At 38.5% G+C, this 72,089-nt stretch overlaps 1 protein-coding gene and 2 long non-coding RNA genes across 3 annotated transcripts in view; 1 reads left to right on the top strand and 2 right to left on the bottom strand.

The window, feature by feature from the left end:
- The window catches only part of polr1e (RNA polymerase I subunit E), a 12,923-nt gene extending 12,646 nt beyond the window's left edge, over positions 1-277 (bottom strand). The window contains exon 1 of the mRNA XM_084097424.1: positions 77-277. Coding sequence (XP_083953550.1) covers positions 77-134 — 58 coding nt within the window. The 5' untranslated portion in view covers positions 135-277. The remainder of the gene's footprint in view (positions 1-76) is intronic.
- Positions 278-21,807: 21,530 nt separating this feature from the next.
- On the bottom strand, positions 21,808-22,446 carry LOC311076085. Its single transcript, XR_014604612.1, has 3 exons — positions 22,284-22,446; positions 22,129-22,195; positions 21,808-21,961 (listed from the first exon to the last, which is right to left on the bottom strand). It is a non-coding gene; the product is annotated as an uncharacterized lncRNA (long non-coding RNA).
- Positions 22,447-38,685: 16,239 nt separating this feature from the next.
- LOC311078392 lies at positions 38,686-41,742 on the top strand. Its single transcript, XR_014605154.1, has 5 exons — positions 38,686-38,827; positions 40,153-40,219; positions 40,422-40,566; positions 41,063-41,190; positions 41,347-41,742. It is a non-coding gene; the product is annotated as an uncharacterized lncRNA (long non-coding RNA).
- The last annotated feature ends 30,347 nt before the right edge of the window (positions 41,743-72,089 follow it).

Here is a 72,089-nt window from a genome sequence, read left to right as displayed (position 1 = left end):
AATAAATAAGAGTCAACCAATAACACCGACAATATATTTTAGTACACCTATGATGATTCGGATATTAAAAAGTTACCAATATACGCATCCTTTCCCGTTTCTTCACATGATTTCCATGTACATGTCTCCGCCATTTTCTTCTTCTTTGAAATTTTATTGGCGGTCGACAAACAACAAAATGGTGTATTACCGCCACCGACTGGTATGGAGTGTGGAACAAAATGACATTTTATATCCTCTCCCACAAATTAGTTATTCTAAGATACTGAAAAATAAAACTATAGCATCCATTTCCCGAGTTATTTTGTAAAATATCTCCTAGTATAAATTTCAATGTTCGCCGCTGGGGGGGCGACGTGAACCCATGAATCATGCTGATTATCGCCCCCCCCAGCGGCGAATCATTGAACAAGCGTCTATGGGGTTTACCTGATCTCTGATCAGTTTTATACATTTGTAGACGTTTTTATTAGACATTAGTATGATTAAAAGTAATAAAAGTAATAGTCTCTAAACAGACACCATTAATAGTTAGACACCAGCGTGTGGCGTTTCGAACGCTTCGAAACAGCGAACCATTTTGCGAGGTCAAATTGTTTCGTAGCTTTGAAAAGCTTATTTTCTCCAATCAATAACAAAACGAGATTTTTTTATTTATTTCCTGCTCGCGTTCATCAGTATAATTGCAGTGAACAATTACCAGTGAAAACTGGCAGTGAACAAAGCTTTAAAAAAGATGTAAAAGTATCACACACAAAACAGAGTGCCGACTGATACCTCAAATAATGCCAATGGTCTTACTTCTTTAATATGGCTAGTGCTAAATGTTGAAAACGGTTTAAAGGTCTTTGCAAATTCATTATTCGTATAACATCAGAATCGATATAAGGCCACTAAGGGGTAAATGATTCATATATTTTTTTGGTAAAACTGAATATTTCTCAGGGTGAGTTATTTTTAAGACAGTGGGAAACTTAATTATGCCACTAGATGGCGACAAGTGAGTGTCTTTTTTTTGTTGTTGCCTTTTTGCAACCAAGGATGCATTTATTTGATCAAAAATACTGTGAAACAGTAATATTGTAAAATGTTGTTACAAATTAAAATAACTTAGTTTTTCCTGTTTTAAAATACTTTAAAACGTCATTTATTCCTGTGATGGCAAAACTTGGAAAACAATTACACCACTAGATGGCGACAAGTGAGTGTCTTTTGAGTGTTATTTACAGTTTATATATACAGTGAGGAAAATAAGTATTTGAACACCCTGCTATTTTGCAAGTTCTCCCACTTGGAAATCATGGAGGGGTCTGAAATTGCCATCGTAGGTGCATGTCCACTGTGAGAGACATTATCTAAAAAAAAATAATCCAGAAATCACAATATATGATTTTTTAACTATTTATTTGTATGATACAGCTGCAAATAAGTATTTGAACACCTGTCTAACAGCTAGAATTCTGACCCTCAAAGACCTGTTAGTCTGCCTTTAAAATGTCCACCTCCACTCCATTTATTATCCTAAATTAGATGCACCTGTTTGAGGTCGTTAGCTGCATAAAGACACCTGTCCACCCCATACAATCAGTAAGAATCCAACTACTAACATGGCCAAGACCAAAGAGCTGTCCAAAGACACTAGAGACAAAATTGTACACCTCCACAAGGCTGGAAAGGGCTACGGGGAAATTGCCAAGCAGCTTGGTGAAAAAAGGTCCACTGTTGGAGCAATCATTAGAAAATGGAAGAAGCTAAACATGACTGTCAATCTCCCTCGGACTGGGGCTCCATGCAAGATCTCACCTCGTGGGGTCTCAATGATCCTAAGAAAGGTGAGAAATCAGCCCAGAACTACACGGGAGGAGCTGGTCAATGACCTGAAAAGAGCTGGGACCACCGTTTCCAAGGTTACTGTTGGTAATACACTAAGACGTCATGGTTTGAAATCATGCATGGCACGGAAGGTTCCCCTGCTTAAACCAGCACATGTCAAGGCCCGTCTTAAGTTTGCCAATGACCATTTGGATGATCCAGAGGAGTCATGGGAGAAAGTCATGTGGTCAGGTGAGACCAAAATAGAACTTTTTGGTCATAATTCCACTAAACGTGTTTGGAGGAAGAAGAATGATGAGTACCATCCCAAGAACACCATCCCTACTGTGAAGCATGGGGGTGGTAGCATCATGCTTTGGGGGTGTTTTTCTGCACATGGGACAGGGCGACTGCACTGTATTAAGGAGAGGATGACCGGGGCCATGTATTGCGAGATTTTGGGGAACAACCTCCTTCCCTCAGTTAGAGCATTGAAGATGGGTCGAGGCTGGGTCTTCCAACATGACAATGACCCGAAGCACACAGCCAGGATAACCAAGGAGTGGCTCTGTAAGAAGCATATCAAGGTTCTGGCGTGGCCTAGCCAGCCTCCAGACCTAAACCCAATAGAGAATCTTTGGAGGGAGCTCAAATTCCGTGTTTCTCAGCGACAGCCCAGAAACCTGACTGATCTAGAGAAGATCTGTGTGGAGGAGTGGGCCAAAATCCCTCCTGCAGTGTGTGCAAACCTGGTGAAAAACTACAGGAAACGTTTGACCTCTGTAATTGCAAACAAAGGCTACTGTACCAAATATTAACATTGATTTTCTCAGGTGTTCAAATACTTATTTGCAGCTGTATCATACAAATAAATAGTTAAAAAATCATATATTGTGATTTCTGGATTTTTTTTTTTTAGATTATGTCTCTCACAGTGGACATGCACTTACGATGACAATTTCAGACCCCTCCATGATTTCTAAGTGGGAGAACTTGCAAAATAGCAGGGTGTTCAAAAACTTATTTTCCTCACTGTAAATGCAGAATGCAGAAATGCAGAATGTTCATGCTTATTGTTGACAAAAAAAATCACATAGGCTATTCGAAACTGGAATAGCCTTAAATGAGAGAAAAAAAAAAAAAAAAAAAAATATATATATATATATATATATTAGGGGTGGAGCCGAACCCGAATACGGTATTCGGAAAGGCACGAATAATGTGTTTTTTACGAATACTTATTTCGAACAAATACTTTAAAAATATTTGTATTCGGGAACAAGAAAAACTTTATTTCAAAAAGCTGCGTTTCCTGACCGGCGGTGCTGCTGATGTGGTGGCTGTAAATCCAATTGTTGATAAGAAAGGAGGAAAGAGCCACATATGGTAATATTTTGGATTAGGCTAATGTCACGTTGTCATAAGGGGCCGTTCACATAGCGCGTTTTTTTTTTTGCGCGTGCAGATTTCAAATGTAGGCGCTTATAATAGAAGCGAGCGGCGCGCTCGTTTTTCCAGGCGCGCCTATGTCCATGTTGCATAGCAACGACAGACGCCACGACTCACGAGAGAGCAAGCGCTTGTGGAAAGGAGAAAGCGGTGCGAACTGCGCTCTCCATGATGACGAGGAAGTATCAGCAAAGAATTAATTGATTTCTAGCCCTTTCATTAGCTTTAGATATATTTATGGAGATGAGAAATTAAATAAAAAGCCGTCATTATGTCATTAATATCAGTCCATCAGAAAAGCAGTTCTAGGCTTATTCTTGGCTGGATAACTCTTAGCAGGTTTAAAAAGCCCTTTTAAAATTAAATATGAATGCAGTTTTGGATTAAATAAAAGTACAGTCAAGTCAAATAAAACAAGTTTTATCTCCTGTATAGTTTGGTAACACTACAATAAGATACCATCCATTAACATTACTTAATGCGTTGTCTAACATCAATACATTGAGTGAACAATATATTTTTACAACATTAATTAATGTTTGTGAATGTTATTTAATACAAACACTTGATTGGTCATGTTTGTTCACTTCATTCATTGTGCATTAAATAATGTTAACATAAATAATGTTAACTTTTGATTTTAAAAATGTATTTTTAAATTAACCCCAAGGAGAATAATTGCGACAGTATATAAATATTGTTTATTGTTAGGTCATTTTATCTAATGTTATCTAACAAATGGAATCTTATTGTAAAGTGTTTTTAATACTATACAGTTTCCATCATTGTATCCGTGATATACACTTTAATATATGTAAACTTAATCTAAATTAAGCTTTGGTACCGAAATTGGTACTGAGAACCGTGGATTTTCACTGGTATTGGTACCGAATACTAAAATTTTGGTACCGTGACAACACTAGTAGCTCTGTTAGCTCGGTAATTTAGACAAGGCTGTTGACAGAGTAACGTTAACGTAGGTAATGGCTGTTATGTTATTTTTTTTTTTCAATGACATTCGTTGTTACATGTTCATTGCTGGATTTAAGGAAAAACATCAACCAATATTGCATATCCATAATTATGATAATGGATATAATTAAAGAATACTTACACTATAACGTAAATTAGAAGTGTAAAATGGATTTTTATACCTATTTAGAATTTTACTCGAATACAAATACAAATACAAATACAAATACTTTTCCCCCCTCAACAAATACAAATACAGATACAAATACCGGCTGCTTTGCACATCCCTAATATATATATTAGGGGTGGAGCCGAACCCGAATACGGTATTCGGAAAGGCACAAATAGTGTGTTTTTTACGAATACTTATTTCGAACAAATACTTTAAAAATATTTGTATTCGGGAACAAGAAAAACTTTATATCAAAAAGCTGCGTTTCCTCATGAGACATGGCGACATGGCGGTGCTGCTGATGTGGTGGCTGTCCACTTGTTGATAAGATAGGAGGAAAGAGCCACATATGGAAATATTTCGCTCACATAGCGCGTTTTTTGCGCGTGCAGATTTCAAATGTAGGCGCGCGGCAAGCGAGCAGAGCTTTCCAGGCGCGCCTATGTTCACGGTTGCATAGCAACGACAAACGCCACGAGAGAACAAGCGCTTGTGGAAAGGAGAAAGCGGTGCGAACTGCGCTCTCCATAATGACGAGGAAATATCAGCAAAGAATTAATTGATTTCTAGCCCTTGCATTAGCTTTAGATATATTTATGGAGATGAGAAATGAAATAAATAGCCGTCATTATGTCATTAATATCAGTCCGTCAGAAAAGCAGTTCTAGGCTTATTATTGGCTGGATAACTCTTAGCAGGTTTAAAAAGCCATTTTAAAATTAAATATGAATGCAGTTTTGAAAAAAATATTTTACACATTGCATATCTATATTTATTATAATAGATATAATTAAAGAATACTTACACTATAATGTAAATTAGAAGTGTAACGCAAAAAAACTGGATTTTTGCACCTATTTTGAATTTTACTCGAATACAAATACAAATACAAATACTTTTCCCCCCTCAACAAATACAAATACAGATACAAATACCGGCTGCTTTGCACACCCCTAATATATATATATATATTTTATTTATTTTTTGTTAATGCTTATACACCATTTCTGAAACTATGGCTCCTTTTCTCAAAACTCTACACAAAAAAACATCACACATTAATGCAAAACATTCAAGTGTTTTGAATGAAACACTTCATTCAAAACTATTTTAACTCTTCTAAAAATTGTTTTTGCATAGTAACTCTACATGCAAACCGTACACACCAAACTACACATGGATATGACAAATCAAATGTAAAACACTACTATCTTGTGTCTTTTGCTTGTTCAGTGTGACAAGTACACTTGAGCTGTATAATGACAGTATTGGCTTGTTAGAGCTGCTTTATAGCAGAATTTGAAACTTGAAACAATCTGAAACAAATTTAAACTATATATTCGAACTATATATTGCTCCGGGCCCATTACTTTTTCAAATAAGTTTAGACAGGGATTGGTGGGCCCTATTGCTCATTTTTAGTCATATTCTACATAACATGTACTCTCTCCCCTTTGATTTAACCATCATCATTGGCATCAGTCTGATGGATTTATTAACAAAACCCATGGCCACATTAAGCTTCTCAAATAAAAATCCGCTTGTCGGAGAAAGTGTTAACAACTGCAGTATGAACTAACGTGATATCTATGGACTTTTAAGCTAACCTAGCTAGTTAAGTTGGCTTGGAAAAGTTGGCTTTGGTGCGTAACTCGCCCCGCACCGTTTGTCTCAGACCCCTGAGTGAGGTGTCAAATCGACCGGCTCATTGAGGAGAGGTGTGCTATGACTTTTATAAGTGATCGGGGGTACGGTGTTCGCCCCAGGGGTGAAAAAGCGGCCAAAAAAGTCCCATTGACTTAACATTGCGACGAACTTTGACCACTCGTAACTCTGAGCGAGGATTTCGCAGAAACGTGTGATTTGCCACATTTGAAGAGGCTGACAGGCTCTGTAAGAACATACCTCACAATGGGGTAAAAGTAGCACCCCTGGGGGGCAGGAGCGTCCCAAAGTTTCCCATTGACTTACAATGCCGTCCTACACATTGCATAGGGATTTTGTATTGAACGTAGCTCTGGATCACAGTGTCATAGAGACAAGGGGGCGGGCTCATTTTACTCAGACGACCAATCAGTCTCTCAGGATCATTGTGAAGCTATCAAGCCACGCCCTAGCAACCATTTAGAGCACCTTAGCAACAAGTCCCATAGACTTCCATTGAAAGAAAGGGATATCTCCGGACTGAATTGTCATAGAAACATGGGGGTGGTCTCATTTGACTCGGGGCAGCAAACAGCCAATCATGAATCACCTCAACACTTCCTAGCCCCTCACTAGCAACCATTGTCGAGCACCTTAGCAACCAAAACCATAGGAGTTGGCATGGGAGTTGGTTTATATCATTCATACTGACAAGCAGCCTTTGGAGTTTTATGATTGGCAGCTGCCAAGCCACTCCCTAGCAACCAAACAGAGTACCCTAGCAACCATTTAGCAAGACCTATATCTCTGCATCAGAACATCATAAAGAGATGGGGTTAACACAAGTTTGACTCAAGGCAGCAAACAGCCCTTCATGAGACACCACAACACTTGCCAGCCCCACCCTAGCAACCATTGTCGAGCACCTTAGCAACCAAAATCCATAGAGGGATATCTTTCATTCTGAATGTCACAGAGGAATGGGAGTTGGTTTATATCATTCACACTGACAAGCAGCCTTTGGAGTTTCATGATTGGCAGCTGCGTACCCTAAGAGTACCCTAGCAACCATTTTGCAAGACCTATTTCTCTGCATCAGAACATCGTATAGAGATGGGGGTTGGCTCTTTTGACTCATGGTAGCAAAGAGGAATTCCAACATGCTACGCATGCTAGCTGTGAATAGCTACATGCTAATAGCGATTAGGTAAGTGCTAAATCATGGCAAGAAAATGCTAAGAACTCTAATAGCAATTGTCTGTGACAACTACCAACCACTTAGTAACACCATAGCAACCACCCATAAAACCATAGCAACCGCCCTGAACACCCTAGCAACTGCCTAGCAACTCCCTAGCAACTGCCTAGCAACTCCCTAGCAACCACCCAAAATACCCTAGCAACCTAACTAATCTTTCTTTCTTTTTTCAAACTAGTCTTTCTTTCTTTTTTTCTAACTAACTAATCTTTATTTCTTTTTTCAAACTAATCTTTCTTTCTAACTAATCTTTCTTTCTTTCTAATATATCTTTCTTTCTAACTAATCTTTCTTTATTTCTTTCAAAATAATATTTCTTTCTTTCTAACTAATATTTCTTTTTTTCTTTCCTTTTTTCTAACTAATCTTTCTTTCTTTTTCAAAGTAGTCTTTCTTTCTTTCTTTCTTTCTTTTTTCAAACTAATCTTTCTTTCTAACTAATCTTTATTTCTTTCTAATATATCTTTCTAACTAATCTTTCTTTCTTTTTTATTTCTTTCTAACTAATCTTTCTTTCTTTCTTTCTTTCTAACCAATCTATCTTTCTTTCTAACTAATCTTTCTTTCTAACTATTCTTTCTTTTTTAACTAATATTTCTAACTTTCTTTCTTTCTAACTAATCTTTCTTTCTTTTTTACAAACTAATCTTTCTTTCTTTCTAACTAATCCTTCTTTCATTCTTTCTTTTTTCAAACTAATCTTTCTTTCTTTCTAACTAATCTTTCTTTCTTTTTTCTTTTTAACTAATCTTTCTTTCTTTCTAACCGATCTATATTTCTTTCTTTCTAACTAACTAATCTTTCTTTCTAACTATTCTTTCTTTTTTAACTAATATTTCTATCTTTCTTTCTTTCTAACTAATCTTTCTTTCTTTTTTACAAACTAATCTTTCTTTCTTTCTAACTAATCTTTCTTCCTAATATTTCTTTACTAGAAACATGGTAAATCATGTTAAACCATGCTAGAACAGTTTAAAACTTTTTTGAACTTTCTGGCTAGGCTTTTTCAAGCCAACTTAAAGTTTGTCTACAAACTTTACCATCTAGTTATTTTTAGTGTTGGCATTTTACTCAATTTTAATATCTGAATGTAATCTGCAAATGAGATGGACATCGGTTATGCTCATCTTTGGTAGCTCCTTTAAAGGCATCTACATAGAAAAACATACAAAAGACCTGAACCGGAAGCGGTGCAACCTATTTGACCTGAATACGGAAGTATGTTGCACATAACCCCCGTTGATCCTGACGTCAGATCAAATCTTTCTAGTGGCTGTTCTGAGTTTTGTGATTCTTAGACATTTCACAGTGTTTCACTGCCACAGTTATTCTGAAAAGAGAGTTTCCTGGTCTCTGAGCCTATTGTGCGAGAAACGCGGATATCAAATGTGATCTGACTGATCAAATTTGAGCAGTAGACCATGTGCAAAAGAAGCCTGTCAGGACCACAAGGGATGTGGTTTAGTGGTTGCAAGTTGATAAACCACTTATTCTACTCACTTATTACAAATGTGACTGTAAATGTGATAGTATAATCTGAGCTTTAGACTCTATGCAAAAGAAGCCTGTCTCTACTAGCTGTGAGAGGATAGGACGTCTCGGTGGGACCATGGGTGGGACACAGAGAGGAGCTCTTTGTCTCGTGTTAAACGCCCTCCCCCGCAGACGGGCGAAGTTCTGCGCATTCTGCGGGGGAGGGCGTGTAACACGAGACAAAGAACGGTCTCTGCGTCACACCGAGATGTCCTATCACAGCTAGTAGAGACAGTCTTCCTTTGCATATGGTCTACAGAGCTCAGATTATACTACGGTAAACCTAAACAAAACTGCTGATTTGAAAATATCATTGTTTATATAGGTTTAAAGGTTCATATCACCATGATTTACAGTCACATTTGACATAAGTGAGTAGAATAAGTGGTTTATCCACTTACCGACACTGAAGAACATACCTGGGGGTCCCGGCTATAAATAGTTCTCCTCAATTCCCTCAGTTCGTGCTTGCTTCGGCAGCACATATACTAAAATTGGAACGATACAGAGAAGATTAGCATGGCCCCTGCGCAAGGATGACACGCAAATTCGTGAAGCGTTCCTCATTTTTATTAATTATTAGTTATTAATTATGAAATTACTGTAGTTATTGATAGTTTACACTGTATCAAGTGAAAAAAACAGTGTTTAAGCGTGCAGTACGCAGCCTTCCCGCTAGAGCGCAGCATCGCACTGCAGTCTGGCGCTAGAGCGTCTCACTGAAGTTTACATCTTTAACAGAACAGAAACATTTAGTTTCCAAGCAAAAATAATGTTGTACATATTTGTAATGATTGCATTTACCATCCTAATGTTTCCTCAGCCGATTTTAATCAACCGTATCTTAATCTGACAATATAATCGATAATGATCATTCTGAATCTTCGTCCTCAGATTTCGACACGGATTTATTAAATATGTTTATATAGACTAAACACTAATGTATAAAGTAATTAAAATTCATTTACCATGCATATGTGTTGTTTTCGCTGTCTTGGTTGACCAATGTGCGTCGTTGTTCTTGGCTTATTGTTTTTCTTTAGTACCTGAAAACACACAGCGAAAACGAGAATTACATACACTAGTCACTAGTGTATTTAAATTTTCATTCACCACAAACAAAACGTAACTAACGGTGTGTTACTAAATAAATGTCTGTACATAAATTAATTTCTTGCTTCGTAATTGAGAGGAATTGAAGGACAAACGCTTTTCGCTGCATTCAGGACTAAAACGTTCTCCTTTTGAGCATCATCTGACAGATCAAACTGTAAAGAAAATAAAAGTCGATGTTCAAAACAAAATTATGCTAGAGTTGAGACTGAAAGGTCGTCTAACTTGTGTATCGCTAAACTAAACTGAAGTAGTAATAGATTTAAATACTGGATATCATATTTGTCAATCATTGTATTTCTCTAAACGTCAGTTTAAACATTCATGACTATTTTCAGCAATTGTTAATTGAGTGAAAAGGACAAATACAGTTTAAGATTTCTGAGACTTCATTAAAAAAAAAAAATTGCCAGTGCTTTGTCAGCTTTTTTCGGTTTGAACAATTAGAATATTTATGAACAATTATCACTTATTTTAATATATACTTTTATTAAAAAAGTAAAATAATCACCATCAATCTTATGTGTATGTTATATGTGGCAAATTCAGGAGAATCAGAGGTGTGTTTGGACCAAATACTTCATTTGTGCTTTCATTTTGTACATTTGTACTGGCTCTACAAAAAAGGGCAATACGAAAGACAACAGGAAAGGAAAGAGAATGAGATGTATATAAAGCACAGAAAGACTTAATAAAACATTCTTGACATTATCATATGAAAAAAGAATGCAACCAATATTTTAGAAGTAGCTATATCACCGCTTGAGACTTTCTCCTGTCAGTCTCGCATTAGCGTCTCACTGGCTCACAGTAGATTTCACACCTTCAACTTGGGTTCAAAGAAGTAACAGGAAGAGATGCTCTGCTTCCAAGCAAAGAAAATGTTGCAAGTATTCGCAATGATCGCATTTACCATCCCGATGTTTCTTCAGGCAGCCTATTTAAGCATTGTTAAAGATATCTCTGAATCTTCTTTAGTACTGAAAGACTAATAAAACATTCTTGACATTATCATACTTCTAAAATCTTAAAAGAATGAACCAAGAACCAAGGTTTTAGAAGAAAAGCCGTAACCATGTCTTGAACATTGGGGAGACCGTAACAATTCAAAATTCATTAAAAATTCATTATGCATATATGATCATTCACATTCTACTTTGAAGCAGCTCTAATAAGACATTAGTGTCTTTATTAAGCTCAAGTCAGCTGAATTACAAGACGAAATCCAAAAACAAACAAATGAAGATAAGTGAGATTCATGCCTGGAGGTGCTGATGCCATCCTTTCAGCATCTCTTCTCCTTATGTAGACCTGCAGAGCATCCATTTTGGTACCCGGTCTGGCTTCCTGCTTCCTAACGCACTTGGTGAAGCTGAAAAGGAGGGACATACACAATTAAATCAAGCCCCAACACAACAAATTCTTAACTGCCTGCATCCTCTGTTAGACATGTAAGCCATACCCTTTTCTGTCCTGATCCACTGCCTCATACAGGTCCTTGAAGGACATGCTGGCAAATTTGCCAAAGCCTACTCGCATCAGGTCTTCCTGGGCTGGTGTGCCAGTGCCCTCTTGAACCCGGTGCTAGCTGATGGCAGCCATCATGTTAGTGAACAGGGCAGCATATCAGAGCAAGGCATTCTTGTTCCCCATGATGGCAGACTGGGTGGTGTCTCCTCCCTCATGCTCCCGTTGATGGACGGCAAGCACCATGGATGCATTAACAATATCATTGGATAGCAACCATTTTAAGGTTTTACCCCGGTACTGGCCGAACTGCAGGGCGCTCTCGCTCAGCACGAGGTGGTGACTTGATGTGCTGACACACGAGCGATGGCCTCCTCCTTCACCCTTATAGCAGGCCATGAGCGTCCCGGAGTGGGATTTCTCCTGTAGACAGCAGCGAGGGCCGGGGTGAGCTCACCAGTGGGCTCTTTGAAACTAAGGATTGAAATCCATTTTCTACAAGACACACACACACAAATGACAATCAAATCAAAACTGTCAAATTTTCTTTATATTGTAATCATTATGATCAAAACCTGTAATAATTGCTTTAGAAAGCTCATTTCTTCTGTCTAAATGAATACATGATGTTTGATAACTGCATGATTTGTATTATCCTAGAACTGTACATTTTTGACATGGACATTATTATGACAGTCACCTCTGATAACAGATAATATCTTGTATATATATCAATATAATATCTTGTAATCTAGAAACTTGTATTTTCTGTGAAGCTGCTTTGAAAAGATGTGTAGTGAAAAGCACTATACAAATAAATGTGAATCGAATTGAATACTTTAAAATAAGAGGCACATAGACAACCACACAGCCTTGCAAAATTAGTCATAGTTTTACTTAAGTAACTGTATTAAAATAACACAGTACAACAACAGTACAGTAACCACGAACTTACCATTGCTTAACTAGTAACGTTAAATAAAATGTATGGCATGATGCTTTCATTTTTTCAAAATATAAATTTCAGGCACATAAAATCGTACACAGAATTGCGGAAAATTAACCATGGTTTTTAACACAGTAACTATAGATCAAGAAAATAAATCAACACGACAAAGCCATTGCTTCATATTAATATTCATGATCATTCAACCATGACATTGGATTAAATGCGTATACGAAAAAATAATAATAATGCAAACAGGTGTTCACCCTCACCCCTTCATTTATGAAAGCTCGACGCAAAAAAATTAATAAACAAACAGATCATTCAAAAATCAGTGGATCCGTAATAAATCGCTGTCTGTCAAATCATCAAAGCAACTGCGTAGCTAGTTGCCTACTGTTGAGTAGGCTATACTGTCGCAAAAATTAATCATAGTATTACCAGAGAATGTCTAATAGGAAGAGAATTGGCACTCTCTGCTTACTTCCGGTTTCTGGACTGGCTGCAGTAACACGTCTCTGTCCATGCGGGGGCGCTCGCAGGCGAGTGCAGAATGAATGGAGGTCTATGGCGAAAAACCCTCGAAATCCACTTTTCTCAGGATATAATTTTTTGTCTAGTAATTTGAATGTTGTATTCGAAAGGAGATGCAAAGAAATTACACATTGCTGGGTGTTAGATTTTTTAGAGTCACTTATTTGGTTTAAAAAGTCTTTTAAAATGTCAATGACGTCAGAATGCTGACGTCATTAGCAGAATGCTAGCGTGTTATGGGCAACAACAACTCAACTTGTAAGAAATCGAAAAGAAATAAGTACTCGTTCATTCAACTTTCGACCTATAACACATGTTGAACTTGCAAAACCTACAATAAAATCTGAGATTTCTCAACGGCAATCGGGTGAAAGAGACACATTTAGCTGTATAGCCCCATAGACTCCCATTCAGTCTGAACTCGCCCGCGATCACCTCCAGTGGAATTCTAATGGAACTGCAACCAAGATCGATACAATGGGGCTAATAGGAAGTGCCAAGGCTCTCCGTAGACGGGCTCTGGTATTACTAAAGTAACTATGTATTAAAATAACACAGTAGCCAACAACATCAGTAAAGTAACCACGAACTTACCATTGCTTCACTAAGTTACAGTAGCCTAATTAAAATGTATGGCATTATGCTTTATTTATTTTTCAAAATATGAATTCGAGGCACATAAAATCTTAGGCTACAAAACCACACAGAATTTCGGAAAATTAACCATGGTTTTTAACAGTAACTATAGATCAAGAAAATAAATCAACACGACAAAACCATTGCTGCATATTAATATTCATCATGATGATCATATTTCAACCATGACATTTGGAGTAACGTTAAATGTAAATACGAAAAATACAAATGCAAACAGGTGTTCGCCCTTACCCTTACCTCTTACTTTATACACGTTTGAAGCAAAAAAATAATTAAATCTGGTTAAAATGTTCAAAGCACTGCGTAGTACTGTTGAGCAATACCTCCCCCACTTCGCAAAACGTGCTCTGTAGCGGTCCCGCCCACAGGCCAATCAGGATGCAGGCTTAGTGGAACTTTCGAGAAGGACCAATGACAAACCTCACATCATGACCATATAGGGATGCACTCTAAGTGGAACTTCGCTGCGACCAATGGCGAGCAAGTGGACGGGCCAATCAGAACGCTGGGAACGTGGAACATAAGGAACTATGTGGAACCGAAGATCAGAACCTGGATCCGAACCTGATGGATCTTCTCTGTGGGCCAGCCCCCTGTGCCCCCCAGAGCCACAGGGAGCACACAGTGACCCTGAACTCCAGGGTAATGTTCCCCAAACCCCAATGGGGTCATCTGTGGGGTTGTGGGATGCTTGTACACTGCTTAAATGAGATAAATAAATGTAAATTGTAAACTGTAATATTGAAATTAGACTTAATATTTTACATTTATTCATTTTGCAGACGCTTTTATCCAAAGCGACTTACAAATGAGGAATAGGTCGTGAAAAGGCAAAAAAAAAAACACAAGAAGTGCTCAAAATCAGGGGCGGATCTACTAGCTGCCACCCCTAGTAAAGGTCTTGCCACCCCAGCTGCCACCCCATTGACGTCAGAGCCTCTGAAGGTGAAGTGAGTTTCCCCAGGTGTAGTTTAAACACACGTTTAACTTAAAGTTACTTTTGTAATGAATGTATTGTATGCTAAAGACGATTCAGCATCAGCAAAAACAGCGAGTCTATTACGTTAGCCAAAATCAGCGGTCAAATCGCTCCCTCGTGATTTGTAAGAGCACTCTTCCCTTTGATTAGCCTAATTTTGATTTTAGTGAAGACAAGAACAGCTTAATAAAAAATATAAAATATTGTTTGTGTTTACTGATGGTCGCCGTTACGCCGACGTTACGTTACAACACAATACAGTGCCAGTTAGGAGATCGATCATTTGATTAGCTAAGCAGTCCTATTAAATCCAATTCCTCTCAGATATCACAGCAATGAAACCAGGTTACAACTGGGGAAATAACAAATACAATAGGATTAAGTAGTCTAAACATAAGCCTAACTGGTGTGTGCATGTGATAAATCTTTCTGATTTTATATTTGTTATTGAGGACAGAACTAAACATTTAAATGGTTACACTTTCTTTGATATTAAACTAATTTTATTTTAGATTTAGATTTTGGCTTCCAATGATTATAAAAAAATAATATATTTGAGGTATACCATTAAAAACTAAAGCTGCATTCTGTCTAGCGCAACTTCCTTCCCTTCACAGCGGTGCGCTGTCATCTCCCTAAAACCCAAACATAACATCAGAATTTGCATGATCGGTGATTGTTGTAAAATGTAGTCTATACTGTTGCTAAACTGCGGGACGCGTTTGATAATAAAAGGCTATTAAAAGTACCAAAATTGACGCAATAGACGCTGTTCCAAATGCGGCGCGCGCTCCGAAACACACCGCAACGAGACAAGTAACGTATATTTTGGGCTTCGTGTGCACATCTAAACGATCAAATATGTCAAAATGGCTGTCTTGGAGATTCACTTAAACAGTTTATTCACTTAAATACAGTTTATGTCTTAAATGGGCGTTAATAGTTGGGAGAAAATATGATGCGTAATAATGATTAGATCTGCATTTGGTCTTAACCCTCTGGGGTCCTTCGGGTCCAAATGGACCCGAAGCGTTTAAATAAAAAAATGTAAAAAATCATAGCTTCATCGGAATGGTCCGAAATTTGGTGACTTTGTTGGTACTTGGTATATGAACACCCCAAAAACGTGGGGACAGAATTTGAATAGTCTAAGTGGTTGTAAAAAAAAAAAAAGTCACACTCAGGACCTTCGGGTCCATTTGGACCCCCATTGGAAATGAATGGGAAATTGGCAAAAATGTGACAATACAGAGTTTTTTTGTGCGTACAATCTACAAATCAGCCACGATCCAGAAAAAAACCACACAACAGTGAAGGGGTGAATCTATAAAACATCAAGAGTGCAAAACAGACACATCCACACACACACAAACACACTTTTATACACATACACACTAATAAATTCAGATTACAAAAATCTGTTTTGAATTTTTAAAAATCACAGCTTCATCGGAATGTTACGAAACTAGGTGACTTTTATGGTATTAGGTATGTGAACACACAAAAAATATTGAGGTCATGATCCAAGCATGCTAAGTGGTCGTCACACTTCTGCTCTTTGGTCAAAAATGACCCCCATAGGAAATGAATGGGAAATTGTCAAAAATATGAAAACACAGAGTTTTTTTGTGCATACAATCTACAAATCAGCCAGGATGCAGAAAAAAAGGACTCAACAGTGAAGGGGTGAATCTCTAAAACATCAAGAGTGCAAAACAGACACACACACACACACACACACAAATGAAAGCTAATTTTGGGAAATGTGTGAAATAAAAGCAATTATTCATCAAAAGCAATTATTCATGAAAAAAAAGACAAAAATAGTCTTTGAGAATCTGTTATTATATTTTAAAATCAACAACCTGAAAAGAAATTGGCAAATATGTGCAAAAATCACTAGAATTCGCAAGCCTTTCTACAGAGAGCTGTAAATCCACTAGTGGTAAAAATGTGCTATTGCGTGATAAAAATGCTCAGTGTGTCCACCAGTTGGCGCCCATCTCATTTCAAAAATTGCTTTCATGAGGCCTAGGCTTGACTCTAAAATGAAATACAGCTTTAATAAAAAAAATTATATATATATATAAAAAAAAAATCTATTATATTCAATGGGAAAAAATGGGTCATAATTATTGCATAAATATTAATTATAAATCATAAAATTATCTCAAAACACCAAAAAAGAAAAGAAAAAATATTATAAAAAACAAGTAAAAAAAAAATATTATGATTTTTTTTATATATATATTAATCCCGCCCTCCGGGTCCATTTGGAAAAGACCCCAGAAAAGAGGCAGCAGTCTAATAAACCTGCTGATGGTTGCTCCATTAATGTGAATCAAACAACAAAAGGCAAAGTGAGCGCTGAGCGAGCAGGTACGAGTCGAAAAAGATGGATAAAGCAAAAAAGCTGTCGGGACTAAAAATAGAAAAAGAAAGAGGGAAAGGAGATGGCATGTCAATTGATGCGCCAGCAGCTAAATAAGTGGATGGTGGTCAAAGGCAACAGGTGTGACGTCCACGCATGTAGGCTAGGAGCTTCCCGGTGGGTTGACGTGCTTTTTGGGCCGATACATCTAATAGGCTATGTTTTTTTTGTTTTGTTTTTTGTCTTTGTCTTAACAGCCCATAAAACTCGTACATCTGTGGCCCATTCGTTTTGTTTTGTTTTGCTTAATTGGCGACGCTGGGTTAGTGCCGTTTGTAATGCATTGGCCAAAAAAAAAAAAAAAAAAAAAAATCAGCGTTAGGTTTTTTTGACATTTTTAATTAAACACGTAGATCAGCGGCCCATTGATTTTTTTCTTGATTGACACTGGGCTGGCCCAATCACATCTTTAATGTGAAGTATAGAAATACAAAACTAATTATGAAAGTTTCCTTTATTTTTCAGTGCATTTGTTTTGCAATATATGGCTATTACTATCATGGGATTAATATTATAACTATTATTATGTAGGCTAGTAGTGTAATCTAGACAGACACTGTTACTAAAAAAAAGGTTTGAATTTTTCTTTTTTTAATTTGCACACTGAATATGGGTTGGAGCTTTTAATTTTGAACTCTCAAAGTGCACCAGATTGATGAATTCAACATTAAAAAGCACAAAATTTTCTATGGAGCTTAAAATATGACAATATGATTTGAATTTGAATTGTGTAAATTTGAATTATTTACAAGTGAAATCTAACAAAACTGAATTTTAGGTTGTAGTTTAAATAGTTCTGAATTTGATTTTTTTTAAACGAATATTTAACATTTGAAATTTAACAAATTGGAATGTTTTTATGGCTGAATTTTATAGACCTGTATTTTCAAACAGCTAGTTTTTTTTTTGTTCTGAATTCGTATACTGCAAATATTCAGTTTAAAAAAATACAGATTCAAGTTTTCAAGATGAAGACATTCGGAACTTCAAATTCAGTTTTCTAAAATTCAAGTTCAAAAATTCAGATCTTACAGAAAGTAGGTCACAGGCCATCCACAGGGAAGAGTAAAGGATCTCAGATAAGTCAAACAGAGCATTTTGGCTGCACTGTTTTCTGCCGCAAACGCGGTGGTGGTTCAAGATAATCCATGTAGCCTATCTTTCGTTCAGTCGTTTTTTTATTTAATATTAAGAGTAGAAAAATGAGAAAACAGCTTGAGTATTAGATTTCTAATATAATAATAGTCCGCTGCAGCAGTTGCACGGAGCTTACAAAACGCGTGTATTGCAACTATAGGCTACATTTAATTTTCTCATCAAACAACTAGACTAACGAATGGCTCGGTACAACAGAAGAGCCTAGAAAGGGCTGTTTCTCTGTGTAGACCAGCAGTTGGTCTGAATTTGCTATAACCTATAGCCAGGGCCGTTTCAAGATATTTGGGGGCCCTAGGCAAAAGAGTGAAGTGCGGTCCCAAGTCCTCCCTCAGGAAATTTTTTAAAATTCAGATGGGATTTCTTGTATTCTGGTGCATTTTAAGAGTCATTAATTATCAATTGGCACAGACAGAAATTTAAGCAAAGCACCTAATAAAGTAAAAAAAAAAAAAAAAAAAAACATTTGTTGAATAGCCATACGTTTATTGTTATTCTCATAGCATATCATGAAAGTGAAGTGTGGAGGATTCGATATTTACTTTACAGGAAAAGAACTTGAATAGAAGGACAAACGCGAAGGAAAAAGGGCATTTTTCTCCAGATGAAATAGAAACACCACCAACGGAAATTGATAGCCTGCGTAAATCTAAAATGTAACCGGACTTGATGGATTATTTTGTTTGGACCTAACTGCATGGGAGTCATAGGACCAGCTCTATTTGTTTGGAATTGACAAAGTTTTTACCGTGACCGCAGCCGCGGGCAGACACAGCCGTCAAGAGAACACTTCTCTAGCTCGTGCCTTTACAAGTTACATGGCAAAAAAATCTCATGCGATCGTAATCTGGGCTCGTGCATCAAGAGGATTTAGCTCAAAGGAAGTTTTCGAACGCTGTAACGTTAGCTACCACAGTGAAGTGATGAGAAGTTGTCTAGTGTGTATTTTATGCTTAAATTCTGCAAACAGAACAAAGTTGTGTATGACTATTAGTTGAACTTTTTCACCCTCTAACAACGCTCACATCTACCGTTGTGTTTGGTCACTGATGTCAAGGTTATGTTCGCAGAGATGTGAAAACACGTCAGACAGCTGTATTTGGAGATGATAATGGTTTACTTGCCGCTGTGTCTTTGGCGTTTTTCCTCTTCTTCTTTCTTTCTCTGTGTTTTGAAAAATCGTGAAGGGTATGAACGCTTCATGATGACATTTTTTTATTTAAATGCCCGCGTAGCGCTGAGTGTTTCTCTTCCACTGACAGCTAGTGGGGGACCTGATGGGGGGTGCGCGACGGTGGATGTCACTTCAACATTACAGTGATTAGGGCACTCATACTGTTTGTCGTTGCATAGGGGGAATCCCTCTAGTTTGGGGGGCCCCTCTCACGGAGCAGTACTGGAAAGTGATAGCGCTGTCTCACTGTGGTTGTTTGTTTACAATGGTTGATACTGTTTGACAAGGGCAGATACACAACCTAAATGACCGTGCGGCCATCGGGGGCCCCCTTCAGCTGGGGGCCCTAGGCAGCTGCCTACCTTGCCTACCCCATTGCGACGGCTCTGCCTATAGCCTATTTTCTGGACTGTATAGGCTAAGTCACATTTTATCATGAAACGCTGTGATTTATTCCAAGTGACTCAGGCATTTAACGTTAAATAATCTAAATCTATAATCTAATCTAAGTAGGCGCGCCAAGAAGGCTATTCTCTGTATTTTGGTTCATTTTTGGTGTGCGCCAGAAAGATCTAATTCTAAAGAGACTGAGACACACTAAAGCAGCGCATCATGTTGTTTTATTTATTTCTGGCGTTACTGCTCATTATCAAAATGAAACACAGTCAACCAAACATATAAAAATTTATTCTGCCTAATTTAATTGGTCTGCTGTACAATATAAAGGGCAAGCTGTGCAGCACAGTCCTACTTGTTATTCCAAACATTTCCCTTGCTGTAAATACGCTGATTTAGCCTATACGTGTATTTTGGGACTCGACTGAAGTTTGACGCCTTTTTATTTGTATTATAATATAATATATTAAAATACATAATCTTCTGAGTTTTATGATGTAGGCCTTGTGTGTTTTATTAAAATGTATTATAATTTACATCTGAAAATGCGCTTTGTGCATTCTCTGACATTATATTTATGTATTTAATTAATATTGAGTATCAATTGATGTTAAACAAAACGGTGTGTTATTTTCTCTGGCAACTAAACTTCCAAAAAAAAAAAAAAAAACTTCCAAAGCAAAGCCATTGTGCGTTCTCTCCGCGCTCCACAGCTTTTCCACACAGATTTTGAGAACTGGCCAGCTAAAAAAAATAGGCCAAAGAAGTAGACTAACGGCTAGTGTCCGGGAGATGCGAGGTAGGCCTACGTTCATATTTATAAATAAACATAACTGATTTTGTCTACACCTAAATACATTTCCTAATAATAGCCTAACAGTGATTAAGCCCAAATGTGTGTGGGGGTAATGAACACAATATGTTTGTTTGTTTGTTTTTTTTGCCCGAATGGTCTCCACTCTATGCATTTTGTAATAATACAGCAAAAAAATTTAACTGACCGTATTTGCCAGAAAATAAGTCGCATGCACATGAGTGCAAGTCACACCGGATCATGTTGAGAGAGAAACGCATCATAAAAAAAAAAAACATTTTAATATTAGCCTATTCCGCAATAGTGTAAAAGACCTGTAAATAAACAACATTTACATGATAAACACTATTAACATGTAGGCTATGTGTTGCCTATTTTACTTTCCCTTAGTGTATGACAAATGAATGCAGAAAACAACAAGAATGAAAAATATAGTATAATAAAATAATATAGGCTACATAGACTATAAAAATAGCCTATACTGTGCCCTTTATTACAAACAACATTTAGCCTATTTTAAACGCCAAGCCTAAACAAATTTATTTAAATCGAAACGGTCGCGCATCTCTCATTCAGTCAAAAGTTTTCATTTTTGCAACGTAACATGTGCTAACTATTAATATAAAGAAGGCTTCATACTTCAGTCGAGTCCCAAAATACACTATAGGCTAAATCAGCGTATTCACAGCAAGGGACATGTTTGCAATAACAAGTAGGACTGTGTGTGGCACAGCTTGCCCTTTATATTGTACGCAGACCAATTAAATTAGGCAGAATAACTTTTTATATGTTTGGTTGACTGTGTTTCATTTTGATAATGAGCAGTCTGCGATATGAAGTAACGCCAGAACTGATCCAACATTATGAAGCTGCAGACTCGGAGCCTGCATCTGCAGTCCCGCACCCAGAGTCCCGCATTCTCAGACCCCTCGTTTTTCGAGACAGCGCCTCCTGCTGTTCCGAAGATCGTATAACACCCTAATCCAAATGCCATTGAAAACAATAGGATGCAATATTATATTACGGTCTCGTTTTATTTAAAGTTATCCAAATAAATATTTGCGTTCCCTGCTTAATGCATGTGCCAAAAAAACTCATTGTGTTCTCTGACTAACAAATTACCCCTTAGTTATTTTTTGAGCGTGGGTGAAATTGAAAGAAAATTACTGATGGAAGTGATACAATTACAGATTGAAGTATCTTCTGAAAAATATTATGTGATATTATATTGCTACAATATTGCTACAATGTTTTTTTTTTATTCAAATTCGAATTTTTCTTTCAGTTCAACCTATAATGGTCTAATTAACATTATACCTTGCTAACATTACAAAACCTAACATTGCTAACATTTTTGATATTTTGAATGCAAAGCAAAACTCAAATAAGAATAGACAAAACACCAATAATAAACAATTCTGTACTTTATTTAACGATCACCTAAACATCATCTTGCTGTAAACAGGACAAAGCAAAGAAAAAAGGAAGCAAGACTTGTGTTAGTGACTTTACTTTTCGTCTTTAATTGCATAAAAAAAAACTCCTCATTTATAAGTCGCTTTGGATAAAAGCGTCTGCTAAATGAATAAATGTAAAATGTAATGTAAATGCATAATAATTACTTTCTGGTGGGCGAATGCTCCTTCTTTTTTCCTTTTTTTGCAATCACTGTCAAATTCCTTGACTTCACTAAAATAAAAGATGAATGCCATTGTCAAAAATATTGTGTAATAATAAATAATTTTTTTTTTTTTGCAAATGCAAATTACAAGCATACCTAGAGTGAATAGGGCCACAGAGGAACACCTCCTCAGCCTCCTGCCAGGATAATGCCTGCATCTCATATAGGCCATGAATGATGGCCTGTCCATATAAATAAATAAATTATTATATAAAACATTTCAGTCAATACAAATTAAAAGAAGGAACCCAAACAAAAGGCCAAATGACACATTCTAGCTCACATGTTAATATAGATTGGTTAATACATAGTGAAGGCATAGTAAATTTGATTATTAGGCAATTGTATGAGTTGTAAATGGCTGGCAACAACTTCATATCACAGTTAAATTAATATTGATTAATTTTAATACTTACGTTTTATAAAAACTAATTTAAGTAGTCTACATAAATTATATAAAGTAAAATAATTAATATTAACACACTTAATGTATTTAATTGGTCTACTTTATATCAACTAATTTTAATCAAATTTTTACAATGGCTTGTCTACAAAAAGTCCAAGGTTAAAGGCTAACGTTAGCTATCAAAATATTTTCGGCGAAAAAACATAGCCTACATTAACGGCGCTGTCTCGAAAAACGAGGGGTCTGAGAATGCGGGACTCTGGGTGCGGGACTGTAGATGCAGGCTCCGAGTCTGCAGCTTCATACTACTCCAACTGATAGCCTACTATGTTGTGTGAGAGCGCGATGCACGAGCGCCATCTCTTGGATTTGTTCCACTGCTGGGAAATAACTTAATACTCTGTTATTTATAGTCATACAGATAATATGACATCATTCGAAACAGTAAAATGTATATTTTTATTTGTGTATTCAGAATGACTACAAAATATCATGTCATTGAAAAATAAATAAAACAACATGATGCGCTGCTTTAGTGTGTCTCAGTCTCTTTAGAATTAGATCTTTCTGGCGCACACCAAAAATGAACCAAAATACAGAGAATAGCCTTCTTGGCGCGCCTACTTAGATTAGATTATAGATTTAGATTATTTAACGTTAAATGCCTGAGTCACTTGGAATAAATCACAGCGTTTCATGATAAAATGTGACTTAGCCTATACAGTCCAGAAAATAGGCTATAGGTTATAGCAAATTCAGACCAACTGCTGGTCTACACAGAGAAACAGCCCTTTCTAGGCTCTTCTGTTGTACCGAGCCATTCGTTAGTCTAGTTGTTTGATGAGAAAATTAAATGTAGCCTATAGTTGCAATACACGCGTTTTGTAAGCTCCGTGCAACTGCTGCAGCGGACTATTATTATATTAGAAATCTAATACTCAAGCTGTTTTCTCATTTTTCTACTCTTAATATTAAATAAAAAAACGACTGAACGAAAGATAGGCTACATGGATTATCTTGAACCACCACCGCGTTTGCGGCAGAAAACAGTGCAGCCAAAATGCTCTGTTTGACTTATCTGAGATCCTTTACTCTTCCCTGTGGATGGCCTGTGACCTACTTTCTGTAAGATCTGAATTTTTGAACTTGAATTTTAGAAAACTGAATTTGAAGTTCCGAATGTCTTCATCTTGAAAACTTGAATCTGTATTTTTTTAAACTGAATATTTGCAGTATACGAATTCAGAACAAAAAAAAAACTAGCTGTTTGAAAATACAGGTCTATAAAATTCAGCCATAAAAACATTCCAATTTGTTAAATTTCAAATGTTAAATATTCGTTTAAAAAAAATCAAATTCAGAACTATTTAAACTACAACCTAAAATTCAGTTTTGTTAGATTTCACTTGTAAATAATTCAAATTTACACAATTCAAATTCAAATCATATTGTCATATTTTAAGCTCCATAGAAAATTTTGTGCTTTTTAATGTTGAATTCATCAATCTGGTGCACTTTGAGAGTTCAAAATTAAAAGCTCCAACCCATATTCAGTGTGCAAATTAAAAAAAGAAAAATTCAAACCTTTTTTTTAGTAACAGTGTCTGTCTAGATTACACTACTAGCCTACATAATAATAGTTATAATATTAATCCCATGATAGTAATAGCCATATATTGCAAAACAAATGCACTGAAAAATAAAGGAAACTTTCATAATTAGTTTTGTATTTCTATACTTCACATTAAAGATGTGATTGGGCCAGCCCAGTGTCAATCAAGAAAAAAATCAATGGGCCGCTGATCTACGTGTTTAATTAAAAATGTCAAAAAAACCTAACGCTGATTTTTTTTTTTTTTTTTTTTTTTGGCCAATGCATTACAAACGGCACTAACCCAGCGTCGCCAATTAAGCAAAACAAAACAAAACGAATGGGCCACAGATGTACGAGTTTTATGGGCTGTTAAGACAAAGACAAAAAACAAAACAAAAAAAACATAGCCTATTAGATGTATCGGCCCAAAAAGCACGTCAACCCACCGGGAAGCTCCTAGCCTACATGCGTGGACGTCACACCTGTTGCCTTTGACCACCATCCACTTATTTAGCTGCTGGCGCATCAATTGACATGCCATCTCCTTTCCCTCTTTCTTTTTCTATTTTTAGTCCCGACAGCTTTTTTGCTTTATCCATCTTTTTCGACTCGTACCTGCTCGCTCAGCGCTCACTTTGCCTTTTGTTGTTTGATTCACATTAATGGAGCAACCATCAGCAGGTTTATTAGACTGCTGCCTCTTTTCTGGGGTCTTTTCCAAATGGACCCGGAGGGCGGGATTAATATATATATAAAAAAAATCATAATATTTTTTTTTTACTTGTTTTTTATAATATTTTTTCTTTTCTTTTTTGGTGTTTTGAGATAATTTTATGATTTATAATTAATATTTATGCAATAATTATGACCCATTTTTTCCCATTGAATATAATAGATTTTTTTTTTATATATATATATAATTTTTTTTATTAAAGCTGTATTTCATTTTAGAGTCAAGCCTAGGCCTCATGAAAGCAATTTTTGAAATGAGATGGGCGCCAACTGGTGGACACACTGAGCATTTTTATCACGCAATAGCACATTTTTACCACTAGTGGATTTACAGCTCTCTGTAGAAAGGCTTGCGAATTCTAGTGATTTTTGCACATATTTGCCAATTTCTTTTCAGGTTGTTGATTTTAAAATATAATAACAGATTCTCAAAGACTATTTTTGTCTTTTTTTTCATGAATAATTGCTTTTGATGAATAATTGCTTTTATTTCACACATTTCCCAAAATTAGCTTTCATTTGTGTGTGTGTGTGTGTGTGTGTCTGTTTTGCACTCTTGATGTTTTAGAGATTCACCCCTTCACTGTTGAGTCCTTTTTTTCTGCATCCTGGCTGATTTGTAGATTGTATGCACAAAAAAACTCTGTGTTTTCATATTTTTGACAATTTCCCATTCATTTCCTATGGGGGTCATTTTTGACCAAAGAGCAGAAGTGTGACGACCACTTAGAATGCTTGGATCATGACCTCAATATTTTTTGTGTGTTCACATACCTAATACCATAAAAGTCACCTAGTTTCGTAACATTCCGATGAAGCTGTGATTTTTAAAAATTCAAAACAGATTTTTGTAATCTGAATTTATTAGTGTGTATGTGTATAAAAGTGTGTTTGTGTGTGTGTGGATGTGTCTGTTTTGCACTCTTGATGTTTTATAGATTCACCCCTTCACTGTTGTGTGGTTTTTTTCTGGATCGTGGCTGATTTGTAGATTGTACGCACAAAAAAACTCTGTATTGTCACATTTTTGCCAATTTCCCATTCATTTCCAATGGGGGTCCAAATGGACCCGAAGGTCCTGAGTGTGACTTTTTTTTTTTTTACAACCACTTAGACTATTCAAATTCTGTCCCCACGTTTTTGGGGTGTTCATATACCAAGTACCAACAAAGTCACCAAATTTCGGACCATTCCGATGAAGCTATGATTTTTTACATTTTTTTATTTAAACGCTTCGGGTCCATTTGGACCCGAAGGACCCCAGAGGGTTAAGACCAAATGCAGATCTAATCATTATTACGCATCATATTTTCTCCCAACTATTAACGCCCATTTAAGACATAAACTGTATTTAAGTGAATAAACTGTTTAAGTGAATCTCCAAGACAGCCATTTTGACATATTTGATCGTTTAGATGTGCACACGAAGCCCAAAATATACGTTACTTGTCTCGTTGCGGTGTGTTTCGGAGCGCGCGCCGCATTTGGAACAGCGTCTATTGCGTCAATTTTGGTACTTTTAATAGCCTTTTATTATCAAACGCGTCCCGCAGTTTAGCAACAGTATAGACTACATTTTACAACAATCACCGATCATGCAAATTCTGATGTTATGTTTGGGTTTTAGGGAGATGACAGCGCACCGCTGTGAAGGGAAGGAAGTTGCGCTAGACAGAATGCAGCTTTAGTTTTTAATGGTATACCTCAAATATATTATTTTTTTATAATCATTGGAAGCCAAAATCTAAATCTAAAATAAAATTAGTTTAATATCAAAGAAAGTGTAACCATTTAAATGTTTAGTTCTGTCCTCAATAACAAATATAAAATCAGAAAGATTTATCACATGCACACACCAGTTAGGCTTATGTTTAGACTACTTAATCCTATTGTATTTGTTATTTCCCCAGTTGTAACCTGGTTTCATTGCTGTGATATCTGAGAGGAATTGGATTTAATAGGACTGCTTAGCTAATCAAATGATCGATCTCCTAACTGGCACTGTATTGTGTTGTAACGTAACGTCGGCGTAACGGCGACCATCAGTAAACACAAACAATATTTTATATTTTTTATTAAGCTGTTCTTGTCTTCACTAAAATCAAAATTAGGCTAATCAAAGGGAAGAGTGCTCTTACAAATCACGAGGGAGCGATTTGACCGCTGATTTTGGCTAACGTAATAGACTCGCTGTTTTTGCTGATGCTGAATCGTCTTTAGCATACAATACATTCATTACAAAAGTAACTTTAAGTTAAACGTGTGTTTAAACTACACCTGGGGAAACTCACTTCACCTTCAGAGGCTCTGACGTCAATGGGGTGGCAGCTGGGGTGGCAAGACCTTTACTAGGGGTGGCAGCTAGTAGATCCGCCCCTGATTTTGAGCACTTCTTGTGTTTTTTTTTTTGCCTTTTCACGACCTATTCCTCATTTGTAAGTCGCTTTGGATAAAAGCGTCTGCAAAATGAATAAATGTAAAATATTAAGTCTAATTTCAATATTACAGTTTACAATTTACATTTATTTATCTCATTTAAGCAGTGTACAAGCATCCCACAACCCCACAGATGACCCCATTGGGGTTTGGGGAACATTACCCTGGAGTTCAGGGTCACTGTGTGCTCCCTGTGGCTCTGGGGGGCACAGGGGGCTGGCCCACAGAGAAGATCCATCAGGTTCGGATCCAGGTTCTGATCTTCGGTTCCACATAGTTCCTTATGTTCCACGTTCCCAGCGTTCTGATTGGCCCGTCCACTTGCTCGCCATTGGTCGCAGCGAAGTTCCACTTAGAGTGCATCCCTATATGGTCATGATGTGAGGTTTGTCATTGGTCCTTCTCGAAAGTTCCACTAAGCCTGCATCCTGATTGGCCTGTGGGCGGGACCGCTACAGAGCACGTTTTGCGAAGTGGGGGAGGTATTGCTCAACAGTACTACGCAGTGCTTTGAACATTTTAACCAGATTTAATTATTTTTTTGCTTCAAACGTGTATAAAGTAAGAGGTAAGGGTAAGGGCGAACACCTGTTTGCATTTGTATTTTTCGTATTTACATTTAACGTTACTCCAAATGTCATGGTTGAAATATGATCATCATGATGAATATTAATATGCAGCAATGGTTTTGTCGTGTTGATTTATTTTCTTGATCTATAGTTACTGTTAAAAACCATGGTTAATTTTCCGAAATTCTGTGTGGTTTTGTAGCCTAAGATTTTATGTGCCTCGAATTCATATTTTGAAAAATAAATAAAGCATAATGCCATACATTTTAATTAGGCTACTGTAACTTAGTGAAGCAATGGTAAGTTCGTGGTTACTTTACTGATGTTGTTGGCTACTGTGTTATTTTAATACATAGTTACTTTAGTAATACCAGAGCCCGTCTACGGAGAGCCTTGGCACTTCCTATTAGCCCCATTGTATCGATCTTGGTTGCAGTTCCATTAGAATTCCACTGGAGGTGATCGCGGGCGAGTTCAGACTGAATGGGAGTCTATGGGGCTATACAGCTAAATGTGTCTCTTTCACCCGATTGCCGTTGAGAAATCTCAGATTTTATTGTAGGTTTTGCAAGTTCAACATGTGTTATAGGTCGAAAGTTGAATGAACGAGTACTTATTTCTTTTCGATTTCTTACAAGTTGAGTTGTTGTTGCCCATAACACGCTAGCATTCTGCTAATGACGTCAGCATTCTGACGTCATTGACATTTTAAAAGACTTTTTAAACCAAATAAGTGACTCTAAAAAATCTAACACCCAGCAATGTGTAATTTCTTTGCATCTCCTTTCGAATACAACATTCAAATTACTAGACAAAAAATTATATCCTGAGAAAAGTGGATTTCGAGGGTTTTTCGCCATAGACCTCCATTCATTCTGCACTCGCCTGCGAGCGCCCCCGCATGGACAGAGACGTGTTACTGCAGCCAGTCCAGAAACCGGAAGTAAGCAGAGAGTGCCAATTCTCTTCCTATTAGACATTCTCTGGTAATACTATGATTAATTTTTGCGACAGTATAGCCTACTCAACAGTAGGCAACTAGCTACGCAGTTGCTTTGATGATTTGACAGACAGCGATTTATTACGGATCCACTGATTTTTGAATGATCTGTTTGTTTATTAATTTTTTTGCGTCGAGCTTTCATAAATGAAGGGGTGAGGGTGAACACCTGTTTGCATTATTATTATTTTTTCGTATACGCATTTAATCCAATGTCATGGTTGAATGATCATGAATATTAATATGAAGCAATGGCTTTGTCGTGTTGATTTATTTTCTTGATCTATAGTTACTGTGTTAAAAACCATGGTTAATTTTCCGCAATTCTGTGTACGATTTTATGTGCCTGAAATTTATATTTTGAAAAAATGAAAGCATCATGCCATACATTTTATTTAACGTTACTAGTTAAGCAATGGTAAGTTCGTGGTTACTGTACTGTTGTTGTACTGTGTTATTTTAATACAGTTACTTAAGTAAAACTATGACTAATTTTGCAAGGCTGTGTGGTTGTCTATGTGCCTCTTATTTTAAAGTATTCAATTCGATTCACATTTATTTGTATAGTGCTTTTCACTACACATCTTTTCAAAGCAGCTTCACAGAAAATACAAGTTTCTAGATTACAAGATATTATATTGATATATATACAAGATATTATCTGTTATCAGAGGTGACTGTCATAATAATGTCCATGTCAAAAATGTACAGTTCTAGGATAATACAAATCATGCAGTTATCAAACATCATGTATTCATTTAGACAGAAGAAATGAGCTTTCTAAAGCAATTATTACAGGTTTTGATCATAATGATTACAATATAAAGAAAATTTGACAGTTTTGATTTGATTGTCATTTGTGTGTGTGTGTCTTGTAGAAAATGGATTTCAATCCTTAGTTTCAAAGAGCCCACTGGTGAGCTCACCCCGGCCCTCGCTGCTGTCTACAGGAGAAATCCCACTCCGGGACGCTCATGGCCTGCTATAAGGGTGAAGGAGGAGGCCATCGCTCGTGTGTCAGCACATCAAGTCACCACCTCGTGCTGAGCGAGAGCGCCCTGCAGTTCGGCCAGTACCGGGGTAAAACCTTAAAATGGTTGCTATCCAATGATATTGTTAATGCATCCATGGTGCTTGCCGTCCATCAACGGGAGCATGAGGGAGGAGACACCACCCAGTCTGCCATCATGGGGAACAAGAATGCCTTGCTCTGATATGCTGCCCTGTTCACTAACATGATGGCTGCCATCAGCTAGCACCGGGTTCAAGAGGGCACTGGCACACCAGCCCAGGAAGACCTGATGCGAGTAGGCTTTGGCAAATTTGCCAGCATGTCCTTCAAGGACCTGTATGAGGCAGTGGATCAGGACAGAAAAGGGTATGGCTTACATGTCTAACAGAGGATGCAGGCAGTTAAGAATTTGTTGTGTTGGGGCTTGATTTAATTGTGTATGTCCCTCCTTTTCAGCTTCACCAAGTGCGTTAGGAAGCAGGAAGCCAGACCGGGTACCAAAATGGATGCTCTGCAGGTCTACATAAGGAGAAGAGATGCTGAAAGGATGGCATCAGCACCTCCAGGCATGAATCTCACTTATCTTCATTTGTTTGTTTTTGGATTTCGTCTTGTAATTCAGCTGACTTGAGCTTAATAAAGACACTAATGTCTTATTAGAGCTGCTTCAAAGTAGAATGTGAATGATCATATATGCATAATGAATTTTTAATGAATTTTGAATTGTTACGGTCTCCCCAATGTTCAAGACATGGTTACGGCTTTTCTTCTAAAACCTTGGTTCTTGGTTCATTCTTTTAAGATTTTAGAAGTATGATAATGTCAAGAATGTTTTATTAGTCTTTCAGTACTAAAGAAGATTCAGAGATATCTTTAACAATGCTTAAATAGGCTGCCTGAAGAAACATCGGGATGGTAAATGCGATCATTGCGAATACTTGCAACATTTTCTTTGCTTGGAAGCAGAGCATCTCTTCCTGTTACTTCTTTGAACCCAAGTTGAAGGTGTGAAATCTACTGTGAGCCAGTGAGACGCTAATGCGAGACTGACAGGAGAAAGTCTCAAGCGGTGATATAGCTACTTCTAAAATATTGGTTGCATTCTTTTTTCATATGATAATGTCAAGAATGTTTTATTAAGTCTTTCTGTGCTTTATATACATCTCATTCTCTTTCCTTTCCTGTTGTCTTTCGTATTGCCCTTTTTTGTAGAGCCAGTACAAATGTACAAAATGAAAGCACAAATGAAGTATTTGGTCCAAACACACCTCTGATTCTCCTGAATTTGCCACATATAACATACACATAAGATTGATGGTGATTATTTTACTTTTTTAATAAAAGTATATATTAAAATAAGTGATAATTGTTCATAAATATTCTAATTGTTCAAACCGAAAAAAGCTGACAAAGCACTGGCAATTTTTTTTTTTTAATGAAGTCTCAGAAATCTTAAACTGTATTTGTCCTTTTCACTCAATTAACAATTGCTGAAAATAGTCATGAATGTTTAAACTGACGTTTAGAGAAATACAATGATTGACAAATATGATATCCAGTATTTAAATCTATTACTACTTCAGTTTAGTTTAGCGATACACAAGTTAGACGACCTTTCAGTCTCAACTCTAGCATAATTTTGTTTTGAACATCGACTTTTATTTTCTTTACAGTTTGATCTGTCAGATGATGCTCAAAAGGAGAACGTTTTAGTCCTGAATGCAGCGAAAAGCGTTTGTCCTTCAATTCCTCTCAATTACGAAGCAAGAAATTAATTTATGTACAGACATTTATTTAGTAACACACCGTTAGTTACGTTTTGTTTGTGGTGAATGAAAATTTAAATACACTAGTGACTAGTGTATGTAATTCTCGTTTTCGCTGTGTGTTTTCAGGTACTAAAGAAAAACAATAAGCCAAGAACAACGACGCACATTGGTCAACCAAGACAGCGAAAACAACACATATGCATGGTAAATGAATTTTAATTACTTTATACATTAGTGTTTAGTCTATATAAACATATTTAATAAATCCGTGTCGAAATCTGAGGACGAAGATTCAGAATGATCATTATCGATTATATTGTCAGATTAAGATACGGTTGATTAAAATCGGCTGAGGAAACATTAGGATGGTAAATGCAATCATTACAAATATGTACAACATTATTTTTGCTTGGAAACTAAATGTTTCTGTTCTGTTAAAGATGTAAACTTCAGTGAGACGCTCTAGCGCCAGACTGCAGTGCGATGCTGCGCTCTAGCGGGAAGGCTGCGTACTGCACGCTTAAACACTGTTTTTTTCACTTGATACAGTGTAAACTATCAATAACTACAGTAATTTCATAATTAATAACTAATAATTAATAAAAATGAGGAACGCTTCACGAATTTGCGTGTCATCCTTGCGCAGGGGCCATGCTAATCTTCTCTGTATCGTTCCAATTTTAGTATATGTGCTGCCGAAGCAAGCACGAACTGAGGGAATTGAGGAGAACTATTTATAGCCGGGACCCCCAGGTATGTTCTTCAGTGTCGGTAAGTGGATAAACCACTTATTCTACTCACTTATGTCAAATGTGACTGTAAATCATGGTGATATGAACCTTTAAACCTATATAAACAATGATATTTTCAAATCAGCAGTTTTGTTTAGGTTTACCGTAGTATAATCTGAGCTCTGTAGACCATATGCAAAGGAAGACTGTCTCTACTAGCTGTGATAGGACATCTCGGTGTGACGCAGAGACCGTTCTTTGTCTCGTGTTACACGCCCTCCCCCGCAGAATGCGCAGAACTTCGCCCGTCTGCGGGGGAGGGCGTTTAACACGAGACAAAGAGCTCCTCTCTGTGTCCCACCCATGGTCCCACCGAGACGTCCTATCCTCTCACAGCTAGTAGAGACAGGCTTCTTTTGCATAGAGTCTAAAGCTCAGATTATACTATCACATTTACAGTCACATTTGTAATAAGTGAGTAGAATAAGTGGTTTATCAACTTGCAACCACTAAACCACATCCCTTGTGGTCCTGACAGGCTTCTTTTGCACATGGTCTACTGCTCAAATTTGATCAGTCAGATCACATTTGATATCCGCGTTTCTCGCACAATAGGCTCAGAGACCAGGAAACTCTCTTTTCAGAATAACTGTGGCAGTGAAACACTGTGAAATGTCTAAGAATCACAAAACTCAGAACAGCCACTAGAAAGATTTGATCTGACGTCAGGATCAACGGGGGTTATGTGCAACATACTTCCGTATTCAGGTCAAATAGGTTGCACCGCTTCCGGTTCAGGTCTTTTGTATGTTTTTCTATGTAGATGCCTTTAAAGGAGCTACCAAAGATGAGCATAACCGATGTCCATCTCATTTGCAGATTACATTCAGATATTAAAATTGAGTAAAATGCCAACACTAAAAATAACTAGATGGTAAAGTTTGTAGACAAACTTTAAGTTGGCTTGAAAAAGCCTAGCCAGAAAGTTCAAAAAAGTTTTAAACTGTTCTAGCATGGTTTAACATGATTTACCATGTTTCTAGTAAAGAAATATTAGGAAGAAAGATTAGTTAGAAAGAAAGAAAGATTAGTTTGTAAAAAAGAAAGAAAGATTAGTTAGAAAGAAAGAAAGATAGAAATATTAGTTAAAAAAGAAAGAATAGTTAGAAAGAAAGATTAGTTAGTTAGAAAGAAAGAAATATAGATCGGTTAGAAAGAAAGAAAGATTAGTTAAAAAGAAAAAAGAAAGAAAGATTAGTTAGAAAGAAAGAAAGATTAGTTTGAAAAAAGAAAGAATGAAAGAAGGATTAGTTAGAAAGAAAGAAAGATTAGTTTGTAAAAAAGAAAGAAAGATTAGTTAGAAAGAAAGAAAGTTAGAAATATTAGTTAAAAAAGAAAGAATAGTTAGAAAGAAAGATTAGTTAGAAAGAAAGATAGATTGGTTAGAAAGAAAGAAAGAAAGAAAGATTAGTTAGAAAGAAATAAAAAAGAAAGAAAGATTAGTTAGAAAGATATATTAGAAAGAAATAAAGATTAGTTAGAAAGAAAGATTAGTTTGAAAAAAGAAAGAAAGAAAGAAAGAAAGACTACTTTGAAAAAGAAAGAAAGATTAGTTAGAAAAAAGGAAAGAAAAAAAGAAATATTAGTTAGAAAGAAAGAAATATTATTTTGAAAGAAATAAAGAAAGATTAGTTAGAAAGAAAGATATATTAGAAAGAAAGAAAGATTAGTTAGAAAGAAAGATTAGTTTGAAAAAAGAAATAAAGATTAGTTAGTTAGAAAAAAAGAAAGAAAGACTAGTTTGAAAAAAGAAAGAAAGATTAGTTAGGTTGCTAGGGTATTTTGGGTGGTTGCTAGGGAGTTGCTAGGCAGTTGCTAGGGAGTTGCTAGGCAGTTGCTAGGGTGTTCAGGGCGGTTGCTATGGTTTTATGGGTGGTTGCTATGGTGTTACTAAGTGGTTGGTAGTTGTCACAGACAATTGCTATTAGAGTTCTTAGCATTTTCTTGCCATGATTTAGCACTTACCTAATCGCTATTAGCATGTAGCTATTCACAGCTAGCATGCGTAGCATGTTGGAATTCCTCTTTGCTACCATGAGTCAAAAGAGCCAACCCCCATCTCTATACGATGTTCTGATGCAGAGAAATAGGTCTTGCAAAATGGTTGCTAGGGTACTCTTAGGGTACGCAGCTGCCAATCATGAAACTCCAAAGGCTGCTTGTCAGTGTGAATGATATAAACCAACTCCCATTCCTCTGTGACATTCAGAATGAAAGATATCCCTCTATGGATTTTGGTTGCTAAGGTGCTCGACAATGGTTGCTAGGGTGGGGCTGGCAAGTGTTGTGGTGTCTCATGAAGGGCTGTTTGCTGCCTTGAGTCAAACTTGTGTTAACCCCATCTCTTTATGATGTTCTGATGCAGAGATATAGGTCTTGCTAAATGGTTGCTAGGGTACTCTGTTTGGTTGCTAGGGAGTGGCTTGGCAGCTGCCAATCATAAAACTCCAAAGGCTGCTTGTCAGTATGAATGATATAAACCAACTCCCATGCCAACTCCTATGGTTTTGGTTGCTAAGGTGCTCGACAATGGTTGCTAGTGAGGGGCTAGGAAGTGTTGAGGTGATTCATGATTGGCTGTTTGCTGCCCCGAGTCAAATGAGACCACCCCCATGTTTCTATGACAATTCAGTCCGGAGATATCCCTTTCTTTCAATGGAAGTCTATGGGACTTGTTGCTAAGGTGCTCTAAATGGTTGCTAGGGCGTGGCTTGATAGCTTCACAATGATCCTGAGAGACTGATTGGTCGTCTGAGTAAAATGAGCCCGCCCCCTTGTCTCTATGACACTGTGATCCAGAGCTACGTTCAATACAAAATCCCTATGCAATGTGTAGGACGGCATTGTAAGTCAATGGGAAACTTTGGGACGCTCCTGCCCCCCAGGGGTGCTACTTTTACCCCATTGTGAGGTATGTTCTTACAGAGCCTGTCAGCCTCTTCAAATGTGGCAAATCACACGTTTCTGCGAAATCCTCGCTCAGAGTTACGAGTGGTCAAAGTTCGTCGCAATGTTAAGTCAATGGGACTTTTTTGGCCGCTTTTTCACCCCTGGGGCGAACACCGTACCCCCGATCACTTATAAAAGTCATAGCACACCTCTCCTCAATGAGCCGGTCGATTTGACACCTCACTCAGGGGTCTGAGACAAACGGTGCGGGGCGAGTTACGCACCAAAGCCAACTTTTCCAAGCCAACTTAACTAGCTAGGTTAGCTTAAAAGTCCATAGATATCACGTTAGTTCATACTGCAGTTGTTAACACTTTCTCCGACAAGCGGATTTTTATTTGAGAAGCTTAATGTGGCCATGGGTTTTGTTAATAAATCCATCAGACTGATGCCAATGATGATGGTTAAATCAAAGGGGAGAGAGTACATGTTATGTAGAATATGACTAAAAATGAGCAATAGGGCCCACCAATCCCTGTCTAAACTTATTTGAAAAAGTAATGGGCCCGGAGCAATATATAGTTCGAATATATAGTTTAAATTTGTTTCAGATTGTTTCAAGTTTCAAATTCTGCTATAAAGCAGCTCTAACAAGCCAATACTGTCATTATACAGCTCAAGTGTACTTGTCACACTGAACAAGCAAAAGACACAAGATAGTAGTGTTTTACATTTGATTTGTCATATCCATGTGTAGTTTGGTGTGTACGGTTTGCATGTAGAGTTACTATGCAAAAACAATTTTTAGAAGAGTTAAAATAGTTTTGAATGAAGTGTTTCATTCAAAACACTTGAATGTTTTGCATTAATGTGTGATGTTTTTTTGTGTAGAGTTTTGAGAAAAGGAGCCATAGTTTCAGAAATGGTGTATAAGCATTAACAAAAAATAAATAAAATATATATATATATATTAGGGGTGTGCAAAGCAGCCGGTATTTGTATCTGTATTTGTATTTGTTGAGGGGGGAAAAGTATTTGTATTTGTATTTGTATTCGAGTAAAATTCAAAATAGGTGCAAAAATCCAGTTTTTTTGCGTTACACTTCTAATTTACATTATAGTGTAAGTATTCTTTAATTATATCTATTATAATAAATATAGATATGCAATGTGTAAAATATTTTTTTCAAAACTGCATTCATATTTAATTTTAAAATGGCTTTTTAAACCTGCTAAGAGTTATCCAGCCAATAATAAGCCTAGAACTGCTTTTCTGACGGACTGATATTAATGACATAATGACGGCTATTTATTTCATTTCTCATCTCCATAAATATATCTAAAGCTAATGCAAGGGCTAGAAATCAATTAATTCTTTGCTGATATTTCCTCGTCATTATGGAGAGCGCAGTTCGCACCGCTTTCTCCTTTCCACAAGCGCTTGTTCTCTCGTGGCGTTTGTCGTTGCTATGCAACCGTGAACATAGGCGCGCCTGGAAAGCTCTGCTCGCTTGCCGCGCGCCTACATTTGAAATCTGCACGCGCAAAAAACGCGCTATGTGAGCGAAATATTTCCATATGTGGCTCTTTCCTCCTATCTTATCAACAAGTGGACAGCCACCACATCAGCAGCACCGCCATGTCGCCATGTCTCATGAGGAAACGCAGCTTTTTGATATAAAGTTTTTCTTGTTCCCGAATACAAATATTTTTAAAGTATTTGTTCGAAATAAGTATTCGTAAAAAACACACTATTTGTGCCTTTCCGAATACCGTATTCGGGTTCGGCTCCACCCCTAATATATATATTAGGGATGTGCAAAGCAGCCGGTATTTGTATCTGTATTTGTATTTGTTGAGGGGGGAAAAGTATTTGTATTTGTATTTGTATTTGTATTCGAGTAAAATTCTAAATAGGTATAAAAATCCATTTTACACTTCTAATTTACGTTATAGTGTAAGTATTCTTTAATTATATCCATTATCATAATTATGGATATGCAATATTGGTTGATGTTTTTCCTTAAATCCAGCAATGAACATGTAACAACGAATGTCATTGAAAAAAAAAAATAACATAACAGCCATTACCTACGTTAACGTTACTCTGTCAACAGCCTTGTCTAAATTACCGAGCTAACAGAGCTACTAGTGTTGTCACGGTACCAAAATTTTAGTATTCGGTACCAATACCAGTGAAAATCCACGGTTCTCAGTACCAATTTCGGTACCAAAGCTTAATTTAGATTAAGTTTACATACACTCTAAAAAGCGCTGGGTTGTTTCCCTAACCCAAATGTTGGGTTGAGGCAGTTGGATCTAGGGTTGGGTCAGTTTGACCCAACGTTGGTTTATAAATGTCAACCCAACGCATTGGGTTGTAGAAGTAACGGTTGGAGATGCTTCTGCGTGCCCGCCCTTTCAAGAGCTGAGGACGACGGACAAGACACACAACTTTGCCCTGCTCCAAGTAAGTTGATTTATATAACATCAAACGGTGAGATATACCACATAAAGTTTTGTTTAATTGTCTTAGTTATAGGTAGTTAGCTTGATTACTGATGGGGACGCTATTTTGAGCCTGGGTCGTTTAAACTAACGTTACATAATATATTCCTACCGATCGCAAATTAGAAATCAGATAACATTTTGAACCGCTGATATTGAGGTCGCCAAATATTTACGATTGAATTTGCATTGCTTAAGTAAATGGCACTTCGATATGTATGAAATGTTCCCTAACTATTTCAAATTTCCATGCGAAAAAAGTAGTTTTGAAACAAGCTATAGCTAACTATTAGCTGCTAATAGGCTATGGCCATACGTCCGGCTATAAGGACAGTCTGGTTTTTTTAAGGGTCTGTCCGCCGTCCGGCGCAGCTTTGAGACGGACGCTCATTTGTCATACAGCTAACCTAGGATTGTTATGGTGAGTTTTCTTTTAGTTATATCTTATTTTCGGAAATGTATGTGACGAGTTTACAAGCTAATTAAGTCTCAAACGCCGTCTGTAAAACAGGAAAAAACTTGATTACACGAGTAAATAACTACTTTGACCGAATATATCTGTGTATATATAAACCCCATGCATTTTATTTTACTGACATTAGCCTGTATTTGCACTCGTGAAGTTCAACATGAAAGCTTAGCGGCAGCCTCGTTACTCACAGTAACATGCCATGCAGGATAGAATTGCGAAACATTATTGGATAATTCTTATAATTGACATTTCTTTGGGCCAATCGGAATCTTAGCACTTTTTCTCTTGGCCAATCGGAGTCTTAGCACTTGCGTCAGAATCTTGAAGCACACAGCGTCAACTGACTGAGCTCACCATGAGACGCCTGGGCCTGCTGGCTTCCGTGCGAGTCTAATGTAAACTCGCGCATGCATTTTCCTGCATTGAACTTGTTTTAGCGCCCGCCAAAGTCTTATTTGATCGGTGAGTAATGTAGATGAACAGCTGCGTTTGTGACGGCGTATGCTTAACTGAAAGAACCACCAGAGAGAGAGAGAGCCGGTCGCGCGCGCGCGCACTCTGTGTAAACAAGACTTCACCGTCTCCAAACTAAGCGCTGTCTTGCTCTCTCTCCCTCGCACATATTAATCAAAATAAATCGACACGGTGGTAAAAGGTCGGAAGACCAAAGTTTCATGTGGAGCATTCGGAGATATTTTTTTTTTCTGAATTACCGCTGGTGTGAATTGTGCTAAATAAGTTGTCTTATCTTCTCTGAAAAAAATTCCGGACATTCAGCTGACATAAAACAACACTTTAATCAAACGAAAAAAACTATCCAGTGTTGAAATGTTTTCTGTGTTGACACAAATCTTGGATGTCCATGTCCTAAATGCTGGGATAATCACACAACGCGCATGACACGTCCAATTCGCGAACTAATGACTCCTTTGAACCGATTCATTATCATGAATGGTTAAAACAACTGATCTTTCCAACAGTGAACTCAGGAGACGTCTGAATCGGTGTATAATCAGTAACACTTTACAATAAGGTTCTATGCATTACATAAATTACATAAAAAAGTACAGTTTGCTTACTCAAGCTTAAACTTTAAAATAAATAAAACCACTTGTTTTTTTTTAAAGCATATGACTAAATTTTTCCATACAGTGCTATTAAGAATCGATAAGAGAATCGTTAAAGAATCGGATCGATAATCAGAATCGTCAGTGGCATTATTATTGATAAAATCGTATCAATCTATGTGAAGACAGTAAAATTATAATCAAACATTAAAGAACATACATGTTTATTCATTTTTCTTTTTCTTTTTAGAGTTAAAAGATTAAAACATTTTGCTAACATGAGGTCTTATTGTGTCACTGTCAGTCTTTTTACATGGTGCAAAACCTGCTCCCCTCCATCTCTCCCCCCGCTCTATTCCCCTCCACACACCCCTCCCCTGCTCCTCTACCTCTCTCCCACGCCCCCCTCTCCTCTCTCAGCCTCATCCTACCATAGAGAGTTAAAGGAGGTGTTCAGGTGTTAATTTTTTTGCAACCTGGACCTTATTTCTAGCATGAAATAAGTTAATTTACTCACCTAAACAATTTGGTGTAACTTGCATTCATTCAGGAGATCTACTCACAATTGTTTGTGTGAGTAAATTAACATATTTCATGCTAGAAATAAGGTCCAGGTTGCAAAAAACAGAACTTGTCTTTTAACAAGTTCAAAACTCTAAGCAATCAACTATAAGTAATCAAATATTTATTGAGTGTCCTTTGTCTTTGTCTTTCTAATAGATGGATAACTTTGTGAAGGACAAACTGTCTGAGTGGAACCATATTAATTTAATCCCTGCGTTTGAAGGTATGTAACAATCCATTTCATTGTTAGAATTAAACACCATGCCAATTTTCTTTCTCTTTCTCTCATGTGTAATACTGCATAGTATTGTAAGTACTGGTTGAATAAATGAATGTTGTGTATTTTGTATGTGTGACCCTGTTAAATATTTGTGCCCCATTGCTTACTAAATCATTGACTTTTCCTGCACTTTTCCTGGACTTAGATATCCCAAGATTTTGTGATGCTGCAGCCCGAGGCCCCAGACAAATTGACAGCAAATTGGAACACACTATTCGTCCCAAGGATCATCAATCTGGCACAATAGGAAAAAACGGAGATCACAAAAAACTTTGATCTTCTTTCAGCAGGTAATGTTATTTGTAGAATGTTGATTTGAGATTTACGCTTGTGGGACACTGGGACTTCTCTTCTGCTTATACATTGTTTATTGTTTCTGTATTGCAAACAATTAATGAATGAACACTTTTCGGTAACACTTTACAATAAGGTACAAAAAAATTCCTTGGTTACTAGGGAACTACCCATTAGTTCCTGATTAGTTCCCTAAGGAGTTCCCTAGTAACTAAGCATTCTTTGTGTCACTTATTGTAAAGTGTTACCAGATGAACTAATCAGGAACTACTGGTTACTTGCTAGGGAACTAATCAGGAACTGCTGGGTAGTTAACCAGTACTTACTGGTGAACGCCCAACTCAGCCTTATTAGGGGACTACTGGTTAGTTACCAGGGAAAACAATAAGTGTTACCCACTTTTCCTATATTGTGAAAAATCTTCCTTCCTCCAACCATAAGATACATTTACTGTTGTATTTGACTGATGAATCTATCATATATATTTTACAGAAAAACAAGGGGAGGTTGCGTTGCAGCTGCTCCCGGTGTTGCTGCCAACCGGGGTATACAAGGTTGGCAGAAAACTGTGCCGCCCCAGCCGCCTTGAGTTCAGAAGGGCTTTTATTGATGTTAAGCCTGTAAGTTACAATGATTTTTACCTGAATTTATTTTTCTTCCTTATTATGAAGCTAAGGCATAGCACGTAAATCATGACAACTCTGGTGATATTGCTGTTGCTGTTACAAGTACCTGACCTGTTCAAACAACTTCCTTTTGTTTTGTTTTTCTTACAGGTTGGAACTAACCTGGCGGAATACCTGACAAAGGCACCCACAGAGTACCCCTTTGTACTCATGTTGGGGGACGGGCATCAGTGCTCCCAGGCCTTTGTTGTCATCAATGGGACGGGTCTGGAGCACCCTTCCCTTTTGGGAGCTGTAGATGTCTGCTTTAAGGCTTTTTTTGTTTTTGACATCGCATACCCAAAAGTTTGCAGCAAAGTTTGGGAGTTTATCCAAACAGCGCTCTTTGAAATCCCTGGACAAGAGGCAAATGAGGTCAAAATTCTCCGGGCTCAATTTAATTCCATTTAAATCCTTGAACTTGAACTAAATGTTTAATGAATTGCTAATGAATTCATTTTAAATTGTAAATTCTTTATGAAATGAATAAATATATTTTTAAAGACCAACTCATGTCAATTGAAGATCTTTTAATTGGTAAATAAGAAATACAAACATGCATTGATAGAATAATGTTTTGAATATTATCTTTAATTTTATAAAAATAACTGTACAAGTTGCTTTCATAATGCAAAGGTTAATTGAAAAAAGTAATTTTTAATCCAAATGATACCCATGACCCATAATTTGGGTTGTATTCTTCAACCCATTGTTTAGTCAGTTCAACCCAACAATTTAGTAATTTCTACCCAACTTTGGGTAGAAAACATAACCCAACATGTTGGGTTAAATCAATAACCCAACATGTTGGGTTAAAATAACCCAGCGCTGGGTGAGACCCTTTTTGACCCAGCAGCTGGGTTATAAAATAACCCAACTTGGGTTGTTTTCAACCCAGCAGTTTTTAGAGTGTATATTAAAGTGTATATCACGGATACAATGATGGAAACTGTATAGTATTAAAAACACTTTACAATAAGATTCCATTTGTTAGATAACATTAGATAAAATGACCTAACAATAAACAATATTTATATACTGTCGCAATTATTCTCCTTGGGGTTAATTTAAAAATACATTTTTAAAATCAAAAGTTAACATTATTTATGTTAACATTATTTAATGCACAATGAATGAAGTGAACAAACATGACCAATCAAGTGTTTGTATTAAATAACATTCACAAACATTAATTAATGTTGTAAAAATATATTGTTCACTCAATGTATTGATGTTAGACAACGCATTAAGTAATGTTAATGGATGGTATCTTATTGTAGTGTTACCAAACTATACAGGAGATAAAACTTGTTTTATTTGACTTGACTGTACTTTTATTTAATCCAAAACTGCATTCATATTTAATTTTAAAAGGGCTTTTTAAACCTGCTAAGAGTTATCCAGCCAAGAATAAGCCTAGAACTGCTTTTCTGATGGACTGATATTAATGACATAATGACGGCTTTTTATTTAATTTCTCATCTCCATAAATATATCTAAAGCTAATGAAAGGGCTAGAAATCAATTAATTCTTTGCTGATACTTCCTCGTCATCATGGAGAGCGCAGTTCGCACCGCTTTCTCCTTTCCACAAGCGCTTGCTCTCTCGTGAGTCGTGGCGTCTGTCGTTGCTATGCAACATGGACATAGGCGCGCCTGGAAAAACGAGCGCGCCGCTCGCTTCTATTATAAGCGCCTACATTTGAAATCTGCACGCGCAAAAAAAAAAACGCGCTATGTGAACGGCCCCTTATGACAACGTGACATTAGCCTAATCCAAAATATTACCATATGTGGCTCTTTCCTCCTTTCTTATCAACAATTGGATTTACAGCCACCACATCAGCAGCACCGCCGGTCAGGAAACGCAGCTTTTTGAAATAAAGTTTTTCTTGTTCCCGAATACAAATATTTTTAAAGTATTTGTTCGAAATAAGTATTCGTAAAAAACACATTATTCGTGCCTTTCCGAATACCGTATTCGGGTTCGGCTCCACCCCTAATATATATATATATATATATATATTTTTTTTTTTTTTTTTTTCTCTCATTTAAGGCTATTCCAGTTTCGAATAGCCTATGTGATTTTTTTTGTCAACAATAAGCATGAACATTCTGCATTTCTGCATTCTGCATTTACAGTGAGGAAAATAAGTTTTTGAACACCCTGCTATTTTGCAAGTTCTCCCACTTAGAAATCATGGAGGGGTCTGAAATTGTCATCGTAAGTGCATGTCCACTGTGAGAGACATAATCTAAAAAAAAAAAATCCAGAAATCACAATATATGATTTTTTAACTATTTATTTGTATGATACAGCTGCAAATAAGTATTTGAACACCTGAGAAAATCAATGTTAATATTTGGTACAGTAGCCTTTGTTTGCAATTACAGAGGTCAAACGTTTCCTGTAGTTTTTCACCAGGTTTGCACACACTGCAGGAGGGATTTTGGCCCACTCCTCCACACAGATCTTCTCTAGATCAGTCAGGTTTCTGGGCTGTCGCTGAGAAACACGGAATTTGAGCTCCCTCCAAAGATTCTCTATTGGGTTTAGGTCTGGAGGCTGGCTAGGCCACGCCAGAACCTTGATATGCTTCTTACAGAGCCACTCCTTGGTTATCCTGGCTGTGTGCTTCGGGTCATTGTCATGTTGGAAGACCCAGCCTCGACCCATCTTCAATGCTCTAACTGAGGGAAGGAGGTTGTTCCCCAAAATCTCGCAATACATGGCCCCGGTCATCCTCTCCTTAATACAGTGCAGTCGCCCTGTCCCATGTGCAGAAAAACACCCCCAAAGCATGATGCTACCACCCCCATGCTTCACAGTAGGGATGGTGTTCTTGGGATGGTACTCATCATTCTTCTTCCTCCAAACACGTTTAGTGGAATTATGACCAAAAAGTTCTATTTTGGTCTCACCTGACCACATGACTTTCTCCCATGACTCCTCTGGATCATCCAAATGGTCATTGGCAAACTTAAGACGGGCCTTGACATGTGCTGGTTTAAGCAGGGGAACCTTCCGTGCCATGCATGATTTCAAACCATGACGTCTTAGTGTATTACCAACAGTAACCTTGGAAACGGTGGTCCCAGCTCTTTTCAGGTCATTGACCAGCTCCTCCCGTGTAGTTCTGGGCTGATTTCTCACCTTTCTTAGGATCATTGAGACCCCACGAGGTGAGATCTTGCATGGAGCCCCAGTCCGAGGGAGATTGACAGTCATGTTTAGCTTCTTCCATTTTCTAATGATTGCTCCAACAGTGGACCTTTTTTCACCAAGCTGCTTGGCAATTTCCCCGTAGCCCTTTCCAGCCTTGTGGAGGTGTACAATTTTGTCTCTAGTGTCTTTGGACAGCTCTTTGGTCTTGGCCATGTTAGTAGTTGGATTCTTACTGATTGTATGGGGTGGACAGGTGTCTTTATGCAGCTAACGACCTCAAACAGGTGCATCTAATTTAGGATAATAAATGGAGTGGAGGTGGACATTTTAAAGGCAGACTAACAGGTCTTTGAGGGTCAGAATTCTAGCTGTTAGACAGGTGTTCAAATACTTATTTGCAGCTGTATCATACAAATAAATAGTTAAAAAATCATATATTGTGATTTCTGGATTATTTTTTTTTAGATAATGTCTCTCACAGTGGACATGCACCTACGATGGCAATTTCAGACCCCTCCATGATTTCCAAGTGGGAGAACTTGCAAAATAGCAGGGTGTTCAAATACTTATTTTCCTCACTGTATATATAAACTGTAAATAACACTCAAAAGACACTCACTTGTCGCCATCTAGTGGTGTAATTGTTTTCCAAGTTTTGCCATCACAGGAATAAATGACGTTTTAAAGTATTTTAAAACAGGAAAAACTAAGTTATTTTAATTTGTAACAACATTTTACAATATTACTGTTTCACAGTATTTTTGATCAAATAAATGCATCCTTGGTTGCAAAAAGGCAACAACAAAAAAAAGACACTCACTTGTCGCCATCTAGTGGCATAATTAAGTTTCCCACTGTCTTAAAAATAACTCACCCTGAGAAATATTCAGTTTTACCAAAAAAATATATGAATCATTTACCCCTTAGTGGCCTTATATCGATTCTGATGTTATACGAATAATGAATTTGCAAAGACCTTTAAACCGTTTTCAACATTTAGCACTAGCCATATTAAAGAAGTAAGACCATTGGCATTATTTGAGGTATCAGTCGGCACTCTGTTTTGTGTGTGATACTTTTACATCTTTTTTAAAGCTTTGTTCACTGCCAGTTTTCACTGGTAATTGTTCACTGCAATTATACTGATGAACGCGAGCAGGAAATAAATAAAAAAATCTCGTTTTGTTATTGATTGGAGAAAATAAGCTTTTCAAAGCTACGAAACAATTTGACCTCGCAAAATGGTTCGCTGTTTCGAAGCGTTCGAAACGCCACACGCTGGTGTCTAACTATTAATGGTGTCTGTTTAGAGACTATTACTTTTATTACTTTTAATCATACTAATGTCTAATAAAAACGTCTACAAATGTATAAAACTGATCAGAGATCAGGTAAACCCCATAGACGCTTGTTCAATGATTCGCCGCTGGGGGGGGCGATAATCAGCATGATTCATGGGTTCACGTCGCCCCCCCCAGCGGCGAACATTGAAATTTCGTAAGTTTCGAAACAGTTATGACATAACAAAGCATCATTTACTGAAATCACGTGACTTAGGTAGTTTGATAAACGCTCCAAACCACTGATTCAAAACAAAAGATTCGTAAAGGTTTCCAAGCTTCATGAAGCAGTGATTCAAAATCGACAATCACTACCTTTTGTGGTCAGAAAAGAGTCATACCTCATACGGCATAGCATTGAACAACAGTAGCCTACCATCGCTTTAAGAACATCAGGATAGTAATCTTTTGAACACTAGGGGAAGCTTTACAAAGTGTTGTAACCGGTCCTAACCTAACACGATTATGAAAACGTTTTAATTCGATACAAAACCGAGACTATATACAGATATAGGCCTACTACAGATATTTTTATACAGATATACTACAGATATTTTTATACAGGTATACTACAGATATTTTTGATTTTCCCGATCTACACATGCATTTTAAGGTGTTTGTTTGAAGGCCAAAAAAATAGTTTTCAAGCATATAACAGATTCTTTAACACGAGAATCAGTTTAAATGTTGCAATGTATGATCCACACTACAAAATGGAAATGCAGAATGGCAACATAACGTTGCATTTCTGCTATGGCAACGTCGCTGTCGACGTGCTCGCAACATCGTAGAATTGTAAGAGGCGACAGGGCTGTGTAGCAACGTTGCTTTGGTCTATATAGCTTATTTTTCCCTTCATGACAACTGTGAGGGGGGTGAATGTTTTTATAACTCATCCGTTTACATTATATTAAGCCTTAAAGTTCTGCATAATTAAGGGTGTCCACTTTTGAGTGACAGGTGGATTCCCGCTGCTGTGGTCATTAGTCAGCATTAGCCGTTTGTCTGCTGTTTGTTAGCCGTCACATTACCTCAGCTAATTGTCTGACTGTAAAAATAAATAAATTCGGGAGTGACGCGCTACCAAGATGGCGACGGTCGGCCACGCCCATTTTAGGCTTCAAAAACAGGGGGGTAATCGAGCTCTCGGATAGCGTACCACCCCCGGGGGCCGCCATTGGCTAACAAGCCATCACCTGCTGTTAGAATTCCATTGACTCCCATTCATTTTGGCGTCACTTTGACAGCGAATAACTTTACATCTGAGGCGTTTAAAAAACTCCATTTGTCCACTGTTTATTTCTAAAGAAACACGACAATGTATAAAAGGCTCCATTACCTTGTATCTTACGTCATGGCCCCGTAGAAGCCATTTTTGTACAAATAGGCTAACAATTGCGTCAGAGCCATAGAGAGAAAGAGTTGCGACACTCCCATAGACGCTTTTAACCGCCTACTTCCGGGATTTGAAGATCGGATTAGTTCCAAACACTGTCATTTGGGCGTTGGACACCATTCACTTACATGGCTGCACGTCGAGTTGTTCCAGAGGCAAGTTGCTGAAATATCGACCTCTTTTGAATTGTCAACTGTCTATATTGTATCAGAGGACCTTTGCGATACTTATACTGGTCTTCATTTGTACATGCACAGCGTAATTATTTATATTTTATGTTGGTTGTTTCAACCAATTTTCAAGCACTGCCTGCTAGCTAGTTAGCTAGCGCGACTTCGTCAGCTGTGACTGTGACAGTAAGAGTTCGGTAATGAATCGCTGCCACCTTTATAGCAACTTTTATTTAATTTAATTTTTTAGGATATACTAACTTTTCATTATGTTTTGTTGTCTTGAGTGAAGCGGCTTGTGAGAACAATGCTGGACCTCTAGGATTGTTATGGCCATCACCAGTCCTGTCTGTTTCATGGATCACCTGCCCCTGGTTTTTGTTTTTCTTGTTCACACACACTCACACAAGCACACATTTTTGTTGTCTGTCATTGTTTAATAAAAAATATTTTATTTGAAAACCTTCATTTGTAATATCAGCCATGCTTAATTGATGTCTCAGTAGCTGTAACAGAAGTTACAAGTGTTTTGTTAGTTAATTGCTTAAGTTACTTGGATTGAGTTACAGCTAACATTACCCTTACTCTTAGCCTACTCTGTACACTAACCCAGAGCCATAGAGAAAAATCTTCACTCTGCACTTAGCTTACCTATAGACCCAAACATAAAAGCGTAAATTCGTTTTTAATCTGTTATAGTTTTGATAATGTGTATGGCTTAATCTTAAAATTATATTCTTAGTCTTAACATGATCATGTTTCACGTTGTGGTCCTGGGGGTGGCCACTTTCATCAGAAGAAGTGAGCTAGCTTCTAGGCGAATTCTGAACGGACCGCCACGGCAGACCTCTTTGCGTGATCACGAAGGTAGGCTAATGGCTGAATCGGAATTTATAAGCAAAATCACGGGAATCAATAGCCTAATACAGCCCAGTTGTGCTAAAATAAATATCATGAGACGTCCATCATCAGATGAATGATATGGAAAAGTTAAGTTAGAGCCGCTAAAGCCAGTGCTACTACCCATGCGAACATGAAAGCTTTTCCCTCCAAAAATATAGCCTTAAACTTATCTCCAAATGCAAAACTGACATTAACAAAATGCAATAATGCAATAACAGCTGAAAAAGTACTTGGGGGTGTGTTTTATTTTATATTTACCATTCAATAATGCAATTGCTGCTGTCTGTCCCATAGAAGAACATGACAGCCAGCGTATGTTTTGGAACTATTGGGGCTTACATGAACCACGTGACAGCCATAGCGGCGACATCAAAGAGTGTCGCAACTCTTTCTCTCTATGGCTCTGGATTGCGTCATAACCACGTGACTCTCTGGAAATTACCGTATAGACAGGAGGAGAAGCTCGCAGTCAATCGGGGGGACGTGGAGGCATAAAGTCCGATAAAGTCGAGGGAGAAGCCCATGGAGAATCATAAAGTTGCTCCTGCTCCTAGCTCATGGACAGCTCCTACTCACGCTCTCCGTCTCCGCAAGTTTCAGAAGGGAATGATTCAGATTTCGCTTGGCACAGCTACTAGAAGACTTACAACTGTCAGACAGGTTGCTCACATCACATCTACGTTGTCAAGCTCAGTTTGAGTCTGCGCAGTACGCTCAGCCATCAGGAAGTGAGTGCTTCTAATTTGCTTCACTGTCTATGTTTAAAAACGGTCTTCAGAAACCTACGGGTGACGTCACGGACACTACGTCCATTTTTTTTTTACAGTCTATGGTTATAATGCGTTGCTATTGACGACGGTCATTATAAGGAAGGAAATGCCACAGAATATAAAATTGCTTAAAAATGTGCATAGAGCTGCTTGTTTTATTTGTTGTTTGTTGATTTTCAAATATTAAACTGTTTTTAGTGTGAGCATCAGTTCTTTTTGAACACTTTCATCTCGTTTTAACAAAACCGTGATAATATTGATAATCACGATAATTTTGGTCACTATAATCGTGATATGAAATTTTCATACCGTCCCATCCCTATCCCTTTTTTACTTAAGGTCTTTGAAGAAAGCATACAGAATGAGACTCTCCCCCCAACTCTCACTGAAGGTTTAATTACTTTAATCCAGAAACCCAAGAAAGATTTAATTTTAATTGACAATTGGCGTCCTGTATCTCTGCTCAACAATGATTAACCCTGGTTAAATAAAAGGGAATTGAGTTTAATTTATTCACAATTTATTAACATCTTATTTTCCTAATAAAGGTTGAAAAGTGAAGTATAAAAGTGATTTAAGAAAAAAAGTCTAAGTTTTAAGTTATTTAGGTGATTGGTGATTGACCAATGAGAGCGCTCCGTCATCACGCGCCTGCGTAACGAGGAGAGAGAGCTGAGCATGATAGAGGAGAAGAGCAGGAGAAAAGACGTGAGCTGATCTTTGCAATCTAAATTAAAGGAATATAGTCAAAAGAAAACCTTCTGAAAAGTAGAAATGAGTTAAATTGATTAATTTCATACCATGCAGTGTATGGAGAAGCTGACTGAATATTGCTGAGTCACATTTTACTCCGGCCTTGTTCATCGACGCCATTGTTGGCCATGCGTGCCTGTGAGACGCGCCTGTGTTAAAGGAATTTACACGATGAGAGGTGAACGATTAATATATAATTTCTTGTGAAAAAAAATATTGCTATGTTACATTGTTTAATTTGAATATTTCAATCTAAATTATTATAAGTGTGGTCATAGTGAACCGCGTGGTTATTCCTTGTTCAATTTAGTTCACCAGCGCCATTGTTGGTCACATGCGCCTGTGTGAGAGGGGGAAAAAACGATTGTTTTAGAGGTAAAAAAGTATTATATATTATTTTTTTGTATGTTTAATTGTTTATTTTGATTATTTCGATCTTTGATGTTAAATTATTTTTGAATTCACTAAATGAATGCTCTGGTCTGTGATCAGGCCAGGGGTTTTTTTCTTTGTGTTTCTATTTCTTTTTTTTCTTGGTTCTACGGATTGTGATACTCCTGTGATCTTCTGTGACATCCTGTGAAACTTCACGTTTGATGGCGATCCACCCAAATCTGCTACAGAGAAAGGAGGACAACAAATCATAAAGAAGAGGATAATATCCTTTCTTTCATTCACCAGTCTTGCTTTAAATAAGACATTCACTATCTAGAGAACTATTAAGTTCCCTTTCAGGATTGACTTGACAAATACGAGGACTGAGAAGAAACTGATCAGTACTTTGCAGAACATTGAACTCTTGATGGTGTATGGTTACCCATAGCCAAATTTGATTGATATTGAGGTCCTTATTCATTTAAACAGCTGTGATATTTTGAGAGAAAAGACACTTTATTTATTTTTGTTTTTTATTTCATTTTATTTAATCTAAAAGGTAATGAAGTAACTTCTACTTCAAAATAATGGGTCATTATCACAGTATTAATGCCTATGGGGTAATTTAGTTACCTGGCTCTGAGTGGCTGGCTCATCTCTCATGGGCTCAGGCAAGGGAAACTCTGCTGCATGACTCTCCATGCTCTGAAAATAATATAATAAAAGTCATTTACACTTACATCAAAATTATGGCTGCATGATAGTATCGCAAATGTGCATACCGCAATGATTCTCAATAAATTAATACTTCAAAAAGTGATATAGTCAAGTTTTAGGTCAATGTAAATAACAGAGAGAATGAGTGATGCTTGCTTTTGCCAGAAGGAATGTAAAACATATGTTGGTTATACAATTTTAAATTTTTCAATAATTTAAACTGATTTAACCAACTTTAGGCCTTATCATATTGCATACTGCAAATCGCATTATTATCAGTGTTAAAGGGGTGTGTAAAACACCTTTTTTTGAAGGCTTGATTGTGTTTGTGGGGTACACTGTAACGTGTTCATGCTTCGCTTTTAAAAATTCGCATAATTTTTCACATATTTAACCATTATTCTACACTGCTCTGTCCCTCCTTGTAAAAACGGTCGGATAATTTCTGGGTTCCATGAAGCTCGTCCTTGTTCACTGACGCCATTGCTGGCCATGCGTGCCTGTGAGACGCGCCTGTGTTAAAGGAAAAACGATGAATATAGAGGTGAATGATTAATATATCATTTCTTGTGGAAAAAATATTGCTATGTTCCATTGTTTAATTTGAATATTTCAATCTAAAGGATTATAAGTGTGGTCATAGTGAACCGCGTGGTTATTCCTTGTTCAATTTAGGTCACCAGCGCCACTGTTGGTCACATGCGCCTGTGTGAGAAAAAAACAATAGATTTTTTTTCAGAGGTAAATGAGTATTATATATAATTTTTTGTATAAAAAATTATAAAAAAAAAAATATATATATATATATCCCTCTACTGCACGCATTATTATGCAATCATGGAAAAAAATGTTACAGTGTTTTTTTATATATAAAATAGACTCAAATTAACATATTTATATATATATTTTTTTTAATTTATTTTCGGGGGGTACTTTTGGGTGCGTTGCCATATGGCAACATTGTGCGACAATGGAACAGCCTGATGTGTTTTCTCCCAAAATGACATGAAATTCATAGATGATTACAGACCTGTCTTTTAGAAATTAAATTGTTTTTATTTAAAATGTTTTCAAGAGCTTTGTGTACAAAATATGAAACTAATTTTCAAAGTATTATTTCAACAACATTTACAAAACATCTGACGCAAACTCATAAGAACTGTTCAAGTGAAACCAGTCAATGTGAAACGATTATTTCAACAACATTTAGTCTACTACATATTGAGTCTACTAGGCCTAATTCTGCCTGCCTCTCATACTCCTCGTCACTGATCCCTAGCTCATCCTCACTTTCATGAGATGGTATAACCACTTGTACCCTGTACATTTCAGCCCTCCTCTCAGCCTTGCCATAGAACACTGACGGCTTCATTTTCTAAACAAAATAAGTAATACAATTTTACTTTTATACTTTACTTTTACTTTACTTTATAAATATATACAAATATATGAGTAGAATACAACCATCCAACTATATCAGTGCATCCATACATTGTCATTCATACAAAGCTACTCTGCATTAGCATGGGCAAAATATTGTTCCATTACCGCACAATGTTGCCATATGGCAACATACCTATTTTATTGAATAAAAAGGTAATAGTAGTATCAAAACAATGTGACAATGATTGAAAAAAGATTAGAACTTATCCCAGATGCTTGATGTAATTTTAAATTCTGAAGAAATATGAAAAATTGAGGAAAATCTTCACATATTCACGAGCACTTCTTCAGCAACTGGAGTCATCAAAAGTGTGTGAAAAGAATGACAGTGCAAGGGTGTGTAGTGTCATGTGATGTCATCAAAGCATATCATTGGTTACCACCAGGTTCTACCATGAATTTAAGACCATTCAGAGCTCATGTTTATTTTCAAATTTCAAGAAATGTCCAAAGAAAGGGTATGTTGCCATATGGCAACACCGTGCAGTAGAGGGATATATATATCAGTACAGGCCAAAAGTTTGGACACACCTTCTCATTCAATGCGTTTCCTTTATTTTCATGACTATTTACATTGTAGATTCACACTGAAGGCATCAAAACTGAATGAACACATGTGGAATTATGTACTTAACAAAAAAGTGTGAAATAACTGAAAACATGTCTTATATTCTAGTTTCTTCAAAGTAGCCACCCTTTGCTCTGATTACTACTTTGCACACTCTTGGCATTCTCTTTATGAGCTTCAAGAGGTAGTCACCTGAAATGTTTTGATTTGATTGTCATTTGTGTGTGTGTGTGTCTTGTAGAAAATGGATTTCAATCCTTGGTTTCAAAGAGAGCCCACTGGTGAACCCCGGCCCTCGCTGCTGTCTACAGGAGAAATCCCACTCCGGGACGCTCATGGCCTGCTATAAGGGTGAAGGAGGAGGCCATCGCTCGTGTGTCAGCACATCAAGTCACCACCTCGTGCTGAGCAAGAGCGCCCTGCAGTTCGGCCAGTACCGGGGTAAAACCTTAAAATGGTTGCTATCCAATGATATTGTTAATGCATCCATGGTGCTTGCCGTCCATCAACGGGAGCATGAGGGAGGAGACACCACCCAGTCTGCCATCATAGGGAACAAGGATGCCTTGCTCTGATATGCTGCCCTGTTCCCTGACATGATGAAAATGTACATTACCGTAGCGGGTGTGTCCGGTCTCCCTCCGCTTTGGCTGGCCGCATTTCCTGCACTTTTGTACTTGTGGCTAGCCAGCCCGGGCAGTGACGACTGTTCCTGCCGCTGCCCTCTGCTCAGCCTTCTTCCTCCTCAGCCATTCAGTTTTGTACGTAGAGAGAGGCTGAGGAGGGGGAGCAGGAGGTGCTGCCTGCACTGCTTGCTGTCCTGGCAGCAGCTGCAGTGCAGGCAGCTGAGGGCCGGCGTGATGTGCGGCGGCCAGCGCCAGAGGGAGGACTTGTGGGGCTGGCGTTGTCCGAGGGAGCGGGGGGGATGGGGAGCACCCTCACACTCTGCTGGGGCAGTGAGAGGTCCAGAAGGAGAGGCTGTGTAGCTGGAAAAGGTCCTGTTGCATCTGCAGCAGCCGGTGGTACGGCCAGGACAGTAGCTGAGGGGGCAGGCGGTAAAGGCGCCAGTAACCGGACTTTCTCCTGAACAGGAGGAACACAGATGCGTTTAGCAGTTTATTCAGTGCACACAATGTGAATGACAATGAGTCGATGACAGTGAAAGATTGACATGACAGTGAAACATGTGGTCTACCTGGAATGAAGCGGTTGAGGTGCAGGTGGAACGACTCCAGTCTCGTGCACAACGGTACACCGGCAGGCTGATCCCCCCCCCTTGGTCGCACGAAGACAGCTGCTGCAGGAAGGGCTTGTACAGCTGGTGGCTCTCGGTGGTGACATCTGACGCGAAGCGCCGCATCAGGTGCCAGATGTCCAGCCGGACCACCGGCTTGTCCCACTTCCTGAACATGTCAGCTGTCTTGGATCCCCTGCGGGACAAACAACAGTCCCGGTCAACGTAGAGGAGCTGAGGCGGCTCCACCCCAGCGTCCCGATACCGCCGCATTAACCCCGCAGCCATGGACAACAGGCCGGCACCCTCACCTGTCCGTGCTCGTTGCCCACGCTGCGGTCTGGGCGGCAGCACCGGCGAGCTTCCGGGTCACCTGTTTGAAAGAACAAAGCATCTCAGTGAGGCTGCACGCACATAGCCAGAGCATGATATATATATATAGCACCACATTTACCTTCTTGGTCGAATCCATCTTCAGAACCGTCCCAAAGACGGAGGTGACCCGGGCCTTCACGTCCTCCAGGCGGGAGAGGATGTCGTGGCAGTACACCAGTAACAGCCACGCGTACTGGGGCACGGGTGGCGGTTTCGGTGGTGGGGTGCACATGCGCACCACACCTCGTGACGTGAAGGGCTCCATGACGCTGAGGTAGTGTATGGACCACCGCATCCAGGCCTCTGTGTGTGCCTCACAGAGTTTTTTGTACAGCTGCGTGTCGCTGTTTCCCCGAGTACGCTCACGCAGCTGGATGATTACCCGCCGGTCGCAGGCAAGCCTACAGAGAAGCACATCACATGATGTGTTACAGAAGAGCCACACACAGACACACCGACAGTGTTCAGACAGCTACTTACTTGTAGGTGAGGATTGCTGGGAAGAGGGCGCGATGCCCCTCTCCCAGCTGACCCACGACCTCCTGCGACCAGGCAGCTACCTTCCTCTTACACCGACAGCACTCCAGGTACTCGGTGGCCATCAAGTACCAGCCGTCGATGTCCAGGACCCTCCGGATGGTCCTGTAGAGCCCACACTTCGTGAGGGCCCTATTACAGCATGTCGGCCGGATGCCCCACAGACGCAGGGGCGTCCAGAGGAACAGCCGACACGCGAAGAAGGCAGCTGGTGAGGCGGGTGGCTGAGTGTAACTCGGCCGGGGCTGAGGGGGGTCCCACCACAGCTTGAGGTCTGTGGTGAGTTTGGTCCTCCCCTCGCTGTCTGTCTTAAACAGCTCCCGGCCGATCCACTCCTGCTCTTCCCCGGTGAGAGCTGTCCGCCAGCTCTCAGGCAACCGGGACTGTGAGGGGAAAAAAACAACACAAACAAACACACAAACGCAGCAGGGCCAAGGGAAGTAGACATGTGAAGGTGTTTAATCAAATCTACATTACCACTTGGGGGTTGGGCAATGGTTAGTTAATCCTGTACACTGAACCTCTGTTGTGTTAAAGAGAAAGAAAGAGATCTACCTGGAACTGCAGGTCGTGCTGGTGTGGTCATCAGCTTCCTGACCTTGGCCTGCAGCTCACCTGGGGCCATTGGACGCCTTCCCAGTAGGGCCGAGAACATGGGAGCGATCGGCTTGCGGGGCGGCAGCGCGGTGGAAGCAGCGGCCTTGCTGGGGCCACTGCTGGTGGGAGGTGGGGGGGTAGCAGCCGCCTCTGCCGACCGCTCCTTGTCTCAGCCCAGGATGTACTTCCTGGCGGCGTCCATCGAGGTCCCAGGCTGCGGTGTCTTCCTCCATAGCCACTTGACAAAGCTGCAAGACAATGATCAAAGATTAACACGCACATCAACAAGTCACATCACCCTGTCAACAGTCCACTGCCCTTCACCACAACAGGACTTCTTCTTCTCCTTTGAGTCGTACAGGTCCTTCAGGGTGGCCTCCTTGTAGTCCCCAAAGCCAACAAGCGCCTCGCCCTCACACCCGGGCTGAGTGGTGCGAGCCCGGGCCTCCTCGTGCACCCGGTGGTACCGCAGCTGCTCCGCAAAAGCAGGGTGGGCGCACGAGTACCGGGCGAGTGCGTCCTTGTCGGGGGGCTGTCGGAGGCACTTTTCTCCCGCTCCCGCTGGTGGCTGGCAACCAACTGCGTGGTGTAGCCCACATCGTTCTCCAGGAGCCAACGGAACGTTTGACCCTGTTACTTCCCAAACTGGATGCTGTGGCAGCCCAGCACCAGCATGTGGTTACCAGGGTCACCGCCCTTGGAGACGACGTGGGCTTGGGCCTCCTTCTCCACCTCCTCCGGCTTCTTGGCCCTCGCAGCAGCGGCGGTCCCGCGTGGCCCCTTAGCGGCGATGAAGGCCACCGCCTCATCAGAGGGCCGCAGGAGAAGCTTCTGCGAGGCCGTCGTTTTTAAGTTAGCAAAATCCATCTCTACAATGACAAGAAATGACACAGCACAGCATTACAGGTTAAACTACATGCAGGGATTAAAGTTCTCCGTCGCTACGATGGATTTCCGTTAATTGCAGCAAGTCTATGACGGATTTCCGTCAATATGGTTCCAGTCTATATGGTTCCAGTCCAGTTCCACTATAAAAAATATATCGATATATTTTTGAAATGCGATATGGAATTAGACCATATCTCACATATCGATATAGTTCAAATTTGCGCTGTGATCTTTGCTCCCCGCGCCCCCGCTCCTCCTATTCCACTCTGCGTGCGTTTAGAGCATGTTATGTTATGAGAGGCGAATCATGACTACTTCAGAAAACCCAGCACAATAGGAACTACCAGGCAGTGACATAAGTGTACGCTGAAATAAAGTTTTTCACCTCAGAAAAATTGACTTTCTTGTCCTGTCAGCCATTATACTGTTCTCGTAGCGCACACTCAATTGCACGCGCAAATGCAGCGGCGCGCGCTGTATCGCCTCACTGATCAAGCTAGTGCAAAAGAAACTACAAGCATGCAACGCCGTTACGTTGTAAATTACCCGAAATAAAAGCAATGCAGGGATGATTTTCATTCTATTCACCAGGAGGAGCAGTTTCCATGTTTCATTAACAGTTATTGTTAATATTGTGTATTCACCATCGTAACTGTCGTTTCCATATTAACCCCAAAATGCCACTATTTTTCTTTGTATTATTTTTTATATTTTTAAATGACTGTAGTGGCTCATACCAACATTGTATTAACAAAAACTAGTTTGGGACTGCTATTTAATAGCTTTAGCATAGGCCTAATGTTTATTTATTAGTACTAGTCTTTACTATTAGTCATATTCTTACAATTTATGTTAAGTAAAGGGGAAAAGTACTTGTGTGTGTTAACAAATTTTGTGTAAACGTGTTATAATTTGCCTATATATAATATATATTTTCCCCTTTACTTAACGAAAGTTTAAGTAAAGGGGAAGGCTTAGCGAAATGGGGGAAGAATGGCAAGCCTTTTAGTTCGTGGACTAAAAAAATCTAACAGCCAGGTATGTGTCTTTGCACAGTATGTCACAGGAGACTTCAATATGGCAATAATGGTAAAAAAGTGCTAGGTCACCATCAATCAGAAGCTAGTCACAATGCTGCCGTTCGTGCTCTACAGTAGCCTACATGCTCCCTGCCTGGTTTTCATAGATTAAAATAGCTTTTAAAATACGCCTACTGGCAATATTAAAGCGGTTTAAAACATCTCCCCTTAAAACGCTATTGGTCTCGACTATGTAAAAAGTTAAAGGAATATGACTTGGCCTAAAAAAAAAATTCAGTCAGAAGAATTTTTTTCACTTTAATCCCTGACTACATGTTAATTGCCATATTAACAGGAATATCACACATAAGATTAATGATATACTAGTACTACACATTCACTATTGAAATATTAACGTTAACAAATTAACATAACGTGACACAGGTGAAGCTGAAAAGGAGGGACACACACAATTAAATCAAGCCCCAACACAACAAATTCTTAACTGCCTGCATCCTCTGTTAGACATGTAAGCCATACCCTTTTCTGTCCCGATCCACTGCCTCATACAGGTCCTTGAAGGACATGCTGGCAAATTTGCCGAAGCCTACTCGCATCAGGTCTTCCTGGGCTGGTGTGCCAGTGCCCTTTCAAACCCGGTGCTAGCTGATGGCAGCCATCATGTCAGGGAACAGGGCAGCATATCAGAGCAAGACATTCTTGTTCCCCATGATGGCAGACTGGGTGGTGTCTCCTCCCTCATGCTCCCGTTGATGGACGGCAAGCACCATGGATGCATTAACAATATCATTGGATAGCAACCATTTTAAGGTTTTACCCCGGTACTGGCCGAACTGCAGGGCGCTCTTGCTCAGCACGAGGTGGTGACTTGATGTGCTGACACACGAGCGATGGCCTCCTCCTTCACCCTTATAGCAGGCCATGAGCGTCCCGGAGTGGGATTTCTCCTGTAGACAGCAGCGAGGGCCGGGGTGAGCTCACCAGTGGGCTCTCTTTGAAACTAAGGATTGAAATCCATTTTCTACAAGACACACACACACACAAATGACAATCAAATCAAAACTGAATCAAAAAATATTGTAATCATTATGATCAAAACCTGTAATAATTGCTTTAGAAAGCTCATTGCTTCAGTCTAAAAGAATACATGAATGTTTGATAACTGCATGATTTGTATTATCCTAGAACTGTACATTTTTGACATGGACATTATGACAGTCACCTCTGATAACAGATAATATCTTGTATATATATCAATATAATATCTTGTAATCTAGAAACTTGTATTTTCTGTGAAGCTGCTTTGAAAAGATGTGTAGTGAAAAGCGCTATACAAATAAATGTGAATCGAATTGAATACTTTAAAATAATAAGAGGCACATAGACAACCACACAGCCTTGCAAAATTAATCATAGTTTTACTTAAGTAACTGTATTAAAATAATACAGTACAACAACAGTACAGTAACCACAAACTTACCATTGCTTAACTAGTAAGTAAAATTTATGGCATAATGCTTTTATTTTTTCAAAATATAAATTTCAGGCACATAAAATCGTACAAAACCACACAGGATTGCAGAAAATTAACCATGGTTTTTAACACTAACTATAGATCAAGAAAATAAATCAACATGACAAAGCCATTGCTTCATATTAATATTCATGATCATTCAACCATGACATTTGAAATAATTTCATTATTTTTATATACATTTATTTTTATATATTTATTTATATAAAATGTAACCTTTCTTCCTGGAACTAACCTGTTTGTAACTGTCTCTTTCACCTCACCATATAACTGGACGCAAGTGCCATATACAGCTTGTAACACATAGGGGTTTAGTGCTACTGGCTCAAAGCCTGGATGTGCTGTTACACAGCCCACTCCACCAATCTGGTCACACCTGTGTACTACCTACAACATGAGAATGTTTATTACTACTTTGTTAGGATGATTTATTTAATATTTGGTATGTGGAGGTTGGGTGTTTTTTCAGGGTTCGTACAAGGTGCTTAAAATGCTTGAAGTACTTGACTTGAAATTTATGATTTATGAAATGGAACTTAAATTATTGAAAGACACTATATGTGAAATTAGTGTTTAATTGTATTGATAAGCAGTCTTTTCACACAAAATTATATCTTTATCAGATAGGCTGAAGCTTTAGAACCATTTTGCATGGCTATGAGTGTGATATTGTTCATAAATATCCAAGTATATGATACAGCTTTCGTTCTTCAGGTCAATCATATTCATGAGGTGGAAAATCTGTTTGAATGCGATATCTTTGTCATAGTAACCTTTCAATGGTTAAAGTTTCCACAGTCATTGCATCTGCTGCACTTTATTTTGTACCTTTATTTTGTTTAATTTGTTTATTTTTGTTTACCTATTTATCTGTATGAACCCTGGTTTTGTGTATAGTACTTATTAAAAGAATTAACGGGACTAACACTCTGGTCTTGTCATATTTCATAGCTATACCTTGGGTATCTCCCTACAACAGACATTCTCTACCAGGGACAGTGAGCTGCAGTGCCCACAGGTGCACCTGTTGAGACACAATAATTTGTAATTCGTAATTGTAGAGGGAGACTTGAAATTTCTGTTTTTCGCTTAATTATTAACACTAAATCATACCAAAATTAACCTAAATGCATGGGTTTTACATTTTTGATAGTTCCGTTAGCATTTGCTATGAGCATAAGCCTAATTTAGCCATAATGCTAATGTTTTACCACTCAGACACTGGCCCCATTCTCCCTTGCGCGGCTGCTTCGCTAGCATCGTCGGATGCTGACCGCGATGCGGGAGTTAAGACCGCAGTTTGAGCCAGCGGCTCGAATTGATATGGCTCTGGCCCTGTGTCCACAGACAATTCACCCTCCTCCACTTCAGGTGAAGGTGGGGGAGAAAAGTCCTCGACTTCAAATGACAGCTCTGTTGCAAAGCTGCTTGCGTCACTCCAGTCACTCTCCATTTTAGAGTCTAACAGCAGCTGTCAATTAATCCGTCACTGCAGGTCTCAGGTGCACCTGTGTATTAAAATAGCACAGTAGCCAACAACATCAGTAAAGTAACCACGAACTTACCATTGCTTCACTACAGTAATTGAAATGTATGGCATTATGCTTTATTTATTTTTTCAAAATATTAATTCGAGGCACATAAACTCTTACAAAACCACACAGAATTGCGGAAAATTAACCATGGTTTTTAACCATAGACTGTAAAAAAATATGGACGTAGTGTCCGTGACGTCACCCGTAGGTTTCTGAAGACCGTTGTTTTTGAAGCCTGTGGCCGTAGCCGACCGTCGCCATTTTGGCAGCGCGTCACTCCCGAATTTATTTATTTTTACAGTCGGACGCTGAGGTAACATGACGGCTAACAGACAGCAGACAAACGGCTAATGATGACTAATGACCACAACAGCGGGAATCCACCTGTCACTCAAAAGTGGACACCCTTAATTATGCAGAAATTTAAGGCTTAATATAATTTAAATGGATGAGTTATAAAAAAATTCACCCCCCCTCACAGTTGTCATGAAGGGCAAAAATAGCTGTATAGACCAAAGCCACTTTTTGCTCCAGGCTGTAAACATGTTTCTTTCTGCTGTAAAGTTGGGCATTTTAACATGGGGGAGATGCAGATTTGACTCACTTTTGCGGCCAGCCTCAAGCGGCCAGTCGATGAATTGCCGTTTAATTCACTCGTGTTGGTTTCAAGAGAGAGACAGGGAGGTTGCCGCTTGTTTTTAACACAGTAACTATCAAGTAAATAAATCAACACGACAAAACCATTGCTGCATATTAATATTCATCATGATGATCATATTTCATGACATGTGGGATAAATGTAAATACGAAAAATACAGTGCAAACAGGTGTTCGCCCTTACCCTTACCTCTTACTTTATGCATGTTTGAAGCAAAAAAATAAAAAATGTATTCAAAAATAAGTTGATCCGTAATAAAATCTGGTTAAAATGTTCAAAGTTGCGTAGTACTGTTGAGCAATACCTCCCCCACTTCGCAAAACGCCACTTTTAGAGAATTAAGATTAACATATTAATCTAAAAATATATACAAAATTTAAATTATATTATATTGTTAAATAAGTGTATTTACGGCTGCCTATGACGGCTGCACGCGAAAACCTCACAACACCCACTCCTGTCGGTGATTGGTTGGAACCAAGCGGCAGCCTCCCCTTCTCTCTCTTGAAACCAACTCGGAAGTGAGTTAAACTGCAATTCATTAACTGGCCGCTTGGGCTGGCTGCAGAAGTGAGTCAAATCTGTATCTCCCCCATGTTAAAATGACCAACTTTACAGCAGAAAAAAACATGTTTACAGCCTGAATCTCTATGTGGCTTTGGTCTATACAGCTAATTTTGCCCTTCATAACAACTGTGAGGGGGGTGAATTTTTTTATAACTCATCCGTTTAGTTGATTAATATTTAAATTTCTGCATTTAAGGGTGTGGCCACTTGAGTGACAGGTGGGTTGTCGCTGATGTCAATGCTAGCCATTTGTCTGTTGTTACTAGCCGTCACTTCACCTCAGCAAATGTTGCTGCTGAACTTGCTTTCTCCGCAGTGTTTGTGCTTTTTTTTCGGGATTATTTCATACAATTTAATACACCCATTAGTTGGGTACAAAGCCCACGGCTTTGGATTCCGTTGTTGTCGTCGAGTATCGTTCGAGAGAACAACCAGCGCTGTATTTCAGTTGTTTTCCTCTGTGAACATGCACTAATGGATGTCTGACAATTTCGTTGCTTTTTGGAGTTTTCAAATTTTAAAACGTCAATAAAGGCTCGTTCGTTCTGCTCTCACGGAATAGATGGATTATAATATGCTTATGTACCGTCAGATGAAATCATGCAGGCGTCGGCGCTTTCTCCGTCCATGCAATAAATGCACATCCATGAATGAGCGTGGATTTTCTAGCGCATTTACTTGAACTTCATAGGCAATATATCTATGGTTTAACCCATTTGAGAGGCGACCAAAATCAGAATTTAAAATGGACTGAAAAGCTCTCTACGAACTTGACGAGCGATGCCGCGCTGACGGACCATAGACTATAAAAAAGTGACATGTATGCACATAAATCACTGTCACACACACTCTCAGAGTAATATTAAGTTACTGCATAATACATTTTCAACTAGCAGAATAGTACAGAATCACGATACACAGTCTCACTTGTAGCCATGTCTTTTAACTATTATAATATTTCGAAGGGCAAAAACAGGAACTTTTAATTGGCTTTACATCATCAAGTGTCACTTTAGCGCGAGGCACTGTGCAGTCGCAGACTTGGGACTGTCAGTAGCATAACCTTATAGCATTACACAGAGCCGTTAACAGCCTGAGCTAACTCGATCACGTCGAGCTATTTGGGCGTGTTTTCTCAGCCCATTTTCTGTTATCCGGGAGTGACGCAAGGCCAAGATGGCGACGGCCGGCTCTGCCCACTTTAGGCTTCAAAAATGCTCTTCAGAAACCTACGGGTGACGTCACGGACACTACGTCCATATTTTTTTACAGTCTATGGTTGGAACAATATTTATTTTGGTTTTGAGTGTTGGTGATACCAACTGTTTTTGTGTGCAGATCTCAGAGCCTAGGCTGCCTACAGAGACGCGTTTTTTTGATGGCATGCTTATGGGGCGGACAGCTAGCGGATCGTTAGGAAAGATTAGATGAATGTGATCATTTATGTTTGGGCCTGAAATCGCTGATACAACCTTTAACTTTGACCTCAGTACCAAAACTACATCTGGGAAATAATTGGGCACAAAATGTTGTTTTGAGTTGAAATATTTTCTCTCACTCACTTGAAATAAACGTGAAGCTTCCACGATTGACACCGCGAAGAAAAGTTTGCAGCAAGTGGCTTTGAGCCAAAGACAAACAATCAAGTTCAAACAAGACTATTAAGAGTGACATTTAAGGGATAATAATGTATATCATTGTACACTTATTACACCGACTTTTTTTTTAACCACATAATTATGGGGACATATTGAATAGAGATTAATGTTTTAAATCTTACCTGTTTATAAATCCATTTTGTACAGCGTACAAAACAATCGTCCAAAAAACGGAGACACAAGACGGCAAGATGTATGTGAATGAAACGAGAGCGCATCCGTTGCGATACAAGGATGTGCGCTGTGTTATAATCAAGCGGCAACCTCCCTGTCTTTCTCTTGAAACCAACCCGGAAGTGAATTCAACGGCAATTCGTCGACTGGCCGCTTGAGGCTGGCCGCAAAAGTGAGTCAAATCTGTATCTCCCTCATGTTAAAATGCCCAACTTTACAGCCGAAAGAAACATGTTTACAGCCTGGAGCAAAAAGTGGCTTTGGTCTATACAGCTAATTTTGCCCTTCATGACAACTGTGAGGGGGGTGAACGAAACAACAACAGCGTGCAGATAGACATTACGAACTACACAGTTGTCCACGTCTGTCGCCTTGGTTACTATCAGAGGGCTCTGGTTCATAGCTCTGGTTACTATGGCAGTACGAGCGGAAACCAGGGAGAACGCGGATATGACGCCATTGACGGCGACAAAACGGAAATAAAGAAATGGTACGTGTCTTCGAATTAAATTACAAATTTCTCCTGGTTTGAAAGTTGTTGGAAACAGTCAGGATAATGTAAGTACACAACTAAAAAATATATATAACATTGATATAGTGATTTTTGCTATTTTTAAAGCAAAAAAACTACATATTGTACCTTTAACTATATACACTATTAGTTGTATCTCACAACATTACAGTGTTATTCAGTTGTTTGTCCCATATCCTTCAAATAATCAGATTAATACTGCTTTCTCCCTTTCTCACTTCCCAGATGCCTCCTTGGTGAAGGAAGTGGGCCAGCTCAGTGGCCCAATGCGAGTCGTCTGGTTGAGGCCATCTGCCTGGCTCTCTGCCGCATTTACCCTGCTGGTCAGACTATCGCCAGAGTCAGAGTGAACCGGTGGGCTGCCATACTCCAGGCCTATAGAATGATCAGGGATGTAGTCCTGGACAGCCCTGGAATCATGGCCCGGACTAAATTGAAGCTCTTTGAGCTAAACCAGCTCTATTTAGACTAACTCTAGATAGACTCAGATGTGTCTATTTGCACATTCCACCCATCTCTACCTACATGTGCTAATTGTCGTCTTTTCTGTATGTAGGCATAATGCCAGAAAGAAGAGGCAGGAGAAGGAGGTCTTGCAGCAAAACGTCCAGCCGTTTTCTGTTGCCTTGGTGGCCTCTGAACACTTACGACCCATGCTGTCAAAACTTAAACAACCAGTCCAGCATGTGCACTCAGCCTTTGTGTTCGCCATCAATAAGGATGCATCTGGACTGGCAAGACCGCATGTTTGAGGCCATCCTTCAGCACAAGGGTTGATGCGTAGAAAGACAAAACCCAGAACAGTACCTTTGCCAAAAATGTGGACACCCAAAAACTAAAGACTTTGGCCACAACCAGTTCCAGGTTGTCCATTTTTGTGCAAAGGCCTCTGGGAAGACTGTGGGGCAGTGGATGGAGGAAATTGTCATGATTCTGCCTTCTAGTCTTTGATTTCCCTGGTCTTGAGGCAGGATCATGACAGACCCATGTTTTATGTTCACACACATGGCCTTTTGCTGGGCCATGTGCTTGTGTTGTCTCGTTCCTCGCCCCGCCCCCTTGTTATCCTCGTTTAGTCATCATTACTTTACCCTTGTCACCTGTTTCCCTCATTAGTTTCTCCCTATTTAATTCCCTTGTGTTTGCTGTCCTGTGCCGGTTCATTGTCATTCATTGTGTGAAACAATCCGTGAGTAACCTGTTGAAAGTCTTGTCTAGAAAGAAGAGTTTGATCCTGTCTTAACTGTTAGTTTTTTGTCTGAGTCTTAGTCTAGTCTTATCAGTCCAAATTAGTCTATCCTGTCTTGTTTTGCCCCCTTGTGGGTTTTGTTTTCCTGTTTATTCTGTCTAGTTGTATCAATAAACCGTGTATATTGCATACTGTCTGCATTTGGGTTCATCTCCTCCGCATCACCATAACAGAAATTAAGAAAGGATAGGGTGCTAAACAATAATGCATTTATACATTTGTATAAATAAGTTTGTTTTGTTAAATAAATAATCATACATTGATAATCATTAATAATAATTCATTTTGTAAACATTTTTTAGTTGATATTTGTTCATAAATAAATAGTTTTTTTTCCTCATATCTGTGTATGTTTCTGTTTTGTTAGACATTTGTGCAATCCCTACTGTATACCAAGAGACAGGCAGAGTATTTTAAATAAAACATTTTTTATTTTCTAATGAAATAAAAAATATATACTATTTTAATATAATACAAAAATACAATATCAGATGCATTTAATGTAACCATATAAAATATATTATTTTAACAGAACATAAATGCAATTTTAAATTGAGTATTTTAAATACATATATATATATATATATATATATATATATATATATATATATATATATATATATATATATATATATATATATATATATATATATATACACACACATTTTTAAAGCAATATGTTTATAAAATTGAAGTATTGAATATAAAATTGAAATGTAATATACATGCACAATATCAAATATAAAGTATTTAAATGAATATTTTATTTACGTAACAAATAAATGAGCGACGGCTGGTGGTACCATCACAGAGAAGCACAAAATCACTCTCCAGAACATTTCCGTTCACTGTTCCCTGCTTGGTGGAACGATCTCCCTGCCTTCATCTGGAATACAGAATCCCTGGCAACATTCAAAAGACAACTGATAAAAATAATATTAATAAAAAATTATATGCTATCACTTTTCTTTTAATCCCTCCCTAGCTTGTGCTACTCTAAGCAATGTCTGAATCTGTATTTTGAGCACTTGTTTTTGTTGCCTTTTCACGACCTATTCCTCATTTGTAAGTCGCTTTGGATAAAAGCGTCTGCAAAATGAATAAATGTAAAATATTAAGTCTAATTTCAATATTACAGTTTACAATTTACATTTTTTAAATACACTTATTTAACAATATAATTAAAATTTTGTATATATTTTTAGATTAATATGTTCTAATGATACTGTGACAATAGCACATGGCTACATAACAAACATGAACGCCTCAGGAAACACATGGCTACTTAATATGCAAGTCTCAAACACCCTGCCAAATCCACCCCCAGATTATGCCAAATTCAGCAGTTTGTCTCATTTAAGCAGTAGGCCTACAAGCATCCCACAACCCCACAGATGACCCCATTGGGGTTTGGGGAGCATTAGGCTACCCTGGAATTCAGGGTTACTGTGTGCTCCTTGTGGCGTTTTGCAAAGTGGGGGAGGTATTGCTCAACAGTACTACGCAACTTTGAACATTTTAACCAAATTTTATTACGGATCAACTTATTTTTGAATACATTTTTTATTTTTTTGCTTCAAACGTGCATAAAGTAAGAGGTAAGGGTAAGGGCGAACACCTGTTTGCACTGTATTTTTCGTATTTACATTTATCCCACGTCATGAAATATGATCATCATGATGAATATTAATATGCAGCAATGGTTTTGTCGTGTTGATTTATTTACTTGATAGTTACTGTGTTAAAAACAAGCGGCAACCTCCCTGTCTCTCTCTTGAAACCAACACGAGTGAATTAAACGGCAATTCATCGACTGGCCGCTTGAGGCTGGCCGCAAAAGTGAGTCAAATCTGCATCTCCCCCATGTTAAAATGCCCAACTTTACAGCAGAAAGAAACATGTTTACAGCCTGGAGCAAAAAGTGGCTTTGGTCTATACAGCTAATTTTGCCCTTCATGACAACTGTGAGGGGGTTGAATTTTTTTATAACTCATCCGTTTAAATTATATTAAGCCTTAAATTTCTGCATAATTAAGGGTGTCCACTTTTGAGTGACAGGTGGATTCCCGCTGTTGTGGTCATTAGTCATCATTAGCCGTTTGTCTGCTGTCTGTTAGCCGTCACGTTACCTCAGCGTCCGACTGTAAAAATGGAGGAGGGTGAATTGTCTGTGGACACAGGGCCAGAGCCATATCAATTCGAGCCGCTGGCTCAAACTGCGGTCTTAACTCCCGCATCGCGGTCAGCATCCGACGATGCTAGCGAAGCAGCCGCGCAAGTGAGAATGGGGCCAATGTCTGAGTGGTAAAACATTAGCATTATGGCTAAATTAGGCTTATGCTCATAGCAAATGCTAACGGAACTATCAAAAATGTAAAACCCATGCATTTAGGTTAATTTTGGTATGATTTAGTGTTAATAATTAAGCGAAAAACAGAAATTTCAAGTCTCCCTCTACAATTACGAATTACAAATTATTGTGTCTCAACAGGTGCACCTGTGGGCACTGCAGCTCACTGTCCCTGGTAGAGAATGTCTGTTGTAGGGAGATACCCAAGGTATAGCTATGAAATATGACAAGACCAGAGTGTTAGTCCCGTTAATTCTTTTAATAAGTACTATACACAAAACCAGGGTTCATACAGATAAATAGGTAAACAAAAATAAACAAATTAAACAAAATAAAGGTACAAAATAAAGTGCAGCAGATGCAATGACTGTGGAAACTTTAACCATTGAAAGGTTACTATGACAAAGATATCGCATTCAAACAGATTTTCCACCTCATGAATATGATTGACCTGAAGAACGAAAGCTGTATCATATACTTGGATATTTATGAACAATATCACACTCATAGCCATGCAAAATGGTTCTAAAGCTTCAGCCTATCTGATAAAGATATAATTTTGTGTGAAAAGACTGCTTATCAATACAATTAAACACTAATTTCACATATAGTGTCTTTCAATAATTTAAGTTCCATTTCATAAATCATAAATTTCAAGTCAAGTACTTCAAGCATTTTAAGCACCTTGTACGAACCCTGAAAAAACACCCAACCTCCACATACCAAATATTAAATAAATCATCCTAACAAAGTAGTAATAAACATTCTCATGTTGTAGGTAGTACACAGGTGTGACCAGATTGGTGGAGTGGGCTGTGTAACAGCACATCCAGGCTTTGAGCCAGTAGCACTAAACCCCTATGTGTTACAAGCTGTATATGGCACTTGCGTCCAGTTATATGGTGAGGTGAAAGAGACAGTTACAAACAGGTTAGTTCCAGGAAGAAAGGTTACATTTTATATAAATAAATATATAAAAATAAATGTATATAAAAATAATGAAATTATTTCAAATGTCATGGTTGAATGATCATGAATATTAATATGAAGCAATGGCTTTGTCATGTTGATTTATTTTCTTGATCTATAGTTAGTGTTAAAAACCATGGTTAATTTTCTGCAATCCTGTGTGGTTTTGTACGATTTTATGTGCCTGAAATTTATATTTTGAAAAAATGAAAGCATTATGCCATAAATTTTACTTACTAGTTAAGCAATGGTAAGTTCGTGGTTACTGTACTGTTGTTGTACTGTATTATTTTAATACAGTTACTTAAGTAAAACTATGATTAATTTTGCAAGGCTGTGTGGTTGTCTATGTGCCTCTTATTATTTTTAAGTATTCAATTCGATTCACATTTATTTGTATAGCGCTTTTCACTACACATCTTTTCAAAGCAGCTTCACAGAAAATACAAGTTTCTAGATTACAAGATATTATATTGATATATATACAAGATATTATCTGTTATCAGAGGTGACTGTCATAATGTCCATGTCAAAAATGTACAGTTCTAGGATAATACAAATCATGCAGTTATCAAACATTCATGTATTCTTTTAGACTGAAGCAATGAGCTTTCTAAAGCAATTATTACAGGTTTTGATCATAATGATTACAATATAAAGAAAATGTTTTGATTCAGTTTTGATTTGATTGTCATTTGTGTGTGTGTGTCTTGTAGAAAATGGATTTCAATCCTTAGTTTCAAAGAGAGCCCACTGGTGAGCTCAACCCGGCCCTCGCTGCTGTCTACAGGAGAAATCCCACTCCGGGACGCTCATGGCCTGCTATAAGGGTGAAGGAGGAGGCCATCGCTCGTGTGTCAGCACATCAAGTCACCACCTCGTGCTGAGCGAGAGCGCCCTGCAGTTCGGCCAGTACCGGGGTAAAACCTTAAAATGGTTGCTATCCAATGATATTGTTAATGCATCCATGGTGCTTGCCGTCCATCAACGGGAGCATGAGGGAGGAGACACCACCCAGTCTGCCATCATGGGGAACAAGAATGTCTTGCTCTGATATGCTGCCCTGTTCCCTGACATGATGGCTGCCATCAGCTAGCACCGGGTTTGAAAGGGCACTAGCACACCAGCCCAGGAAGACCTGATGCGAGTAGGCTTCGGCAAATTTGCCAGCATGTCCTTCAAGGACCTGTATGAGGCAGTGGATCGGGACAGAAAAGGGTATGGCTTACATGTCTAACAGAGGATGCAGGCAGTTAAGAATTTGTTGTGTTGGGGCTTGATTTAATTGTGTGTGTCCCTCCTTTTCAGCTTCACCTGTGTCACGTTATGTTAATTTGTTAACGTTAATATTTCAATAGTGAATGTGTAGTACTAGTATATCATTAATCTTATGTGTGATATTCCTGTTAATATGGCAATTAACATGTAGTCAGGGATTAAAGTGAAAAAAATTCTTCTGACTGAATTTTTTTTTTTAGGCCAAGTCATATTCCTTTAACTTTTTACATAGTCGAGACCAATAGCGTTTTAAGGGGAGATGTTTTAAACCGCTTTAATATTGCCAGTAGGTGTATTTTAAAAGCTATTTTAATCTATGAAAACCAGGCAGGGAGCATGTAGGCTACTGTAGAGCACGAACGGCAGCATTGTGACTAGCTTCTGATTGATGGTGACCTAGCACTTTTTTACCATTATTGCCATATTGAAGTCTCCTGTGACATACTGTGCAAAGACACATACCTGGCTGTTAGATTTTTTTAGTCCACGAACTAAAAGGCTTGCCATTCTTCCCCCATTTCGCTAAGCCTTCCCCTTTACTTAAACTTTCGTTAAGTAAAGGGGAAAATATATATTATATATAGGCAAATTATAACACGTTTACACAAAATTTGTTAACACACACAAGTACTTTTCCCCTTTACTTAACATAAATTGTAAGAATATGACTAATAGTAAAGACTAGTACTAATAAATAAACATTAGGCCTATGCTAAAGCTATTAAATAGCAGTCCCAAACTAGTTTTTGTTAATACAATGTTGGTATGAGCCACTACAGTCATTTAAAAATATAAAAAATAATACAAAGAAAAATAGTGGCATTTTGGGGTTAATATGGAAACGACAGTTACGATGGTGAATACACAATATTAACAATAACTGTTAATGAAACATGGAAACTGCTCCTCCTGGTGAATAGAATGAAAATCATCCCTGCATTGCTTTTATTTCGGGTAATTTACAACGTAACGGCGTTGCATGCTTGTAGTTTCTTTTGCACTAGCTTGATCAGTGAGGCGATACAGCGCGCGCCGCTGCATTTGCGCGTGCAATTGAGTGTGCGCTACGAGAACAGTATAATGGCTGACAGGACAAGAAAGTCAATTTTTCTGAGGTGAAAAACTTTATTTCAGCGTACACTTATGTCACTGCCTGGTAGTTCCTATTGTGCTGGGTTTTCTGAAGTAGTCATGATTCGCCTCTCATAACATAACATGCTCTAAACACGCACGCAGAGTGGAATAGGAGGAGCGGGGGCGCGGGGAGCAAAGATCACAGCGCAAATTTGAACTATATCGATATATGTGATATGGTCTAATTCCATATCGCATTTCAAAAATATATCGATATATTTTTTATAGTGGAACTGGACTGGAACCATATAGACTGGAACCATATCGACGGAAATCCGTCAAAGACTTGCTGCAATTAACGGAAATCCATCGTAGCGACGGAGAACTTTAATCCCTGCATGTAGTTTAACCTGTAATGCTGTGCTGTGTCATTTCTTGTCATTGTAGAGATTTTGCTAACTTAAAAACGACGGCCTCGCAGAAGCTTCTCCTGCGGCCCTCTGATGAGGCGGTGGCCTTCATCGCCGCTAAGGGGCCACGCGGGACCGCCGCTGCTGCGAGGGCCAAGAAGCCGGAGGAGGTGGAGAAGGAGGCCCAAGCCCACGTCGTCTCCAAGGGCGGTGACCCTGGTAACCACATGCTGGTGCTGGGCTGCCACAGCATCCAGTTTGGGAAGTAACAGGGTCAAACGTTCCGTTGGCTCCTGGAGAACGATGTGGGCTACACCACGCAGTTGGTTGCCAGCCACCAGCGGGAGCGGGAGAAAAGTGCCTCCGACAGCCCCCCGACAAGGACGCACTCGCCCGGTACTCGTGCGCCCACCCTGCTTTTGCGGAGCAGCTGCGGTACCACCGGGTGCATGAGGAGGCCCGGGCTCGCACCACTCAGCCCGGGTGTGAGGGCGAGGCGCTTGTTGGCTTTGGGGACTACAAGGAGGCCACCCGGAAGGACCTGTACGACTCAAAGGAGAAGAAGTAGTCCTGTTGTGGTGAAGGGCAGTGGAC

Source organism: Abramis brama, assembly GCF_963993115.1.
Source record: "Abramis brama genome assembly, chromosome: 2".
NCBI classification, from domain to species: domain Eukaryota; kingdom Metazoa; phylum Chordata; class Actinopteri; order Cypriniformes; family Leuciscidae; genus Abramis; species Abramis brama.
The sequence above is the reverse complement of the archived record's forward strand: the minus strand, read 5'-3'. Positions and strand labels throughout refer to the sequence as shown.